The following is a 72,089-nucleotide window of genomic DNA, read 5'->3' as shown; positions in this document are numbered from 1 at the left end:
AGTTGCGTCATAATTCAATTATAACTTAATCCATAGCAATTAGCGTACTAAAGAAAACTGATGAAGGACGACGAATCATAACAGCATGCATGACCATTTTTGATCACAGTGGTGATAGAGGAAAAAAGCAGAAGGAATCATATCAAAGTAAGAATCAGCTCATCAAGGAAAACAAAAGTTTCATGTTCCACACCATCTATAAAGAGCGCGAAATTATTCATTCTGCTGCTGCAGATATTTAAGCAGCGTTACGAATGCGTTACCTGACACTTGTATTGCAAAGGTACTGCCTATTGCTCAACGATTCAATTATTTTTTAAACTATCTTTCCTCGTCTAAAAAGACAAATATATATTTTTGCATTTATGTATTTTATTATAATGGAATATAAGATTATGGAGTATATTTGGAAATAATAGAACATACGTCATGACGTTATATTAACGAATTATTTTGCATTCCCTTGAAACATATTATTAAACACGGAGAATGCATAGAATGCTTTTATTGTAGGTATATAAGTAGATGTGTCACACTTGATTTGTTTTTGCGGAAGAGTAGAAAAATGACTAGCATGGAAATTGCTTATGTTTCACCTAGAGAAAAAGAAATTCAGCGTGAAAACGAAAAACCTATACTGTTAATAGAGCCGTCTGACCCCGATTTGCCAGATGAATTACGTGATAAAGTGAGAATCATATACCCAACACAGGAAATACAAGAAGTGTATTATTTTAGACGGTATAATAGATATAATGATGAAATACTCCCGGAAAGTGATGATGACAGTATTTCAAATATTACCTGTTTTGAACTGGAAGCTAATGAGTGCGGGTGTACTAGTGAAAGTATTAGTGATACATGCGTTATACAATTATTTAATAAGTATACACCAAATTCAGTATTATTATGCGAAGCATGTTCTGAACATAATGAGAATGAAAAAGATCACAACTGTTTGCTGCAGTATGATTACGAATTATTACAAAAGGTGTGGACGATCTTAATTAAACGTGAAATGAGAGAGACAATCTATAAACTTTATTTAAAGAAGCATTTTAAAGGTTGTAATATTAAGAACACTTATACTTTGGAGAAAAATTTAATTTGGTATATGAATACATTACAGAGTGTGATTATTACACCAAAGAAATAGTAGAAAGGTTTTTAGAAAAAGATAAACAATTATTTCATTATGTAAATGAACACTGAGACACGGTAGCATATGCATTTGATTGTGTATGAATAGACGAACATGTTAGTGCTAAAATTACAAAGGGTTACAGCGAATTGAACTTTTAACTGGATGAATTTGTAGTATTGTAATATTAAGAATTTAATAGATTACAAACATTTGGCTAAAAAACTGACATTCTGGCAACTGAATTGTCAATAAGAGTAGTGTATTGTTTTCTTTAAAAAAAATAAATAAACTGATCTAGATGACACAAAAATATACAAATGTAACACCACAACTAAATGAACCACTCGGTTTTTTTAATCCGTCACAAAGGTATAAAATGTATCATCTTCACTTTTTTTCTAATTGTTACAAAAAATGAAATAGACCACCCAAATTTATTAGAGTAAGACAAGATGGTATAAAAATTCTGAGCTTGTTATAATGGGTCTTCTTCCCTTTTATGTGGTTGGTACAAAACTAAAAGGTGGTATAAAAGTGAATAGGTTTATTCCTTCGTTTATTTGAATAGCACAAAAAGGTATAGAAATTCTGAGCTTATTCCTTCGTTTGTTTGAGTAGCAGAATATGGTCTTTCTTTGTTTTTCTCTGGTTTTGAGTAGTACAAAATGTACATAAAATAGACCTTCTTCCCGCTTTTTTAATTGCAAACAAAATTTATTCATTCTTCATTTTTTTCTACTTGGTACAAAATTGAATAGGTCACTCAAATTTAACTCTTCGTTTATTTTAATAGCACAAAAAGGTACAAATTGACCTTCTTTTCTTAAGCCGCCCAAAATTTGATTAGTACAAAATGTTAGTTCTTTCCTTTTTCTGCTTGCTACAAAATTAAATAGGCCGCACAAATTTATTCCTTCGTCCATTCGAGTATTACAAAATTTTGAGTCTGGTTACTACAAATTTATTCCTTTGTTTAAATAGTACAACATGGTCAAGAAATTGGGTAGACCACTCAATTGTGTAGCACAAAAAGTTGTAACATGCTGAGCTAGTTAAAATGGTCTTTCTTCGCTGTTTTGGTTAGCACAAAAATTATTATTTAGTTAAATGGTATTTCCTTGCTTTTTTCGGTTTGGTACAAAACGATCCTTCTCGGCTTTTCCGGTCAGTACAAATTTATACCTTTGTTTCCATTTTCTGCTTGGTACAAAACTAAATAATCCATCCAAATTTGTGTATTACGAAATGATATAAAATGCTGAGTCCATGTTCGCTTTCTCAAATTTAGTCCTTCTTTTGTTTAAATGGTAATACATGGCCTGGAAATGAGATTTCTCGTTGGTACAAAATTCAATAGGCCACTCAAATGGTATATCAGGCTGAGCTCCGCTTTTGTGGTTATTAAAATTTATTCCTTTGTTTATTTCTGTAGCTTTTTTCTGTTTGGTACAAATATTACAAAAAAGGGCATAAAAATCTAAGCCTGATATAAATGGTTAGGACACCCATATTTATTTATTCCTTCCCTTATAGCCATGGCAACATTAGGTATGAAATGGTTCTTCTTTGCTTTTCTCCGAATGAGTACAAAAACTTAGACTACTCAAGTTATCCTGTTTTTTAATGGTACAAAAATAAAATTTGGCGTGGTACAAAATTGTACAGAAATATTGAACTAGTTAAAATGGGTCTTCTTCGGTTTTTTCTCGGGTTGCTACAAAATTTAATAGGTCACTTATATTTATGCCTTCGTTTATTAGACTAGTTTAAAATGATATAAAATTCGCAGCTAGTTAAAATGGTCCTTTGTTTGTTGAAATAATACAAAATGGTATAAAATACTCAGCTAGTTAAGATGATCCTGCTTCGGTGTTTCAAATTAAATAGCTCATTCAAATGCATTACTTCGTTTAATTGATTTTGAGTTGACACAAATTATAAGTCCTTTGTTTACTTGAATACCCCAAAATGGTGCAATTGCTTTGTTTTTCTCGGAGGTAAAAAAATAAATAGACCACTCAAATTTTGAGCCGGTTAAAATGGCATTTCTCAATAGTACAAAATTGAATAGGTCACTCAAATTTATCGCTTCGTTTGTTTAAATAGTTCATTTTTCTCGTTGGTATAAAAAGTAGAACATCGAAATTATTCTTACATAAATTCTGAGCTAGTTAAAATGGTCAATTTTCGTTTGTTTAAACAGTACATAATGATATAAAATTCTAAGCTAGTTAAAGTAGCTCTTCTTCTCTTTTCCAATTGGTACAAAAGAAAATAATCCACCTAAATTTTATTTATTCTTCACTTCTTTTTTTCTAGTTGGTACAAAACTAAATATTCTAATCCCTCGTTTATTCGAGTAGTACAAAACGATATAAAATTCTGAGCGAGATAAAATGGTATTTGTCGTTGGTACAAAATTGAATAGGTCATTCAAATTTATCCTTTCGTTTGTTTAAATAGTACAAAATGAGTTAAAACAGACCTTAGCACAAAAAAACACATAAATACTGAGCTAGTCGAAATGGCATTTCTTGTTGATAAAAAATTGAGTACGTTCCCTTTGTTTCTTTAAATTCTCAGCTGGTTAAAATAGCATATCTTGCTTTCTTAGTCTATCCAAATTTTGAATAACCCAAACAGGTAAAGACATTCTGAGCTAGTTCCAAAATGAGATTTCTCGTTGGTACAAAATTCAATAGGCCACTCAAATTTATTCCTCCTTCACTTTTTCTGCTTGGTACAAAAGTTTCCGACGCTCAATTTACGAGTTATTCTGGTTTAAATATTTGACCTTTTCGGGGCATGTAGTTGCTTGTGACCAATTACTAAATGTGGAAACACCACCTCAATATGTTGCTTCGTTTACGAGTCTGATTTTTGACCTCCGTTGTAAGTACCTTTAGGACATGTAGTAGTTGATGACCTGTCACTAAAATGTGGAAACCGCCCCTCAATATGTTCCTTCGTTTTCGAGTTTGACCTTTGACCTCGATGGTCATTATTTTGGAACTTGTAGTACCTGATGACCAATTACTAGATTTGGAAACACCATCTCAATATGTGGATCCGTTTACGAGTTATTAGGTTTTAAGTATGTTGATCTTTGACCTCGATGTTCATTATTTTGGAACTTGTAGTACCTGATGACTAATTACTAGATTTGGAAACAGCATCTCAATATGTGGATCCGTTTTCGAGTTATTAGGTTTTAAGTATGTTGACCTTTGACCTCGATGGTCATTATTTTGGAACTTGTAGTACCTGATGACCAATTACTAGAATTGGAAACACCATCTCAATGTGTGGATCCGTTTTCGATTTATTAGGTTTTAAGTATGTTGACCTTTGACCTCGATGTTCATTATTTTGGAACTTGTAGTACCTGATGACCAATTACTAGATTTGGAAACACCATCTCAATATGTGGATCCGTTTTCGAGTTATTAGGTTTTAAGTATGTTGACCTTTGACCTCGATGGTCATTATTTTGGAACTTGTAGTACCTGATGACCAGTTACTAGATTTGGAAACACCATCTCAATATGTGGCTCCGTTTTCGAGTTATTAGGTTTTAAGTATGTTGACGTTTGACCTCGTTGGTCATTATTTTGGAACTTGTAGTACCTGATGACCAACTACTAGATTTGGAAACACCACTTCAATATGTTGGTCCGTTTTCGAGTTATTAGGTTTTAAGTATGTTGACCTTTGACCTCGATGGTCATTATTTTGGAACTTGTAGTACCTGATGACCAATTACTAGATTTGGAAACACCACTTCAATATGTTGGTCCGTTTACGAGTTATTAGGTTTTAAGTATGTTGACCTTTGACCTCGATGGTCATTATTTTCGAACATGTAGTACCTGATGACCAATTACTAAATGTGGAAACACCATCTCAATATGTGGCTCCGTTTTTGAGTTATTAGGTTTTAAGTGTCATACAAACGACGTATCCCACATAAACTATAAGAGCCACGTTAAATTAAGTGTGGTATTCGTAATCAGCATGGTTGGAAACCCCCATATTCCGAGTTTCATCCAAATCGGAAATGTAAATGTTTCTATGCATGCGTGTAATCTGCTCCGGGGGAATCGGAACATGAATCGGGACAGTTTGCGTAATCGGCTCCTGAACCGGAACTGGCACTGCAACTGGAACAGTTTATTATGCGACTGTAATTTTTCTGCGCATGCGTGCAATGTGTAATTAATTAGAAATTTTTATTTTACTGCGCATAAGCAATCAAGTGAGTGTGTGTGTGTGTTGTTATTTTTTTATTCTCTGTTCTATTATGTTCCTATAAAGAGCTCGTAAAAGAGAACGGGTTGTTATGTCTTATTTTATGTTTCTGCTCATAGCCGTAATCTGCTCTTGAACTGGAACAGTCTGCGGTCTACTGTGTGTGTGTGTGTTTATTGTTATTTTTTTATTCTCTGCTCTATTATGTTGCTATGAAGTGCTCGTAAAAGAGAACGGGGGTGTTATGTCTTATTTTATGTTTCTGCGCATAGCCGTAATCTGCTCCTAAACTGGAACAGTCTGCGGTCTTCTGTGTGTGTGTGTGTGTATGTGAGTTGTTAGTTTGTTAATCTCTGCTCTATTATGTTGCCATAATCTGCTCCGGCGGAATCGGAACAGTTTTGCGCATATGCGCACTAGGTCAAAAAAATGGAGGTCGATCACGTGATAAAGAGAACGAGTACACCCCATTATTCTTTTCTATGTTCTTTTATTAGCTCTGCTATGTTACATAGTCTTATGTAATTTCTGCTATGTTTAATAAGGGGTGGAAACTATGCTCATAAAAGGGAACGAGTTCCCCCCTGTTATGTTATATAGTCTTGTGTTATATGTGCTATGTTATGTGTTCGTAGTCTCTGTGTAATTTCTGCTATGTTAAAAGTGCTGTTAAATAGGCGGATGAAGAATGTTATCGATCTGCTATGTGTTTGTAAAGTGCTCATAAAAGGGTACGAATCTTATGTAATATCTGCTCCGGAGGAACCGGAACAGGTCGGTAATGGAACTTGAGTCGGAACAGGGATTCGGAACAGGAATCGGAACCGGAACAGGAACCGGAGCAGTTTGTTTGCGCATGCGCAATAGGAAAAAAAACAGCCCCAAGTGACCCCACCCTACTTACTTCTTATGTGACATACCGATGTTTGAAGGTTGTGGGTGAAAAAAACGACCGAACTTTCTTGACGAATACGTATTGCAAAATAATTTCTGTGCTGGAACTTACAGTAATTCATCCATATGTTTGACCACTTTTACCTTCAAGAATAAATCAATTGCGAAACAACAGAAGAACATATGCGAAGAATTCTTATAAAAGTTATCTTAACATGAAAAGCAATATGAAACTATGTGAATTTAATATTCAAACAGGTCTAAAACTGTTAGTTATAATAAAACAAAATATGAGAAACAAAACTATTCATCTACTGTAAATTCACATCAAAAGATAAGTCTCTGACATCCTATTCTATTCACTTTAATTATTAGCATATATATATATAAATAAATCGTGAAACCGAAAGAACTACTCTTTCTTATTACATCTGACTTCAGTAGAACAACAAGACTGAGTTTAAATTTATTGGTCAAATAATGAATCCATATAAGATTAAATGTGCCACTGTGTATTTACTCAACGGTGTTTTGTAATAAAAGAAGAGAGAGAAGTTATGTTTTGTAAGTGTTTGGTAACCGAAGAATTGTTATATTTCGGATCTTGTTCAGATCGTAATTTGTCGTAAGATTTTACTCTTATTAGTTATTGAATGAATATATTCATGTATTAATATATAGCTAAATCAATAAAGATGGAATTTACCTTTGCTAAATCTTTAATTAAAGAATTTCAGAATATTCGGTAGTATTGGAGTTTTCGTGTTTCATTAGCACTTAAAGTCAATATTGGAGAAAACAAAATCTGACAGATAATGATGTCAGACATAACATGATTTAATTACAAACGAATATAAGTGAAGATGCGAAGGCTATCTGCAGGAGACCTCCACACTTATGAGCTTTTTTGTCTATGGTTTCCTCATAACATATATAAAAAAGGGTTAAACTTGCAGGAAAAAGTAAGAATGCATAACATTGATTAATTATCTCATCACTTCCAAACAGTCGGTCTGCTCAGGGTAATACTAGTGAGACGACCAACAGAGCCTGCATTACCAAGAAGAATGAATGATTGTTGTTTATTTGTAGTCAGTTTATATATTCGAGTTTTTAATTTTAGTTTCATTTCTTCCTATTTCCAATTTCAACATTTTTACACTTTCACGCTTGTTTGCTTTTTAACTAGGAAGTAAGCTGGTTTGTTTCTCCATAAATTTTAATTGATACTTACATTTCAAAATAAAAAGTAGCATACATAATTAAATATATAACACAATGGGACAATAAATAGACTTAATAGTGTATTTCTATAATTTTCGGCTGCTAAAAAGGAGTACAATTGAAGATAGAAACTGTTCTTGTGGAATAGAATCCTTATCAAATATATCTTTCTTCCTACCTATTACGCCTGTTCACGTTGGTGATCAGCGTAGAAACGAAAAACAAAGACAATCAATGGAGGGATAAAACTTTTCCTGTTTCAATGGAGGGATAAAACTTAATCTTGGGACGGTCAATCACCGTATCATAAAAAAACTTTTCCTCTATGGTGATTAACACTTTCGATCCTCGGCTAATCTGACCTTGTTTATTCCAGTATCCTGGGGTTTTAGGCCTTTCTTTAGAAAATAAATAATAATAGACACACTAAGAACATTTCAAACAAGTTCTTACACTTTACATTTTATTATGAATATGTAATTTGGTGATGTAAGAAGTGGTAGTTTGCTACACTGCTGTTTGAAATATGTACTTTTTGAACAAACGAAAAAAAAATTGCAGTAGAAAAATAATACTCCCACTGCATGTGAAGTGCGAGCAGTGACAATGGTGTGTAATAAGGAGCGAAAAATCTGACCGCAGAGATGATGGATTTCAATCGGCGCTATGCCCTGTGCATTCAAAAACTTTATAACTGCTCGTACTTCATACGAGGCGGGAGCTGGGATAGGAAACCACTTCCATCTTCGATCACTGCCCCAACGCTTCTGATAGCCCTAGGGAAGTTCCGCTAGCTCATGCGCAAACCTAGGACCTTACTCTCTCACGTCAACGCAGTTGGGTGCGCGCCACATATGGTTTCCTAGCTATGGGTCGCGTGGGAAAGTTACTTTCTGGAAGGGCCTCGAACAAATATTTTTATATGGCTTTTCTCATGTAGAGTACCGTGCCGTGAGGGGACGAGCGGTACAGTAAGTAAGGAAGGCACAAAATTCAGGAGGGAAAAAATGTATATAAAATGAAAGAAAAAGAAATAAAATGTCCTCAAAATCAAGGAAAAGCCTTTTATTTTCGAAACTTTTCTTGCACTTCGCTCCAAACATGGTGGCGCCTTGATACTGGTCTGTCGAGTTCAATCATATGTACGGGGAGGGAGGGCGCCGTCGTATACTCTTACCCCGGTCCCTGATTTTCCATTGCAGGGCACTGCTCATGTACTAACCTGCTTTTTAAATTTTGAAATGAGAACTAAATCTCAATCATGAATTTCATCTTCCGAACGGAATCTAAACTGTACACTTGTAAAATATTTGATATTTCTTTTATATTCATTTTACTTGTTTGAAACAAAATCAACTTCTGTAAAGTTAAATTGTCTTCGAAACATTCCACTCCATCATCGAACGTGCTGCAGTCAAACGCTGAAAATTGATCACAACAATCAACCTGCAAAAGTTTGTTTACTCTTCGCTGGATGTCAGGTGAATAGTATTTCTTCTAGGACTGAATATCAGTAAGTATTTAATACGATCGGTGTCGTAGCTACGGGGGGTAAGGCGAGCGGGGCTATTAATCCCGGGTGCTGATTGCAAAAGAGCACCAAACGAGGAAGAAGAAAGGAAAAGTGTTGCAAATGAGTAAACGACGCGTCACCCTATTGGCTCCCTCTAGCTCGTTCGGCGTTCTATTAAAAGTATTGGAGCCCTATTAAATCAATATTGCTGTCGGTTTGCAAAGAATTAGATTTGTTAAAAATTTTCTTGCTCGCCTCTCTCGCTATTCAAAACTTTTCAATAGCAGTCACAAGTTTTTACTATTACTTAAAGAAAATTATTATATATGATTTGACGTTGTGATATACAAGGTGCCGATTGCGAGCAGGAGCGCTTTCAAAATCAGTAACGGTCAAAGTTTGAAACACGAGTTCGGCTTTTTCATGGTGATTTTGCTTAGTTATTCACGCTTTTCTACCAATCGGATTAGTGATGGGCAAAATGGTTCATTTCGGAGAATTGATTCATTTAATCTGATTCACTGAAATGATTCGATCATTTAATTCGTTCATATGAATTGGTTGTCAGCGCATTCCCTTCGCGCAAGTGAATTGGTTGGGAATGATTCGCTCATTGAATCAGTTAGGTTTCCGCGCATCTATTTTGCGCAGATGAATTATTCGATCATATGAATTGAGTGGGAATTATTCGATCATATGAATCGCTTGGGCTACTGCACTTCTTTTCTGCGCAACTTAATAAATTCCTCGTGAGGAGAGGAAGTACACCACATGACACGGCCAGCGTTGCATTGGGGTGAGTGGTGGCTCAGTGCTATTATGAAGTTTCAATAATATGGTGTTGCTCTGCTCCCATTGTTGTTATTTTTGCATATTGTTTTGATATTAGGGCTTGAAGCAAAAACTAACACTGTTGCAATCTCCACGTTTTTTCTGCCAATTTCTGTTCTCGAGGAAGTAATTTGTTGAAATATACTCCATAAAATTTTCACGGGATACTAGCAGTTTTAAGAATTTATTTATAACTTCTTATTGTCGTACATATTAATATGGGGAAAAATATAGAGTCCTAAGTGCAATGTATAGGCTACATTCATGTGTTTGGTTTTAAATACAAAAGTACTATGCAATGAGTCTGTAGTAGTATATTCATTTCTGATGCGTATTATTTCCCCAGGTACACTTTGTAAAGTACACATTATGTTAATGAATTTTATTCTGTTGTTACGTCTTACAGTTTTGCACTATAGGCTAAAGAAGAGGCGGATGATTAATTAAAGTAAATTGTTATCTCACAATCCATTCTATTATATCCTGAGGTCACCGTGGGTTACTGATAAAGCTGTTACCTCTGGTGTGTGGGGTTCTTGGTTTGATCCACTGCTAAATAAGTTTGTGGTGTACATCATGATGTCGGTGGGTTTTGTCGGGTACTCCCGTTTCCTCCCCCACTCTCATTCCACCTATTCCTCCATAATTATTTACTTGCCTTAATCATTCGTTTTCTTTAGATTAATGGACAAAAACGTGGAATGTTAAACTGCATCCTATTACATTCTAAAATATGTTCTATTTTATTCTTGACTGGCAAAAAATAATGATCTTTTTGAATTCTTTGAGCTAGAGAAGAAAGGGAGTTAACACATCAACATATACTTAATATTATTGTGATCATTTTATAAGGTTTCCCTCTGGGAGACATTGAGTAAACGCGGAATGAAATGTTAAAAAGTTTTACGTTCCATGGTTATCTTCGTCGAGACTAAAGGAAACGATGATGATGAGGATGAATGAAATGGTGAAATGAAGGAAGTGAACGAAACGAGAGAATTCAGAGAAAACCCACACATATGGTGTTTGTCCACCATAAAGCCCATTTGGCGTAAATAGGAGAAAATCAGGGACCGCATCCACCAGAGGTGAACGCTTTAAGACTGAGCCAATACTACTTCAATAAGCAAGAGATGAACTTATATTTGCGAAAATACTGCTAACCCCAATTGAACCCAATCTGAGAAATGCCCCAGGGGATAATTCTTAGCATCGGGGTATTTTCTCCTCGCCTACCCCTGAAATCATCACTGTTCATCTATATTCTTAAGAGAAAACCATTAGCTAGTTAAATTTGAGTTGAGTTGATTTTGAGCTTAACGTCCCATTCAGCAGCAAAGCTATATGAGACGTGGACCTACTGGTTAACATGGAATCCGAACCACATGAGCTCTTGCCGGGAATCGATTCCGGGTCTTCCACATCCTCTTGTTTACATGGAAGCTCAGAAAATCATTTGTATCTCTACGTCCATTTCAATAGTAGTAAAGCGAAAAATATGTACCACTAAACAACGGCACCGATTTCTCTGTAACTTGGGGGGGGGGCGCATTAAGGTGTGTTTGGTTGCAGACAAGGGTCTAAAGGATTTTAAGACTAATTCAAGTTATGCTAAATATTGAATATTCATAAAAATACATTTAAGCATTCAGGGGTCCGGTCTCCCCAGAATCGGCGTCCTTGCAACTAACTTTTTTGCATGTGGACAAGTGTTTCTACTGAAAGATGCAATGCATTATCTTCCCAGAAAGAATCTGCGTCTTTCTATACATGTATATACATTTGTGAAATCCATTATGTACAGTACAAATAGTTTACAGTGCACTTTTTCTGTTTAAATATTGTATTTAGATTGAATATAATATAATACTTTGAGCTGATTATGAAACATTAAAATTGACTTTTTTGGCTAGTGCAGTTGAAAGTGATGGAAATATCTTTATCCAATGTACGTATAGTATCTTGATAAAATAGATAAGCGATCATCAAGAGTATGTTGAAACTAACTACGAAATCGTATTATATCTAATTGAACAACACTGTCAGTACTTCACGACGAGAAGCAAGCAACTGAAAAGTTTATTTTGAAAGTAATCTGCTTCTAACAACGCGGCTTCCTCTCTTCGCAAGAAGCAACCCTACCACGCAGGAAAAAAAAAAAACGCACGCTATCTACGAAAGAAGGAAGAAAAAGCGCGCGTGCAGTTTTCTTTCTTTTACCATTCCCCGTGAACTGCAAGCGCATTTGCAGAAGCAACCCTACCAATACTCTCACACAAGCTGGCACTTTGTGATTCTCAATTCATTTCGATCACTGCAAGCAATTCAGTGGAAAGTAAAATGATTCATTCGAAGAATCGATTCATTGCTGGCAAGAATCATAATTCATTTGATTCATGCCATGATTCGTTCATGATGATCGAATCGTTCATGATCGACACAACACTAAATCGGATTAATCACGATGGTGTGAGAAGTGAAGGAACAAACGCAAACTGCTGTTTGCGAGAGAATATTAAAAATAAAGTTAAACATAGGGAATAATAACATTTTCGAACTTCAAGCAGTTGTAGAATAGGGGCTTAAGGGGTCAGAACTTAACCCTACTTGTTTCTTCTTTTCCAAAGACCAATCACTACCAGTGATTTTTTTTACCCCATTGATATAAGAAATGCTTCCAATATGATTCAATTTATTGGGATCATTTCTCCACGACCTTCTTATATCGCCAGAATACTTTTTGTTTCGCTAGGATTCAGATATTTCAGTCATTAAGAAATTAAGTAATTTCCATAATTTCAAACATAAAATAATTCAGAGGGAAGTTAACATAGTAAGCATGAAAGTGAAAATATCTTACACACAAATGGTAGCACGGCTGATTGACAATTACAGTATGTATTAATAGGACAAAACTTCTGCATTCTGAAAATACAAGTATGGTTCATATCGTGTCTCAAGTAACGCGCACAGAAAGAAATGAATCATACAAGGTAAATTATTTACTGCACCCCACACGTTGGAGGTTAAGTGAATATAGATATGGAGTGAAATGGTGAGACGAAATGTTATTGTAATAATGTAAATAACAAGATATAAACTGCTAAAAAAATGAGTATACAGCTAACGGAGTACACCTACATGATGTAAAGATATATACACTATTGTTGTAGAAATGCTTAAGGAGCAAATAGACATGCCAACCCGAGATCGTGTCCACCGTACCGTCTCGGGAGCATTGAATTGTTTAATTTTACAAGAAGAAGCACAAACTTTGAGTTCCCAATAGGTCTTGAACACAGATTTCTCCTATATGAGACTGTGATTTGGAGGACACAAAAGTAATAGTTAGATGTAAATATATTCTTGGTCCTTATTATATACATGGACTAATGATTAATGATTAATAATATATGGAATGATTAACAGAACTATTCACATCACCCCAAAATATGTTAGTCACTTCACCCCACCTCGTGTTTTTTTTCTTTCAAAACATGTTTTGTATCTTTATGTTCGCAATATATTGAGGCATATCTATATACATGCATACCTAACAATCGTCTCATGCTGCTGTGGAAGTATTAGGTCCAACACGATAACTTCAGGAAAGAATTGCCCTAGTTTGTTAATGTTCCACATCACAACAACAACAACAACAACAACAACAACAACAACAAAAAGGTTAGAACTCTACTCAACTTTCCTGCTGTTCGTGCTCGCTGCATTCAGTAGTTCATTTCTTTCCTCTGTACACTACATTTTTCATCAGCCCCAGACTGAATACTGCACACACAGGGGCTTTGCAAGGTCAGCGCCGATCATGCTTTGTTGCCACATAGCATTAACCTTAGTTCTATTCTCTTCACCCCTATGGTCACTTCCCGCCGAATTACTTTATGTAGTACCCAAACTATATTTTGAATTTTAAATACAAACATTAAACGTATTCTTCACCACCATCCATCAATATTGAGGCTTCTTCTGAATTTCCGTTACATTTCACAAAACATTTTTACCGTAAAAGAATCGAAATTAAAATGCTATTTGTGTGGCCACGTAAAGAATAAAATTACAGAAGTTTACAATTATTACTAGAAATTGATACTGTCACTCATTTCTAAGATTTAAAAGCACATAGTTTCTAATGTATTTAAATTTAATTTCTTATTGGAAGTATGAAATGTAAATAGTTGTAAAGAGCATGGAGAAAATTCCATTAAAATCCTCCTACTGTAAAGAAACTGTGTTATACATGGAGTTGGTGGACTCGGATGGTGGCGTTAGAAATGTCTGGATCCACTGAGCACAATGTATTGATGTATAAAAATATGTCCCAGAGTCTCAGACGAGTCCTACTCATAATTTTTAAATAGCAAGGGGGAACAAATTGCATATCGTTTGAGAGTTGTCACAAAGTGTAAGAAGCTGGAAAAAGGCTCGACTGTCTACACCTGTGCAATACAATGGCGGGCCAACATGTAAACACGAACTTGATCGTAAAGTCTATGGCTACTCCTACAGATTTGATAATTTGATATAGATTTCAAAACAAGAAGTTACATATTCTATCATTTCAGAAGTAGGGTAACGTAGAGACTACCTAAAAAACTTAACATTTTTCTCTGTACGAGAAAAGGATTATAGATAAGGGATGAACGCCTCCATTGAATGAATAAGCTTTCCTAAATTACTAGTCATGCCATATTTGTCAAAGAGAAGGTACAAATACATAAAGTATTCTCGAATCATAAACCCGTCAAAACTGTGCAACTGGTGTCTGGGGAAAATTAGATTAAGGAAGCGAAACCTTCCAGCAGCTGAATAAAATAGACGCCATATTTAATAAAACTCGGCACTAGAGAAACAATAATGTGCCTAAGTACAGGTGACCATGACCAAAAATAAGGGATTTGGTGTTACTGGGAAGAAAACATGAGATATTTCGTGAAATGTGGGGACGAAATGACGTAATCGATATTAATCTCAGTAAAATTAAATAGCTCAGTGAATAAGCCGCTGTTATTCAAAAAGTCAAATATGGAAAGAGACAGGAGACACAAACAACATCCCAAGGAAATACAAATATGCATGAATACCAACGTGACTATCACACAACTGTATGTCGATAACAGAGGCATTTGATGTAGGCATGACCGTTCCTGCTAATATTGTTATCCCCACAAATCAGGTGTGAATATGGGGGACTTGAATGTTTCCCGAAAGTTTCAAATAGGGAAAGCTTTTATCAGTAATATCGTAGAATTATTTTATTAGTGTGTTCTTTTGATCGTCACTTAGTTTCGAAAAGCACTTTGGTTTACTTTTGCAGTCTGGTCTAATTGTTTTCTTCGAAATATAGTTGCATTTCTAATTTACCTGCTCTTTTTCTCTCGCCTTCTTGGATTGCCTAACATTTCTTTCTCTCGCTTGCTGGTTTCTCACTCGGTTTTTAGCCTTTCTATTATTCGAGTTGAGTTCAATTTGAGTTTAACATCCTTTTCAGCAGCGAGGATGTATGAGACAGGACCTACTGATTAACGTGGAATCCGAACCACATGAGCTCCCACCAGGAATTTCTATTATTCGAATTGTTGATTACTTAGCTTGACTTAGTAGTTTCGCTGCAATCTATCGATGCACTTGGCTACTCATTTTTCTCTTCCAAATTTGTACCAGGAACACACTCTGTATCCATAGCAAACATTTTATGTTCACTGCCTGAAACAAGTGTTCACTGCCTGGCTATGTTTCCTTCCTGGTCGCACGTCGAAGTCAGATCCCGACGTGCTTCCCGATTCAACACTAATCATAAAATGTTTTCAGCTTGTCAAAAACTTTCTTTTCTGAAAACGCAGGAATGCTTGCTTTACGCCAAATATGTACAACTCTTTGTCCAACTAGTTTACAAATGTCAGTCACTTGTAATTTAGTTACACTTTCGTCACTACTTAAACCACTTCGAAACCAATGATAATGTCGCACAACGTCAGCGTACGTGCATAACTGCACTTCTTCATTTCACTTGGAGTGCCAAATAAGCCTCGTTTCACACTTTCCCGCGTTAGTCTGCTATGAGGCTTTTTCTTCATCTTGCTTTCCATTGCATCTGAACTTGGAAACCAAAGTATACAAAATGTCTCTGAATCGTATCGCACTAAGAAGACTGTAACTTTATATACAATGTACAAACTCTCTGTCTTAACAGAAACAGTAGCGAACTAAAACCGTTAAAGCTTTAGCAGAAATAAACAGGCCTGTTGGATTTGTCGGCGGAAGTACGCATTATTTATACAACGGCCGAACTTCGAGCGATAATATTCTAGAAACGTCGGCGTAGGTTCTGGAGACAACGAGGCGAGCGGGAGGGGCGCGAATTCTCTGGACAGAGCCGGACGTTGCGTCGACGCTCGAAGAGCGTGGCCAAAGTAAGGAACCACGAAGTTGTGTAGCCTGCCGCTAGATGGCATTTGCTGTCGGTGTACAAAACAAGCGAAGAGCTGCCAAAAACAAATCGTGTTACATCAAGAGCTATGCCTATAATCATCGTTAACGTGCTATTCCAAACAAAATCTGGACATTAATTCCAACAACTGGGCTAATATGGCTGTACTTTGACTCGTAAACATTTTAAAATTATTTACTGTCGTTGCTACAAGTTTCTTTTAATAAAATAATTGTATTATAGCCATCATGTAACTCTAAAAACGACCACAAGTAGCTTTTCAGTCATTGATGTTGTGCGTGTTACCTAACCGAATACTTAAAAAACTTTAAGTCTGTTGGGGCAGGGTTGTCCAAAAAATAAAAAAAATCAGTAAGGTCGGTGCCACTAATGGCACCTTTTCCCACTACCCGTCATCAAATTTCCAACAAAAGTGCAAAACGCTCCACCGTACTGTATATATGTATTGAACTGATTAGAAGAAAGGTGTTTTATTGCAATATTCTATTCTTTAGCAGTCTTACTCTCTGAGCTCGAGACAACTTTTTACATCGTTTTGTACGAATTAGGTCCAGTAGGGCTATGGTCGTTTCTCTAGTCTATTAGGCACTAACACACACATTCCTTAAAAAGGAATAATCAAACACCAAAAATCCACCTTCTTATGTTTTATTAATTAGAAAATTTTATAAATATATTTAATTGCGAAGTTACATAATAATCGTTATATAATAATTGCAATATATCTTACATCAACGGACATGAACCTGTCATCCGGACATCCGAATCAAACCTAGTCCATTCGATAAACATAACAAAGATATGTTCATGCATAAAAAATTAGCTGCAATGGACAATCGAGTAATCCCCTGGGGACCAAAAACCCTGTTAGTATAAAGAAAATCGTAGACTTGCAGTTAAATAGCTATTACACCATTACTGTTCATTGGAAATTCATGGTTTATAGTTCGTTCTATTCAGTATGAAACAAGCTTTCCACACGTGCTATGTATTGGGGCCCATAACGTACTTGAACAGCGAAAATTGGGTGAATGTCAGGAAAATTCTCTGCAGAAATCCATCTCATCAGTGGGCCCCTCTGGAGTGGCCCCGGCTAAAAGCACCCAATCCAAAAGTATCTCCAAAAATTCTAAAGGGGAAACGAAATGTGTGTACCAAGTTTGTATTGATAGACAAAATAAGTATGAAGGGAAAGCGTGTAATGGTATACAAGCTTTCCTTCGTATTTTTGTCCTCTATCAATACAAAACCTGTTACACACATTTTCTATCGATTACAGTATTTTCCAATATACGTTTGGATTGTGTGCTTCTACCCGGAGCCACTCAAGAGGGGTCCAAATCTGTTGAGGGGTGTCTGGAGGGAATTTTTCCGACATTGTGCTGGTTTTCCCTTTTCAAGTACGTTCTGGGGCCAATACATAGCACCTGCAGAAAGGGTGTTTCATCCTGAAGAGAATGAACTATAAACCATTACTTTCCAATGAACAGTAGCTATTTCAGTGCTAGTCTACGATTTTCTTTATACTAACAGTGTTAATGGGCCCCATGGGCTTACTCGGTTGTCCGTGGTACCTATTTGTTTGTGTATGAACACAAATTATTTTTAAATAACATAAGACATCCACGTGAATGTCATAAAATGTTAGTAACTAGTATGGCAAGCCAATAAATTCTTAAATTTTACAATGTCAATGTAGAAACACTAAATGTAACGACGAAGACTTTCAAAAAATATCCTGTAAGCCGTACTTTGACAGAGAAGGAAACACTAAAGAGTACCGGACATAATTCAAGGAAAGAATTATGTGCGTTTCGGAATTAGCAAGTGCACCAATACCACACAAGCTTTTGCAAAAACACCATGATGTTCACTATAGGAGGAAGGAAGTAAACATAAGTTATTTATTTTAAAATTGAACACAATTCTTTTTCGTATTTTTACTTAGTATCACTGACTACCTGATTCAGAAACTGTTATCAATTTTTGTATTCTATAAATATACCAGTGGTCATTTTCACAGATGTATACATACAGTTTTTCTAATTATTACTAGGAATAAGTAACAATGTCTAGCATTACCTTGAGGTGAATAATCATAAGTTTCATAGTTAATATAAATCATAAATGTTATGATAAGTGTAAAGCCAAGTGTTCCTTATGTTATCTTTTAGCCATAGGTTGTTTCAGTAGGCAATGACAATGAGCATCTGTAGTTTCAAACTCTGCTGCGGGTCTGTGATAATTTAATTGTAAGAAATATTGGTCTAATTAAAACAAAATATAATAACTCCACTACACTAGTTAAGCTGGCACCGATGAATAGTCCGAAAGTACCACCAATGGACACTGAAAAACAGAAAACAGCAAACAATTCAAATATATAGATATTAAAAATCCCAACACTCAAATACAATAATACTGTTACTTTAAATGTATGTTCACCTAGCAACACGAATTATGCGGCAATGTTATTATACAATAAAATTTACGCGCTACAAGAATCAAGTGCATAACATAGATATCATTTAGTTTTCTATTCACACATGCATGTACAAGGTGTCCATAAAATCTGGCAAGGGAAATTTTCTCAGAAACGCTTCGAAGTTGCAGACTTCTTCTACCACATAGTATCTTTAATGTGGGGAGGCTACTGTGTGAAATGCTCATGAGAAGTTGGTGACCACTGGGATCCAGATGCCAGGGGTAAACCCAAATATTTCAAATGAAAAGGTATATCAAACTGGATGGCATCCCAAAGCTCGGAAGAAAAAAACGACATCAACATTTATTCCATATCGATTTATCCAAAAAATTATTAATGATGTCAGGTCAAAGTACAAGTTGAATCTCTGTCGTTGCGACAATGAAAAATCTAGCCGCTGGTCATTTTTAAGAAACAGTTCGGAGTTGAAGTCTCTGCTGGTACGTAGAGCAGGTACTGTGAAGACTTACCTACTTTTGAAAAGCTTGTGTTAAACATGTCACGAATGAGGGCCGGGGGACAGAAGTCAATTGAAAATTTTCAAATTTAAAAGTATATCCCAGTAGGCGGCATTCGAAATATCGCAAAAAGAAAATTGGCCTAAAGAACCACACAGTTAATTCTAACCACCAGAAACCTCTACTTAAGAAATAGTGAAAGAAACATGTCCTATTATGTAGGATGTTGCCCTAGGATGTTGCCGCCTACTCACGCATATCCAAACACTCGAGCAGGAAATTATTTCAGGAGCGATTCAAACATTTTGACGAGACGGGTTTGATTTGAGGAGAAATCATACTAAAATTATGAAACTAGACAAAATTTACAAAAACGTCGGGATTTCACGGGTCAATCCCCCTATGACCCATACCCTGCTTGGGTCCCTGAGCCGTCACACTGACACTAATGATAATACGAATTTGTTTGGGCGTTGTAAAGTTTCAGAGGTAGTAGAATCGGAATACTGTCGTGAATCAGTATCAGTAGTTTAATTTTGCGATACGCGAGACTCTTCCTCGATTTCAAATTTTTGACGATATACGCTACTGATAAAGAAAGTAAGTACGTTTGGGAATATTTGTTATGTTGAAACATCAGATTGGCAGTGAGAAACAAGGCATCAAATTGTGGGTCTAATACCGCATTTGTCTGTACAAAAGTGACTCATATAGATATTACCGTTTACTTTTCCACTTGTCAATGGGGAGCTTGTTTATTTGTGCAAGTGTAGGTCTTGTGGTTTGTCTATGTTGGCCAGGAAGTTCCATGAGATTAAGCACATGGCAATATAAGTAGTTGTTAGGAGGATTGCCTGTGAAAACATGATATATTGGATGAAATATTTCACGATAGATTGTTCAAAGGAAGATTATGATAAAATATTATTACGTAATAGTTATACTTAAGATTGCAAGTGTATAGAATAACAGAAGAAAAATTTAAATAGAAAATTCCATGAGTAGCAGCATATGTTCAACTGTTCTATTTAAAATAAAATAAACACTTGAATCTTTTAGAAAGTAAGAGTTGACAGGGTAATTACTCAACAACAGCAATCAATATATAACATTGTTGCAGAAAGTGCCAACTGTGAAGAAGAGTGTTTGCATTTAACAGAATTCAACGTTAAAGATCGTTTTTTCTACGTTTACTTTTGTTATTACTAACTGGCTTAGGTTGTTTATTGACTGACAATATTAAACAAAATGGTAGTTCAGCGGAAGACAAAGTGAATATATTTTTCTCTGTGGGGAGTGTAGTTGCAATTGCAGAGCAACAGGTAGAAAGTTCAATGAGTTATTCTCTCACCGGCCTGTGATGCATAAGGACACAGGAATGACAGTTTTCAAGAATAATAGTATAAAACCACAAGAATCTGTACAGTAAATACATAAGAAGACTAATATTCCTCAAGACAAATAGGGAACAATCTTTAAAAGAAGAACATTGGAGGTTTATGTATAAATTGCACACTACAGAAGAAGTTTGTGCGGATGACTGCCATTGTTACCTTGAGTTTTGTGGAAAAGTGACCATACAAATCATTGGAAACTGTCGGTTTCATACACAACTTCTGTTTCACCAATGAAATCATTTTCTTATATTTGCAGGTTACCAACAGGAACCTGGAATACTGGAGGTATGATAATTCTCGTGTAGTACGAGATATACTCAGGTCCCAAAAAAAATCTAATTGGGTGCAGGTATGTTAGCCAACCAAATCATCATGCCTCTTTTCATTTATAATATATTAACGTGGGAACGTTATTAGATCTTCTCGAAAATGTAATAGATCATTTAATCATGGGTTGAGTCGAAAATGCTACAATTGATAAATAATAGATGACGTAGTCGGCAACGGAATCGTTGCAACACGATTGTTGCTCTGTTCATTATCACTAAAGTGTTCCTTCTCTATATGACAAAAAACTCCAAAAATTTTGGTCCCTCAAAACCGATTAAGTGGCCACCCTCAATTTTCAGATTTAGTTCTTTCTTTTCTTTTTTTTCTTCTTATGGACACACCTGAAAGCTGTAATATACAAAACGGCACAAACTTCAAAACTGGTCTTAAGGAATCGTATAAGTATAGCTAGTATTACATGATTTTCCGCGCGTCTTTCAGAAATTTCAGAATTGTTCATTCAAGTGTCAGGTGGTAAATGTTGCATACCTTTGTCATTTATTACAGTAAAATTTACTCTATTACCTCTAATACTTACTTGATTGATTGGATGGAGGTTTACAGTCCTCTCCGAAGGCTGTATGAAAGGTGGACCTACACTTAATAGGGAACTCAAATCACATGCGTTTCCACTCGAAATCGAGCCCTAGTGTCCTGCGCCCTTTATAATACTGAACAATTTAACTGTACATGGAACTATCAATTATAATTAATTATTATAATTATAATTAATTATTAGATAGTACGCACGTAAGCCAACCGGATAAAAGCTTAGTCGTTCCTGGTCGAAATCAAGGCTGTTTGCAGATACTTGAACAGCTGAATTGAAGAGGAGTAATGTGGCAAAATGTGTCTATACGAGTGCCTATGATCACAGAAATAACATTGACTGAGAAAGATGGTATTCATCACAGGAAAGGTTTATCGAGGTGGACAAAGGCCAGGAGTTGTCGGTAGTGTTTGGGTTTGCACGTTGTCACAGTGAGTAAAATTGATGGATTTGTAGATCCAATGCAATACGTTTGACAAAGAATTAACTCATAATAAACTACAAATTCGAATCTATGATTTAGGTAATGTATGACAACCATGTTTGGTGTGTAGTTACTTGTTATACTAATACACAATAACACACTGAGCAATAACTGTGATACTATTTACTGTGATAATATGTAAAAAAAACACACAAGCACGTAACAGTTGTGTTGAAACTGTTACGTGATTGTGTTTTTTACATATTATCACATAGCCTGATCAGTCTATTATTATGTAGTAGTACATAATGGAAAAAAGACCTGGTAAAATAGTTACTTGTTATATGTTGATATTTGTCGGAAACTTCACGGTATATTGGTTTTTCTATCGGAAGTAAAATGCACCTTTTCAATCTCCTTGGTCTTCAGAACAAATTAAACATATTAAGTCATGTGAATCAATGAGTGAAAACCGCGGCTTGTTCCTTTCTCCACTTCTCAAACCGTGATTAATCAACAAAACTCTCAACTAAGTCGTTAGAATTAATATTACTATTTACAAATTTTAGTTTTCGTCTGGTATTAACAATTGGCTTACTTCTACAGCGAACACTCCTTTCATTTCTCTGACGTACTGTAACAATTTAATTTCAAATAGTTATATTATTTGAGACTTGATCATATACAGATTCGCTTGATACATCCACAGAAATTCATCTTCAATTAGTAATGGACACTATTGAGAAGAGACTATCGAATCATTCGATAAGTCGTTAGCTATCAATAATTGTGCTATTGAATGATGAATGCATGGTGTTTCCTCAACGATTGTGAACATTCCCGTGAATCGCAATTAGTACGTGCCCTGGCCAAACGTTTCGTAGTAATGGCATGTTTGAAAGCTGTTCACCACATCCGGTATCTACAATCAAAAGAAAAGTGAAAAAAACTTGGGTAGACATTCTGAATTCCAAGTAGTTTTTTTCTATGATGTCATCAACGAATTTCGACTTATCAAATTTAAAGTTTTATAACTTCATTACTTTTCAAAATAAAAACTTCGTTCTTCTTTTATGTATAAGAGACTATATAGGGCTTTTAGTGCAATTATAAAAATTTGCTTCTATTGCCGCCATTTTTAAATATGGCCGCTCAAACTAGAGAAATTATAATTTTCATATTATCCTTTAAATTTTATAACAAATAACTTTTAAACGACTATGTTTAAAGAAAAACATCCTGAAACAATCTCTATTTGGCGTTCCTATAGCTTTCGAAGGCGGCCAAAATCATTGATGAAGCTCAATTAATGACTGAGATATTTAATTTTATGTTAGGTTAAATGTAAAGTTTTCTTTAGGAAGTCCGAAGTATTAACATTGTGTCCATAGATGTCTCCTATTCTTACTACATTATATGCCGTAGGACCTATTCGTTTCGAGAGCCACTGTTTCGCTAACATCGTTATTTGGCGCCGTCGATTCAGCGCCGAACTTTCGGTGCCAGAGCTGAAAAAGCCGAGAAGTACCGTTTGCAGAAATATTTAGAAATATATTTGCCTTGAAATCGAGAAGTAAGGTTGGATATTTTAGGTTAAGAATAATTTTAAATGACTAAGCCACAAAGCTCGAAAAAAAGTTAGGTTGGGCTAGGGATGCTTAAAATATGTACTAATAATTTTGGATCTTCTTAAATGCCTTTTGAACTTAGTTACCATAGAGTTTCAATGTAATTCTTAAAAGATACAGTGGGTTCCGAAACATAGCGGCCAAATAATTTATTCGTTACTCTGAAATAACTTTTTTTCTGTAAAATAACACGTTATTTAACATAAACTAATCACTTTACATTCTTTCAGATCTATATTAATATCATTGCTACTGGAATTAGGAATTTTTTTTTGATATTTACAAAGAACTATTTCCACTTCCAGGCCAAAAGGCGCAATTTATGTTTAGGCCTAGTAGTACTTATTCAGCTAATATATATTCCAATAATTTTAATTATATTTTTCTTTGTGTCAGGCTATAAGATATTTATTTGTTAGTTTATAACGTACACGGGCATGTCAATATAACTGAAAAGAGACAACTTTAGAGAATGGGGTATGATTCTACAAGTAAATGCATCTTTTGTATTTTAAAAAAAAGTCGTCAGGGTATTAGCCAATGTAACAGTAAGCGAACCATGTGAAAAAATGCTTTTATAAGACTAGCAATATTACCACTGCCGTGTCTTTATGTGTTACAGTTATTAATTTTCACGGCCCAGGATCTTAATTGCATTTCTTGCAAATAAAGGAAATTTTCGCTGTCATAATACTACAGGGGAAAACTCCACATTCAAAATCACCATACAGCATTGTTTCAAAACGGTCCCATATACTTAGGTCCAACATTTTATCATAACGTCCCTAAAGATATTCGTAACATTGAGTCAATGAATGTATTGGGATCAGTTACAAAGAAGTATCTATTGGACAGTTTTTTGTTCAGTAGATGATTACCAGTCTGCTAAATGAGGCTTGTAGAATTGTATAGCGTAATTTTGTTTCACATAACACGATAGCGTTATTGTTTCCTAGTATGTAATAACTATTTCTTTGTCTCTCATATATTGATATGTCCGATTCCTATGCTCGTCTTCCTTCGAGCTTCATGTATGACTTTTAAATGAAAATAAAATAAAATGAAAATATGTATAAGCAGAAAGTGTAATATTATCCGGTTCATTAAGAGTTCCTTCCGTTTCTTGTTTGCAAACAGGATATGCATTGTTTTTCGAAGAAGTATTTACCTTGTAGTATTTTCATTTTTAAAATGTATGTACTTTGTTAAAGTAAGATCAGTAACAAATTCTATTGATCTTACCTGCAATATTGATAGAATCATGGACAACCTTTAATCGACGTCTTGTTTTCGCACGATTAATATATACATTTGCTTGAACATATCCACCAATAGAAGAGCTTCCATATCTAGAACAAAACAAAATATGAAATATGGTTATGCATGTGATAATATTAGGTTGAACGTTTTACGTATTGCAATACAGGGAAAAAAGACATACAGCTAATTCCACAACTGTTAATTCAGTGGCTCTTCCGACTTATCTATTTTCGACGAAATTAATGATTTGAAATGTAGTAAGAACAATGTTTTTATTTCTGACATACAGTCATTAAGAAATGTGAAAAGAAGATTACCGCACGTATATTTAGAGAAAGTATTGAATTCATCCTAGAACACACTGAGAATTATAATGTAAGATAATATTACTATCCAAATAATTACTTATTGGTGGGTACTGTGTATTCTTGTCTTGCACGTAATTGTATATTACTAACGTCAGTTATCTGCTTCTCAGGGTTGAAATGAAAAAGTAGTGATATGTTACGCCAATCATTCACTTTTTACTATTACTGAAGCGCTGTCTAATATAAGTCATTTCCGATCATTGATATATATATATATATATATATATATATATATATATATATATATATATATAGTTCCTTCTCCCCTCCCCCAAACTGCGGGGATGAATTTGGATTTAGACGGCATCGTGTCACTGTTCAACTGAGTGATAATGAAAACTAAGGATTTAGCACTAATATCTGTCATTTTCAATCATATATAGTTTGATATTTTAGTAAATTAAGATAATTAGTTCTGTTCCAACCTTTGATCAAGTTTGATATTTTAGTTAATTAAGATAATTAGTTCTGTTCCAACCTTAAGGTATGAGTGACAAGAGAGTAAGAACCAATAATAAAGAAACTAAGTTACTACCTGTATGGATAACAATAAGTAAATTATATAAAGTGCCATGAGCCGGTTAGTACATGACTGTATACCTACTTTGGGGCCACCCTATATATATATATATATATATATATATATATATATATATATATATATATATATATATATATATATATATATATCCGTTCCTTCCTTCCCTCGAATTGCGCGCTGAAATTGGATTTAACCGACATCGGAAGGTCGCTGTTCATCTTAGTGATCGCACTAATGTCGGTTAATTTCGATCATTTTTATATATCTTCCCCTCCCTCTCCTCTAAGTAGCGGCGATTGAAGCACTATCGCGAGGTGGTAGAAAAATAAGTTGGGAAATACTATCCTGTGAGAAATATGCATGAATTAACGTGAAACATTCAGTCAGAAATAAAACATTTAGACGAAAGTAACCTTTACATGCGATAACAAATAAACGAGTATGTATAATTATATACTAACAGCAAAATAAATAATAAACATTATCTGTATATATAAATACAGATGAAAGGAATACAGAAGATTGGAAAACTGAATATCGGAAAGTAAACAAATAAAATTATATGTTCTTGGTAAAATAAATAATTAATCATATTTGTTCTTAAAATAAGAAATAAGTTAACTTACGTCTTGATTTTCTTATGACTCAAGCTTTGCATAGTGCAACTTCGAGGACATTCACATCTTAAACCACGCTTAGAGTCAGCCAAAGAGTTTACTGGCTCAAGAAAATCTAGAATTACAAACAAGAATACTATGTCACTTTATTTTATTCTCATTTTTACTATCAACTGAACCATTTTACTGGTATTTTGTAATAAAATATTACTCTTCAACTTCGTAATAGGACACCAATAATTTACCTTGAAAGAAGAAAATTGAACGGGTGGATTCCAAAAGAACCTAACTCATTTTTTCTTAATTTTGAAATATTGGTTCTATTAAGTTCTATTTCAGCATTTCCGTATATTAAACAGGGTTTCATGCCAAAACTCCATAAGTCAAATTAATTGTAGCCATAAGTCAAACTAATTGTTTTTTTCCAAAATGTTCTTAGTCAGCGGTATTCTCTGAAGTTATTTTCTGACTCATGCCTAAAAACAATTATAAAACTCTTGGTATAGATGATTACTTCATAGTAATTTCACGAAAAATAGGCAATTATAAGTTAGTCTTATGTAGATTACTTTTTTTTATATAGAAATAGAATGATGGAAACACAAAATATTCGTCTCCTTAAAAACTTTTTTTTTTTACTTAAGCTCTTTTGGAATTGAGCTCTTCAATTGTAGATTTCTGGTTGTTAGATTTGTGTTCTCCAGTGACGGAAGTTGCAAATGGCCATATTAGCTTGGAATAACATCAATAATAAGAAATAGATCTATCAGCGAATTCATACTTTTCATCACCCATATATGCCTATAAATTAATATTCAATTTTTCCAGTACAAAAATGGCTATATAGCGGGCCATAAACGTTACCTAAAGTATTATCGTATGGTAATATTCTACATAATCATTAAATACGTGTAAATGCCTCGATGAAAAACGTACGCCTGTGTGATCATATTTCATCTCCGGAGTCAACTAACAAAAATATTACAGCATTGCCTCACCTGGATGAATGATTTTTATTCGATATTTGATAATGATCTTTTCTCGGAATGTCATTTTACATTAAGATTAATATCCAAGTTCTTAACACTAGAAACCAATTCACTTCGAATTACAGCACAATGCTAAAGACTAGCCTTATAGTTGACATCAAAACACCACATAAAATTTATAGTTCCTTGCATCTGGACATCAAATTCGTCACCTATTGGGTTTGGACTGCATTTGTGATGGATAAGATTTTTTTTTATTGTAAACTAAGTTCTTATAAAGAAACAAAATATATCCAACTCCTTTCTTTCATGTTCTTATATAGTTCAGGCTCTAGGAAAATGTTCATGGATGATATATGTAGTTCATTAACATCTTTGCTGTAAAATTATTCTCTGTAGTATGGCCATAAGTTTCCCACATAATTGGAGAACCCAAGTAGGTTTTGTTTTGAAAATAAAGTGAAACATAATAGCTGCTTTACTGTACACTAAACCTTTCTCAAATTCTAAGGACTTTGTAAAGGATTTACAGAAATAGTTTCAAGTAGTATTGTAGCATCGTTAGGAAAGAGCTAAATAAACGGAGTATTGTAAGCGAAATTTGCTATTAACAATTGATTTCAATAAAACAAATGTTCCAAAGTTTTACAGTTAATGATCAATATAATTTTTACCACAAGAAAAGTTCATTTCTTTTGTTCAAATTGGAAACTCTACACTAGTATTCATCCTGAAGTACGTTGTTTTTCTCACCATGAGATACATCGTCTAACGTACGTACGTCTCACAAGTGGGCCATTTTTAGATAAATATAATGTTAAATTTAAGATTGAACGAAAAATTTACACATCTTATTGATCATACTATGCACTATTATATTGCAACTGAGATAGTAAAGAACTTAAAGACAGTGTATTTTAGTATCCATTTCACTTTACTTAATGGCATGGTTGTAGTATAACCTCAATTATTTGCTTTACAAGTAAACTGTTATTCTACCGACCCTATTACAGCTATCAAAATGACTTAGGTCATTGTACAAGATAATGCATAATCTTAGAGAAAATTGAGAAAAATAATTTACTTGTAAACCAAAAAATAGATGTTATAAGATATACAGGGGTGTTTTAAAACAATACCGACAACGTTTGAAAGGAGATTTCTAACGCCATGGTAAGACCAAAAGTATATACACACCTTAGTGCAGAAGTCTATCATTTCAAAGTTACAGGCTGCCAAAAAGATGAAAAATGAATTTTCAAGATACAAAGCTCCAATACTGTGGTACCTACCGTAGTTCGATCAACACTTCACTTAATAATACTTTGTGCCCTATCCAAATTTCCATGTTTCAGAGTCATGCGGTACTTCCGCTACAATTTTTAAAGAAGTAGTTCTTGAGTACTTCAAATTATATACCCGTAGCCAAACTTTCTATAAAAGTGGTTGCGTGAGTACCGCAGGATTCTGAATATTGTATTTTTGGATCGCGGACATACTAGTTCTTAAATGAGGTCTTCACTCGAATATGGTATGCCTCATATTGTTGGAGCTATTCACCTTTAAATTTCATTTTTTTCGTTTATTTCTTTTTAAAAAATCCGTAAGGAATGTCCTTTCGAAAAACCAACGTCTCAGGATTTATTCTGAGGTTGATATTGAGATTTTTTATTCACGAGAAAACTAAAATATCACAAGAGCAATTATCGATAAAATCGTCCTAATGAAATATACACGCAAGTTAACACGCTAGCAAACAAGGTGATTTTTGTTGTTGATTGTTAGAGTGCCAAATGTACTTACATTACTTTTGGTTTGTTCATAATTTTAAAACAGAATGTTGAAAGATAACCTAAGACAAGGAATTGAATCCATGTGCATGAAAATTGGGGGACGTACGTGTGTGTGTGTGTGTTAATGGACAAGGAGATAAATTAAAATTGTAACTGCTGTATAACCGTTTGTTCATTATTACATATGCAAACTAGCTTTATGTGAGAAGAGTAGTTGAATTCCTCTTGTTTTTAGTGATAATAAGTACTTTCTTTGTGCAACGAAAAATGAAGAACGGAAGAAATGGGCGCAGAACTTGATCTCATTAATAATAACAATACAGTGATCTGAGCCTTACTGAAAATTCAGCAAATGATGGACTTTACAACACTTCCACGTTGTCAAAATAAATTATAATAAATAAATAATGCATTGTTGAAATTTAACATGTTATTCAAAAAACAACACTTGCGTCCGATAGATAAATTCCCGTACATCAATACAGACTGAATTACAGTTCTTCTTCGTTCTTTATATAGACACTAGTTGAAAGCCGTAAATGTGCCGTGAGCAGCCAAGGGTGTTCAGGCGCTCAGTCTTCGTGAGGAACTTATGAATTTTGAAAATTGAGATTGTTAATGTTAATGTTAATTAATGTTAAAACAATTATAGAAACAGTAACGTTACGATTATTATATACTTACCACTAATATGACTTAGAACTATATGCTGATATTTCACAATGCATTAATATTTAAATGATTAATAAAGATTTGTTTCATCTTAATTGTAACACAACAAAAAACTAAACTCGCAATCTGTACTAACCTTTATGATTCTCTAAGCACTGTACTCCTTTCTCATCACAGAAGACCTGATTTTCTCGAGAATAGAAAAGATTATTAAATCATAGATTACATTATATTTACCTTCTCTAAAATGAAGATTCCATTTATTAAATTTTCAAGCCTACATCACGAAAATATGATTAAAGACCACTAGTTTCACTTAAATTTCTTTAAATAAGCGTTCTACAAGGAAAACAGCTACGTTGTTCTTTTTTCAATTAGTTCAATCGTTTTTAAGTCGAAATTGTTTACGTGGAAGATATATTAAAACCTTCTCTAACTCTTTTCGACATAAGTAAAAATTTGGTTACGAAATACGGAACTATGTTCGTAATTTTGTTGTTAACCATCTTTGATACTTTTCTCTGGCTTAACATTCTTTTCAAAGATTTTAAAGTGTGTTTGTATATTAAAATAGAGATATGAAATTGATGACTTTAATTATAGATATGCTCCAAATTTACATTAGTGTTCTTTCTCAAAACTACTATTTTCTCTTATATTTACTAATCATTAATGTAGAACATAAATTGTAGAGTACTTTTTGACATGTTATACTTGCTAGGCCCTTCAAAGATGTCTTATCAGATGGATTTGATAAAAACATTCGATCTGACGGACATGGTAAATAAAATAGAATCTGCATTTCTGCTCTTAAACATTAGTTTAGAGGTAGAACATTTCGATCATATACAACCTTCTAACATGACATACTTTTTTGACCCAACAAAGGTGTTTAATCAGATGGACTTGATAATATCATGTGATCTGATATACATGTTAAATAGAATAGAATCTTCATTTCTTCTATTAACCATTAGTCTACAGGTAGAATATTTCGACCATATAGAACCGTTTAACATTATATTTTTGATAGACGCAACAAAGTTGTTTTATCAGATAGTATTGATAAAAACATTTGATCTGACAGACATGGGAAACAGAATAGAATCTGCAAATCTATTGAATGCTTGAGAAACTGCAATTTAAATATGGCTGTGTTAAATCAAAAAATTCCTCTGTGTTACAATACTTTATTTAAATTTGACACGTTCGAAATGTTGCTTCACCACCACCGCGTTTTAGAGTAAGTTATTAAAATAGTAATTACAGAATAAGCTATCTGACACGCGGCTAGTTGTATTGAGTCAAAGGTGATACATTATTGAGGTTCTTTTGTGTAAAGTTACCGTTGTAATTAAAAGAAATTACTATTATGATCTATAATAAAGTGTGGTATTAATTATTTTATGTGTTCAGGAAGAATGAATGAAAATAGCAAACTGGGAAGAGAAGCATCATTTAATGATGTCACTCTGCAACGATGCTGGCTGAATAAAATAAGACGATAAAGAATGGACTGAAAAATTAATTGAATATGTTGTCGCAATGGTTAAATAACTCAAAGACATGTTACTTTTTTGTCTTAGCTCTACTTTGCTTTTAGGTGTAATCATAAGCTTTTAGGTGTAATCATAAGTGATGATCTTTCATGGTCTGCTCATATCTCCACTTTAAACAAGAAACTAAGTAGCGTGTGTTTTGCCTTATACAAACTTCAAGGTACTATATCGAGAGAAGCACTTCTTAGCTTTTACTACGCCAAGTTTAATTCATTAATTAACTTCGGCATAATACACTGGGGATCTGCTGAAAATAGTTTAAGCACTTTCCGATTGCAAAAGAAAGCGATTAGGATAATTTTTGGGTTACCCACAAAATCGTCATGTAAAAAGGTTTTCATAGAAGCAAAAATTTTAACACTCCCCAGCTTATACATCTATAAATCTATTCTTTTTACTGTGAAAAACAAGCATCTTTTTATCTTTAATAAAAATGTTCATAGCCATAATACAAGACAAGGTAGTGACATATTTGTGATGCAGCAAAAATATGCTAATATAAGCAAACCCGTGTACATGAATTGTGTCAAATTGTATAATAAACTTCCTCTGTACTTGAAAAATATGACCAATGTTTCCATTCTTGGTAAGACTTTATATAATCTACTCACTGAAAAGTGCTATTACAGAATTAAAGAATATTTAAATGACTCATTAACTGAAGAGTTGGAAACAGATACTTACCCGTGAGTACAAGCCTGGTGTGGTACAAACAGTTACCTAATTATGTGGTTTTGTATTTTTAGAAAGATTGCATGATGTATACTTCTGGTACTTGATAATATTGTATTTTTTTTTTCTTTTTGACAACTGTAATGCTTACATGAGAATTTCTCATGTTTTGTAAGCTAATGAAACAGGCTAATAAATGAATGAATGAATGAATGAATTTGTAAAGTCTTTATATGTTGAAACGTATGAGAAGAGATAAAAATATCGCAGATGACAGCATTTCTGCTTGTGCCAATTTCGTCAGAAAATTTATACGTTCATATAATTATTTTTCGTGTAAGATTGCAGTGAAAATTATAAGTAGTTCGTTACTTGATTCAAAGAAGGTTAATATAACGGAGAAATAGCATTGTGAAATGTACAACAGTTTGGCCTATATGTTGTGATATTTTCCCAATTAATATTAAAACCAAAATGCGATACAATATTTACAGCAAATGTGATATTTTATTAGAAACATTAGAGTAGAGAAGGAATATATTCTCAAGACTTTTAATTGTTTGCATAATATCACTTCTGTGTATCTATTGCTGTGATTACTTTTCAGCTACTTCTATTTGAAATATAGGTATTAGAGTGGATAGAGAATACATTCTAGGACAGTTTAATTGATAAAATATATAAAATATTAAATAATTAGAACAAAATGTGCAATTAACCTGAAAGAAAAGGAAGTTTTCCTTACAGGGATAATTTTCTTCCTTTTTAAGTAAATCCTACCCCAATTCATGAATAAATTTCGTTTTTCCTTTTGAATAGAAATGAATTAGCCCACTCAAGCGTTATATTATTCTTTCGTGAAAATTCTTAGATATATAAGTATGTATGTATGTATGTATGTATGTATGCATGTATGTATGTATGTATGTATGTATGTATGTATTATTATTATTATTATTATTATTATTATTATTATTATTATTATTATTATTATTATTATTATTATTATTATTATTATCTTTCCAAACTGTGCTACCAGATAGAAATATAAAGAGAGTGTGTTCTTGTATTCTTACATGATGTTAGAATAAGAATCACATAAACTCAGTAACCAGAGATGTAACATTCGACGTGACACTAACTTGGACTGATCGTTCCAGTCTTCCCAAACATAGTAAGTTATCGGCGAATGAACTTGCGCAAACATTTTGATACGCAGTGTTCTCTTTTATTTAATATAGGTCAGTCAGATTTAGACTTTAATAAAGAACAAATTTTAATCTAGAGGGTTATTCCATACCAGTTTTCTTAAAATTCTGGGTGCATCAACGCAGCGTTAATAATTCAAGAAATCATTATAACCTCCACGCAATATATCACAAAGTTTGCTGCATTGACACAAACCCTTTCAGAATGGGTCCGCTAGTCTACATTAATTCCTCAACAAATTTTCGCCTGATAAAGGTTAAATAGGATACCCACCGCAGTTTTCTTCAACGTAGCCATCGTTAAATATAGGAGTAAGTGTCGCGATATAAACTGAAATCGTTATGTGACTGGCTCCTTGTGACCATTGTAATCGCCAAGTGTGTGTGTGTGTGTGTGTGTATGTGTGTGTGTGTGTGTGTGTCTGTTTTATAAAATTGCTTGAAGCGAAAGCTGTATTTTGAAGTCTAGAACAAACGAAAACAATACATTCAAAATTATTCAAATTTATATTCTTTTTGTTTGAAAATGAAACTGTTGAGAATATTACAGATTAGCAATACAGAGACCACTTTTTCGTAAATTTACGAATCTATAAATTCAAAAAGAAAGAGTTATAACATATGTGAGATAGTTCTACAGCCGCCATGTACCTGAATAAAATGATAAGGTAGAAATGGTATAATTAACGTTAGTATTATTGCCATATATTCACTCATAAGGTAATGCAATTACACATAACAAAAACTCTCTAACGTGCAGATTGACAAGTTCTCGGCACGCATATAATAGTATAAGTATAGAATTTTGTTAAACGAAAATTCACCACATACTTCGAGAATTATCGTAGTTGCATAAGTAGAAAATCTAAATATGATTAGAAAAATACCCGAGACGTCTTAATGTTCAGTATTACCAACGTTTGAAGGTAGGCCTATATGAATTCCTATATGAACCTTGGATGTAGAAGAGTACATACAACACACGATTCGAACTAGTTAAACCAACATGTGCTATCACAAATAAGAATATAATCACTGAAGTACGAAAATAAAGAACGAAGCACAGTGTCGAGGCAGACTTGCCGAAGTGAAAATCAGAATACTATCTAACGCAACATACGAAACTTGATATAGGAATCCATATAGGTTCATCTTCAAACGTTTTCAACACTATGCATCAAGACGTCACATTTATGGTTCTACTCATAATAAGATTTTCCAGATGTTATAGTTATAGTTCCGTGCCATTTAACAAAACTTCATTTTGTGCTCAGTTGGCAACACTGCATTGCATATGATGTTACTGAACATGTCTGTGGGTAAAATGTTTGCTTACTATACTGTTTTGTAAATGCCATTTTGATTACTTTAATCATTTTGAAATTCTTTCTGTGTCAGTGTATCTCTTGCATTGCGATCTTCGCATGAGTCTACATCCTTCTTTGCTCTATATCTCCTGTATTTCTGGGTATTAATATAACGAGAAGATGAGAACTGATGGAATGTGATTGCACCCGTTACAAAAATATTATTCTATATGCATTCTTTAAGAGTGGATACCTACCTGAACGTCCTGAACGGTTTGTAACTCCCAAGAATTTTGCCTTCGATCTTGATGGTGCGAACATTTGTGGTCACTGTGACGCGTCATTTTTCATTCGGCGTTCATGGTGAAAGATAATAATTTGTTTTGAACACTCCGTGAATGTCAACGATGTCCATTCTGTGAAGTGTTATACATACATTCCATAGAAGGTTGATCTTTACACCTCCTGGACATGTATATTTGTCGCCCTCCAGATATACATGGTGATTCAGTACCAGCTAATATTTTTTCTGTCATCATTGTTCACACTACACTTTCAAATGAGCTCTACTAGAGACTGCACTTGCGACCTCGCACTCAAGGGGTTCCTTGTGAGATTCGTCACACACATACTCTAAAATGAAGGAGCACACATATACCTTGTCACCTGCACATTACTGCGTACTCGCAGTTAACCACTATACCTAGAGGCCTTCTTCTTTATTCATAAGCTGGGGACTACCCATATCGGAGTATCGAGGATGAATAATTTCGATATAATCTTAAATTGTGTTATACTTTCCTGGTAGTGTCATCCCCAAGTATGTTCTCTCTGAAGCAACTCGGGTTTAAAACTCCATATAATACCGAAAGCCTGAAAACATCATTCATAAATGCGAATCGTTACTAATTCGTAATTATCACATATTGTTAGAGAAGAACTTTTGATGAGTGGATGGTTAAATTTCCAATTCACTACTTACTTACATCGCAGGCTCGCAAGTTCTTACGTCATGGAACCCATTGTTACTTACATCACAAAAATATGCGGCTTTAACTTCAGAATACTTTCTAACGTATTGTTATATGTTTCTTTTTTTTCACATTTGAAAGTGACACACGGGAGTATTCATATATCAGTCATACAAAACAGTATTTTGATAATATACCTTCGTAATACTGTCGTGATTATTTGACTTCTTCGGTTTTGGGTAGTTTAACATAGTTTTGCGCCGACGTGATATCTTAACTTCAACGCTTAATCAAAATAAATTAACTTTCAACAAGCGATCTGGAACTACGCGCTATAATCATTGAAAATTAATTTCACGACGCTTTGTTCAGTTGTTCGCTCGTACATTTCATTCCAGAATAAACACGCAATAAACAGTATCAATCAGTTTTCTTAAATGATTTCTCGACTTTTGAAAGGTAATGCGAAAAGCGGCTCTGCATTTGGCGAGGATTCAAATAACTAAAGTGTTGGACAGCAAATAGCTGAGCTGAAATCGTAATCGTAGTTGGTTACCAATCGTTTTATTGACAGTATAACTGTGTGATCATGAAACTATGTGAAACCAAGTTAACTCATAACAAACGAAGCAACTAAAAAAAGGTAGTAGTACAATATCCAAGTCGTTGTGACGCGCTGAGTATCCAATGTGAAATAAAACAATATATATAGTACGTCATGCAATATTAACGTAAGAAGTGGCTGATAAAGAAATTTCTTGATTAACAATTGAAAAATTCATTTCTCAATTAAAGAAGTGTGTATCAAATAGAACAACTAAGATTACAACCAACTATGTTTACTGCCGCATGCTCAACCTAGCATCTGAATTTTCTGATTTACGGCGAATGCAGAACAATCTTCAATGTCAACTACTTGGAAGCGAGAAAATGTTTAATACTTTCGATCCTAAGCCCGAGTCAGACTCGGTTTGCTTGTTTATTCCAAAACGAAGGAGCCCGAGTCCAACTCGTTTTTTTTTACAAAATAGCCCCTTTGTAACTTATGGATTCTGGTCGGTTGTCGGCCGTATTAAATACTTACTGAGACTCAGTTCCTGAAGAAATACTATTCACCTGATATTCAGCGAAGAGTAAACGAACTCTTGCAAGTTGATTATTGTGATCATCTTTTTGAGTTTGAGTGCAGCACGCTCGATAATAAAGTGGAATATTTTGTTTCGAAAACTATTTAGTTTTTCAGGAGTTATCTTGTTTGAAGCAAGTAAAATGAATATAGAAGAAATATCAAATATTTTAGAAGAGTACAGTTTAGATCCCGTTCGGAAGGTGAAATTGATTATTTAGATTTAGATCCTGGTTTCGAAACTTAAAAAGCAGCTGTGTACATGAGCAGCGCCGTGCCGTGAAAAATCAGCGCCCGGGACAATAGTATACCACTCACCCACTTCTCATACATATGAGTGAAGAGTAAAGACCAGCCGGGAAGCGCGGTAGTGGTAGGCGTGAAGCACAATAAAATTTTCAAACATAAACCCTGCTCTTCTTTGATTTTGAGCAATTTTTATTATTTTTTCCTACAATTTTATATATATATATATATTTCCTTCCGAATTTTGAGTCCCTTACTTCAGCGCCCTGGGTCGTCGCCCTGCTCGCCCCTCCACAACACGGTAGTGTACATGAGAAGACCCATATAAAAGTATTTGTACGAGGTCCATCCAGAGAGTAATTTTTCCACGTGTTCCATAACTAGGAAACCGTATGTGGCGCACAGCGACTGCTTTGAAGTAAGAAAGTAAGTTTCTGGCATGCCACATGCGCCAGCAAAACTTTCCTATTACTCTCAGAAGCGTCGTGGCAGTGGTTGAAGATGGAAGTGGTTTCCTATTCCAGCTTCCGCCGTGTGTGAAGTGTGAGCAGTTATGAAGTTTTTTAATGCACAGGATAGCGACGATTGCAGTCCATTGTCAGTTGTGACAAGTCTATGGACCTAACGTAATGAGCAGGCAGATCGTGCGTTGCTGGTGTAGACAATTTGGAGCAGGACGCTAAAATGTGAGGAGCGCAGTGAAAGGCCATCCGTCATCACAGACTACCTTGTGGACCTTGTTCGGGAAAGCAACATGCAGAATCGTCGCTTGACAGTAACGGAACTCAGTGGTCAGTTCCCGCAGATTTCGCACTTCTTATTACACCCCATTGTCACTGCTCGCACTTTCCCACGCAGAGAGAGTATTGTTTTTCTATTGTAAAACTTTTTCGTTTGTTCAAAAAGTACATATTTCAAACAGCAGTGTAGTGAACTACCCATTCTTACATCACCAAATTATATATTTATAATAAAATCTAAAGTCCAAAAACTTGTTTGCAGTGCTTTTAGTGCGTATATTATTATTTAGCAATATGTTATATTTTTTTAAAAAAACAAAATGGCCTAAAACCCCAGGATACTGGAATAAACAAGATCAGAATAGCCCAGGATCGAAAATGGTAAGACAAATGATTTGTATTCTTTGTCGCAGTTTATTCTGAAATGGAACATTTGAGCTGCAAGCTGAAAAACATTAGTTAAAATAGGTTTCACTTATTACAGCTCCATGTACCACAAATCGAATAAAATTTATTTATTTTTGCCCCTGCATCCGACTTTACGAAAAAATTAGGGTACCTTTAAGGCGTTAAAAATTGCCCCCACACTGTCACCAGGAGCGAGGGCTCGGTAATTTTGTCACATAAAAATGAATTTCCCTCTCCTAAATAATAAAGTTTTATTTCAATCATGTTTTCGTCCACTGTTTATTTTTCCAGATTTTATTTTATTATCGAGTTAAAAAGCTCATTCTGCGTATTAAGTTTCCAATTCCCTCTAATTAGTAGTGAAGTATGCCATCTTTTTACAAAAAGTCTATCTACTTACAACTTACCATTTGAAACTAACCGAAAATTGATTAAATTTGTTGACATATTATTTACAAATGTATTGTATTCCTGGTTTCAACTAACATTTACAAACAACATTGAAATTGTTCATTGAAATACGTCAATGATTTAATTTAGTCACAATTATTAACCGTAATTCGAGTTGATGAAATCTGAATCTGACACGTGAGATAATTATACCAAATGTTTACTGACTAAAGCAGAAGCTGTCATTTGAGCAAGTTGATGTGCGCAGCAATGTCCAGGTTAAAATCATTAAATTGACATAAATTAAGATCTTACCGAAGCTAAAGCCGACGAGTGCATCTGTACAGTTGCAGAGTCTCATTTTCTTTTCTACTTGACATTGCACTAGGCATGCTGTGTAACTGTAGAATTTGAAGGCCCATAATCCATTTGTTTCGTCAGGGAATTTACAGTGTCTCGTTGTAACAGGTATTGCCCTGACATCCTCGTCTGCAACTTCATCGATCACAGTGAAATGCACCTCAACTTTTTCGTATGGTTGACGTAATTTCAGGATTTCAATGGCAGACCCTGTCTTTAAGGGAACTTCATCTCCTCCATGAGCTAGCACCTGCAAACAAATATATTTCTCAGAATATACTGAAAACTTTTTAGTATATCTTACGATAAAGTAATTAGCCTAGCTACACTACCCTCAACTCGTACTTCAATTGGTGTCAGGGAAATAAGGAAAAATTGCACAAATAGTTTGAAAACTAACTGCACAGAACAAATCTTTGTGAGTTAAAAACTTTGAACAATTTTGTACTACAACAGTTAGCGTTATGGTGTGTAATAATTTGAATATGACGTGCTACAATACTGTTTTATTTTGCAAAAAAGGTGGATATTTATATAATACCACAAAGCTATTCGACGATTTAAAAGAAGACAAATTGTGTATTTGCTATTCTAAAGCGAGTGTGGCATATACGGTTATGGCAAGACGTCATCACTGCAGATGAATAGTGCATATATAGCAAGCACAGGTGCAAGAGATAGAAGATAATATTAATGCATACTCCGAAAAACAACTGCATTGTTTTTCACCCAAAGCCAGTTGTGATGAAACAACGAAATATGGCTGTTAACCCTTTCGGCCCTGGGAGTAGCATATGTGTACATCATATTTTAGGATTAATATAATTACTCCGCAGGATTAAAAATGACTGGGTTTCCTTGTCAGTATTCTTGGAACTTGTCTAAATCACTTTCCGCTATTTTTCTGGTGCTTTCATCTGTTGTCACGAAGCTACGTACATTTCTTGTAGAGTACGTTCAGGAGCTATCACGATGGACGAAGATCAGCCACGTATGCTGCTTTATTCTTGGTGAAATAGACTATCTGCTATGAGTCCTCCTTCTGTTTTAGTGATGTAATTTGAATTTCTAAACTATGTAGATCCCAATGATGTTTTCGATTAATGCCATGTTTTGTATTTTACATACTTATTACAACCGTAGTGCACGCAAATTTTACATTCACTATAATTCTCCAAATATGACACCCGCAAACAAAATAACGCTTAATTGCATTTGTTAAGTCAAAAAGAATGATACGACAAAATAAAAATAAAATAGATGAGTATACAAAAAACAGTTCTGAAACAGCTAACGAAGACTATTATCAGATAAATCACACTTGTCTCTAAGTCTTCTCCGTTTATACACCTTTTATATATTAGGAATTTCCGAACAGACATATTTGGTACTGATAACTCCAAATCATTAAAAATAGTAGTGCCTCTTTGTTGGTTTGAGTAATAGTTTTATAATTCTGTTGGTCCTACAATTATTCCCAGGAAACTTAATATTGACGGCGATCATGTGGACATTTTATATGACACTCTACTATATTCAGTGCATATACTATTTCCTTCTCACGAAAGAACCATTCAAGATAACATATATGAAGACCTGTTCAAACATGGTTTGATGAATTAATGAATGAATTTCAACTTTCGCTCTGGGCTGGGTTAAGGAAGCTTTGAACATTATTGAAAATAATGTGCATGCTTAGTTCTAAACCAGTGAAAACATTGGAATTTCAACTTTGAATGTTGTTGACTTTCTACTACAAAACTACGGGTAATTGCACTGTTCACTATTACTCTAGAAACAGCTTACGGTTTATATTGTGCAATTTGTAATGACTAAGAGACGTACTATTAGCTTAATAAAGTTAATATTAAGATTTTTGCTATTATTTTCATAACTATATACAGAATAATGTTTTTTTAAAGATTAGATGAGTTTCACTTGGTCATTATATCTGTACAAATTGTCCAGTTTTAATGCAGCATATTGAAAATAACGCTAGAAGGAAGAAAACGTTATGCAAGAAGGATAATAATCATTTACCTTCAAACCAGATGTTGAGAATGGACTCCATCTTCTTTTAGACATAGTCGACCCCATCGCTCATGTTGGCCGTATTAGCCCTCAATATATCTTGAGTGATATTTTAAATTTCTGCTGTAATGCTATCTCTAAAGTATCACAGTGTTCGTCAGCTATCACGGTATACAGAACTCTTAATATGATTCCATGGCTAGTAGTCTGGGGACGTAAGATCACGAGACTTCGGAGCCCAGAAATTTTCAGAGATAATCCAATCATCAAAGTAACAGTATATCAGGGCTGTACTTTCATGAAACGTGAGCTAAGTAGCCCAATCATGCTGATAATAGCCTTCTGTTAGTTCAATGTCGTACAATTGTTGAACATATTCATTAAAATATACATATAACGGGTTATATTCAAGGTCCTCAAAACAAATGGGTCCCGCTATTTATGTTGCGTACACATGAGGCCACACTCCAATATTGAGAGCAGAGAGTGATACCTCAATCAGCTTAGACGACTTTTCTGATGCCCACTACACATGTTCTAAGAGTTCAGGGAGGCAGATAAGTGGAACAATAATTCCTTTGTAAACCATGGCACATGTAAAATATCTAGAATACTCGTATGAACGAATGGAACCATTGACAATAGGTAACCAGTTTATTCCGATCTGACCAACTCAATTCTAGAACCGAAGCTGCTTTGTAATGTTGTATCCTGTTGCCTTGGCAGCGTTCTGGCATGTAGAGTATCAGTTTCCAATCTCCTGAGGAAACGCGGATAGTAATACTTGCTACAATCAAAGCTTGTTGTTTATAATTTGATATACAGCACTTTGACAATAGCACAATCCCATAATTTTTCTCTGTAACTTTGCTTTATATTTCATTCCTTTTCTCCTACACTTCCGTATTTTAGCACTCAATGTTATTGTTGGATTGTTTGACTTCTGTTTCAGCACCAAGACTATGTAAGACGTTGATCCACATCTTAACGTGAGATCCACACCACATGAGTTCCTGCTGAAGATTTAACAGGTAGCCCGCGGCGAAAACGCGTACACTAACTTCCCACTATGGAGCTCCTAAGCTTTTGTATCTTTCACCACAATGAAGCTCTTAAGAAATTATCATATCTTCTATTTAGAGTGACAGGAAAAAATAGCCTTGCTTCTGACTTACCCATCAAATTCTAATCATCTACCCAAGTATTTATTGAAATACAACTCATTCTACTAAATTATTTAAGCCAATATTGTATTTTGCCTTTCTGGTGGCAGCAAACGTTTAATTTAAGAGTAAATGTCAACGCTGGACACAACCTGCCAATACAAAACGGAAAAGTGTCTTCAGGAGTGAGACTTCTGACTAGTATTATCACTATCATATTTCAGGAAGAAAAATTTTAAAACAACGTAAAATATAAGGATTTTCGTAAACTTATCCGGTAGTAACTTTATTATATGTGTAAATATTCAAATATATTTACACAGTTATATGTTAAGTAGAAACACAGATTTGTTGCTTTATTATGTTACATACGACTACACTAATATGCTATATTACATAAGAGAATGTACTATAAGAGGTTGTAATATTATGTTACATAAGAATAAAGATTTGTAATGAAATTTTGAAACTTACCAGCATCGTAAAATCTATCCATTTTGCTTTAAATGATAAATGTAAATCCTGTAAAGCATCCAAATAGATTACGTCACCCAGTCTGAAATATACAAATATAATCTTAGTATTAATATTAAATAAATTTTTATTTCCAATTCACTCTTACATATATTAGTAGGTTTGTTCTCACTTACGAGGTATATAATTACTAGGTTTTCATTATTGAAAAATAAGGGAACTGCAATTCCCTTCTATTGTCTTATGTATGTATATATATCGCCTCTCCAAAGTTTCATGGCTGAATTTATATTTAAACGCCATCGAAAGTGTCACTGTTCACCAAGAAAACTATGGATTCGACACTACTTAATATCGGTCATTTTCGACCATATATATATCCCCTTCCCCTCCTCATTTGCAGGGCTATAATTTGATCTAAACGGCATCAGAAATGTTCATCAAAGCGGCCCCGCACACAATCGATTCGACAGAAACATGGGATATTTTAGATCATTCTTAAGTGTCTCCCTCTCCCCATCCCTAAATTTCACTGTGAAAATGAAATAAAAGAGCACTTCCAGGCCCAAACCTTATGTATGTTGAAAATTTGATGGAGATCGGAACGGTGTTTGAAAAGTTATTAAATCACAAAGGTAGTGATTTTCATTTAATTGCACCGTCGAAATAAAATGACAAAAACTATCCTAAGCCTGAACCTATGCCTCATCTATGTGGCATATTTGACCGAGATCGGTCTCGTGGCTCAACAGTTATTAACTTTTATTTACTTTATATATATCTCACTCCTTTTCTCCTCTAGTTTCTACTGTCGAAGTGAAATGATAAAAAAACATCCAACGCCACAACAACATCTACTTGTATGTTGAATAGAACTCCACAAAATTGGATTTCTTGTGGAAATTGGATTTTGGTGGAATAGCTTGAAACGGTGATATGTTCCAAATGTTTTGAAAGCACATGTATATAGTCATATTCTGTATTTCGGTGAATATTAATGAAAGGTGATAAGTTTTAGATATTCACATTGTTACAAAAGTCTTAATTGGTACAACCAACAATTATTGACCGTTTGGTCACTGCAGGTATAGATTTTTAAAACAGATATTTGAAACACATATAACGTAAAAACACATATTTTAAAACATATATTTTGTATTTCGTGAAATATATGAAACTGTGATATGTTGTAGAAGTCGTGATCTTCAGAAAAAGGGTTTATTTGCGGCTATTGAGTAACTATTCGTCAGTTGGTAGAGAATTTGTTCGCATTCGGGAGGTTCGTCCGTAGCTGGTCATTCTTTCTAGGATTTTCCAGGGCTTTACTTTGTGCCGAAAGATGAACATCAAGATGTCATGTATACTTAAATGGTGAAGGTCGCTACTCTCCCCATCCCTTTTCCGGGTTGTTAAGATCTAAAAGTTTTCAGGGTTTTCATACAATATAACCAAAATCCCAGAATATCCTTATACTTTCTTCTGTTTACTAAAAGGTAGAACTGTAAGGGCCAATCGATCAGTGATGGGTAGTTGTGTCCATTGTTAAATTTTTCTGAATCACAATATCTACAATATATCACGGTTTCAAGGAATTCCGTGGATTTCCTTCTACTATCTCGACTTATTAATAACAGAATTGCGTCCATAAATGTAAGGAAAATATGATAAGTGCAACAAATCCAGAGTTACAGTTACACGCCATTTTATGAATATAATTATACCTAGGTTTTAACAAAGTAAAACCAATATTTATACTTGCCCACTTTGACGAGAATTCCAAGAGAAACACCCAGGATAATCAGATGGAATAAATTTGAAATGACTGGAATTTTTAGGTTTTCCATTCAAAGTAAAGTCTTTGAAGGCATCTTCTGAAGATCTGATAAAGAAAACTTTCAGTTTAAATATAACTTTCAGTTACTGTCACGCACACACATACATACACGAGAAAAGATATTATTTTACCTATATCTAATTTGCCACTTAATGGCTTTGCCTTTTAATGCCTTTAAAGTATGGACCATATCTCCCGTATATTGTTATTACATCATGGTATATAGAACAAAACTATGGTACTCTTTAAATAGTTGTCCAATTCGATATAAAATATTATATAAATGGCAGATTTTACATAGTTTTTTGAATACATTGTTAGTGGTGTTGATAGCAACTGAAATAACCACATCTTCATGTTATATTTCAATACACTTCACTGAGAACAACAAAATATGAACCGATAGTCAGCTGAGGTACTAAGATCCCCAGAGAAGTTTATTTCTTTATATTTCCCTAATTATGAAAAATATTTTATTCTTTTTTTCATTTTTAATATAATTCACTTCATACAATTGCTTCGTACACCGTATTATTTCCCTTTTTATAGTTATCACTAAAATTACTTCTAATTGTTTTAGGCTACCCTAAGCTTGCCATTTTCTCAGTACAAACTATCAAAAATTTAGCATGCGTAAGATACAATGTAGGGACACTTGGTGCTCCAAAACTTTTATACTTGACATATGTTTTATAGAAGAACTGGCATATTCACTTTCAACTCCGGAGAAAATAATATTCTTTATTTTTAGCAAGAAATGACCTTCTACTTTTCATTTTTAAAAAATATTAATTATAGGTAATGTGGTGTTTCAAAATAGTTAACAGCAACAATTAGAAGTAATTTTAGTGATAACTATAAAAACAGAAATTTACATACGGTGTACAAAGCTATTGTATGAAGCTGAATGTAGTAAAATAAAAAAAAATAATAAAATACTTGGATCATTTGTACCTTTTGATGATATTTAATTCATTGTGAAAGACTTATTCAAACTATGTTACTGCGTATAGTGACCATACATTTGTGGTTCAAGAAATGGATAATGAAGCAGTTCCGAAATATCTTGAGAAACGAGGTGATACAGAACTGTTGGTTAACCTCCCAAATGAATCTCAAGCACAATTGGCTGTTAAATAAAGTTTATGTGAAAAAGAGCGGACCGTTATAGACAGTGTAGTAGCGGCGATACTGTTTTCATAACATTGAAGTTGTCGTATAAGCTATTTGCTTCATTATCATGTACGAAATGAAAGAAGGCACTTGATGAATGAAGATGATGTATCAATATTGTTATGCTTAACCCTATTTATGAACAGATATGTATTAGATATTTAGGTTATTGTCTTGTATTCAATGTTTTAGTTACATTTTCAATGTAATAAATTAAAAGGCACATACATAGATCTAGATCAAACATACGTATGTGAAATAGGTTCTTAACACCAACTTCCGACGATTTTATTTTCTTATAGGGATGCGTAATACAAAAAAATGCTTACAAGCAAACCCTCTATGTATAGCCATGGGAATCAACGTTTTCCAATTCCCAATGTGGTAGTGAGAAGATATCTGTCCTTATGATAGGACGTCAACAAACATAACCAAGAGGTTATAAATATGACTGAAGACCTAGATGGAGATACATTTTTGTTGCTCAGTAACGGGAGAAGCATGGTTTGGGTACAAAATCTTGCGGTCAGAACCTCGCGGACCAAAACCTCGCCTGGCCAAAACCTCGCCTCCCAAAACCTCGCGGTCCAAAATCTCGCCGGGCCGAAACCTCGCCGATCAAAACGTCGCGGGACAAAATCTCGCCTGGCCAAAACCTCGCCACCCAAAACCTCGCCTTGTCAAAACCTCGCGCCCCAAAATATCGCCATAACCAAAATCTTGCCAAACCCCAAAATCTTGCCTGCCCATACCCAAAACCTCGTTGTAATGATCTCGCGATAAAGACTCTCGCCTGGTCTAAATAAAGCGAGACGTAGTGTCGCCTGGGAAGAAATGTCGCCAGGATAAAACCTCTTCACGACGATTTCTTCAATATAGAATGTACTATCGCCAAATTTACAAAACTTATTAGGTTTTGAAACTTGACATTTTGTATAAATCTTGTTGCTCCACAGGGGCACAAGCTCCAGATAAGACAATATTTTGCAAAATGCATGCCCTAAGGAGGAATGGAATGGAAGGCCTTGAATGAATTTTGCCGTTCTCCAGATCTAAAAAACTACTAAGCATAGAACCTTTACGTTTTGGTACAAATCTTCTCCTTGTACCATAAGAAGGTATGTTGCAAGATGCTCCTTAAGGGAGTGTTGAAGTTTGGAGAATTCTTGAGCGTTGGCTTGATCTCAGGACCCAGGAGGTTTTGGCGGCGAGGTTTTGGCCACGCGATGTTTCAGGTGGCGAGGTTTTGGCCCGGCGACATTTTAGGCGGAGAGGTTTTGGCAACGCGAGGTTTTGGCCCGGCGAGATTTAGTCCCGCGAGGTTTTGGGCGGCGAGGTTTTAGCCCGGCGAGATTTTGTCCCGAGAGGTTTAGGGCGGCGAGGTTTTTCATCTCTTAAGATCTATGTACAAATTTGCTTCAAACACATACACAAGAAAATCGAAGAAAGCAAATTTGATATTTTTAAAAAGTTATCCTACTCCATTGTTGTCTTCTTCATCAAGGGTTTTGGCTTGAGTGGGATCTACATTTTGTTTGATACACTTGTACTGTAAATAAAGTTATTTATATTTTGTCAACCCAACATACTTAGTGTAATATTTCAAATACCTGTGACGAGAAACTAGAATTTTTTTAATGCTTTACGATAACACAAAATGTGGTGTTGATATTGAGGATAGAATGACACTAGAGTATATTTACTTACCACCTTACCATAGTAAGGTGGTAAATTCGTATTTCATGAAATTCCTTGATATAATGCTTTGAAGCGTATGCCATTACACAAGGGCCCCAGGAAAGTGCAAAGTTGCAGGGGCGTAAGTAAATTTATACGATAGATCTGTAATAAATTGTATGTTCCAACAGTTGTTCCTCTGTTACAAAACATGCTAGTTATACCAAAAAAAGAAAGAAAGAAAGCCTTTGAAGAGACTTTCCTTGAAGTATTGAGAAATAATCCTGGTATCTGAATGATGAAGGAGATTGAGAAAGAGATATACAAATTGGGCCAACGTGATACAGTACCGTACTGATCAGCTCATTGCATTTTATATCATTTCGTTTGTCTATTAGGAAGACTTAGCTTCTTTTATTTGTTCTTAATGTCCTATTGTTTATATCTTAAGCTCGAAACAGCCGAAGCAAATAAACCCATATACTAAAATGTTATACTTGATTAATGTACGAGTGTATACCTACTTTTGTGCTATCCTTTATTATCAAAGACTGAGAATTGGTCTAAACAAGGACAGTTCCTTGTGTGAAGAGGAGAAATTGACAGAAAGTAAAATGTTATTTGGTACATCTTTCATAATTGGGTGTGTCAAGCCACATAAGTGCTGTAGGACAGTAAAATATTTTCAGAGCAAAAGAATTGAATGATTGTTGTTATAGACCACGCTGTAAAGAGAAAACTTCCGTTTATTTTATCCTTCAATTATTAATAATTTTTTTCCTAGCCGTAGCTAGCACCCACCGAAAGGGTTACGCCCTTTATTTGGGAAGCGGAGTTTATAAGAACTGCAGATGTAGGTTAATTGTCGTGAGGCAAAAGAGATTTTATTAACTTTATTAAATCCAAGTTCATTCAATTGAAAGGATATTATGGCCGTTAACCATAATCATAAGGTCAGGAAAACATGAATAAGTGTGAGCAAATCAACAGGAGAGCGTGGGAGCAGAACAGTGTAGAGAAATGGGACAATGATGTGCACTTGACATCACAACACAACACAGAGTGTTGGAGAGACGAATGAATGTTATCTTCTGTCCAGGGGCTACTCTGGACGTAATGGAGACGAGTGGAGCTCTGTTAGTGCGATGAAATCACTGTGCCTCATAAGATGGAATGATATATGTTGGGGGGATTGCAATGAGGAAGTCTTCAAGAAGTTGAAAGTCGGAACTATTTGGTGGGAGAACGTATTGGTACAGAGTAAACAGCAAAGAGAGTGGAGAATGACGGAGAATAGTTGAAGGTTTGCGAAGAGTGGCTTCGTGGTGTATGGCATCAAAGAGCAATGGATGGTGAGTCTGGAATCGCTTCGTAACGTACCGGAGTCGGAGGTCTTCTAGGTGATAAAGGAGTTGTGGAAAAAGTTTTCTCTCATATGTCATAAGTCATGTAAAGCCATAAGTCAAAACAGGGCCTAAAAAGCCTTGTAGGTGTTTAGAAGTATCTTAGGTTTCAGGCCCCAGGTAGTCCCAGTTAGGCGTCGCAGTAGGTTTAGACCGTTGGTCGCTTTAAGAGCAAGACTTTTGAGATGAGCAGACCATTTCAGATGAGAGTCGAAGATAATGCCTAGATATGTGACTGTGGGACTAACAGAAAGTGGTGTTCCTGCAATCTCAATACTGAGATTGGATGGATTGCGATGAACCCGACTGCGTTTACCTGGTGGTAGGAAGATAATGGCTTGTGTTTTATTGGCGTTAAGTTTGAGGCGCCAGGTTTCGCACCATTGAATGAAAGCATCAATGGCAGGTTGAAGGATGCGATTGATGTGTTGAATAGTATTTGCCGTTGCCAGAAAAGCCGTATCATCCGCATATTGAAATAGACTGACGTTCGTAGGAAGAGCAGGAAAGTCAGCAACATACAGTAGATAAAGAAGCGGGGACAGAGCCGATCCTTGAGGGACACCAGAATGGATAAACACAGGGTGTGAGAGAGCAGTATTGATGGAAACATAGGTCAGGCGACCGGAGAGAAAATGGTAGATGAACCGAATGTAGCATATTGGAAGGCGGAAAGAAAATAGTTTGTATAGAAGACCTAGGTGCCATACTTTATCGAACGCCTTTTCTAAATCAAAAAGCACAAGACAGGAAGGCTTAGATTGGTTAAACTGAGCTGTAATGTACGTGGCCAGGCGGAGAAGTTTGTCGTTAATACTGAAGTTTGGACGGAATCCAGCCTGATGAAGAGGAATAAGGTTGTGAGCGGAGAGATGGATGTGCAAGCGTCAGACAAGAATTCGTTCGAGTATCTTGCTGAAAACAAGGGTGAGTTGTATTGGACGGTAGGAAGACACAGAGGGAGCTGTTTTTTTCGGTTTGAGGAACATTAAAGTTGTTGATGTTTTCCAATCGGTAGGGATAAAACCAGTACGGAGAATGAACGTGAAAATGAGTGACAGAAGATAATGGAGAATATACGGTCCTTCTTTGATATGACGGTATGTAATAGAATCTAACCCTGGAGCAGTGTTACGCTTACGAGCTACAATGGAAGTAATTTCTGTGACAGTGATAGGAGCTGTTAAAGGTGAATCGTCGGGCAGAGGATGTTCGGTATGAAGTTGAAGTGATGGTGTGTTGAGATTCAGCCGAGCTGTAGGATGAGGGCGAGCTGTAAAGGCAGGTCCAAGAGGCGTGAAGACCCCTTGCAGCTGGTCAGGAAAAGCATTGGCTTTTACCTTGTCAGTGTGTAAGGGTGTATCATTAAGGATGAGTGGATAAGAAGTACGAGAGGATTGACCAGTGAGCTGGTGAAATCGTTTCCAGTACTTAGTTGGGTGGGCTGTATCGGAGAGAGTATTACAGGTTTTGATCCAGTTTCTGGTCTTGTAGGCAACAATATAGTTAGGGACTGCTCTTTGGTATTGGCGATGTTACCGAAGCGATTCCAGATTACCTGTGTGAGTAAAATATCGATAGAGCTGGCGGGTACGGCGTATTAATGGTAAATACTGGGGCGGTAGCTTAGGTCTGTAGGAAGTTACTGTAGTCTGGGGTATGAATTAAGCGGATGCCTGATGTATACTTTCGGTGATGGTATGTAAGGCATCGTAAAGTTCAGCCTCTGTAGTAGGGGCTGATACAGATGTGAGGCTATTAGAGAGGCATTCCTTGTACTTAGGCCAATTTGCACGGTCAAAACGAGCTATTGAACGGGGAGGAGCAGTTGGAGGTGGTTGAATAGGTCCCTGTTGTTGAATAGTGAGTTTGATAGGGACATGATCACTCCCCAGAGGATCAAGTACAGTCAAGGTAAGCTTGCAAATAAGGTTGGGTGAAGTTATGACAATATCAGGAGTTGTGTTGGATGCCGGCCTTGTCGGTTTAGGCATATGGTGAAAGAAACCAGTCGTGCGGGTCTGAAGATAGTTGCGGAAAGTAAGCTTTTGGTGATCTGTGCGACTGTGGTAGTTAATATCAGCCATGATAATGTAGGTGCGAAAGTTGTCCGATATATACTGAAAAAAAACTGTGAGGAATAGGTTGGCCGGGTCGTATATAGATGGTGGCTACCGTGATGTAACAATGTTTGAAATATAAGGTGGAGATAAGATGTTCAGGCAGTGTTAGATCGCCGGTAGCATGTATCCGATGAGAGATAGATGATGGAAAGCCTATAGCGACACCGCCACTAGCACGGCGAACTGGGACGGTATTGTCGTGGCGAACAAGATGATAAGATGGAATTTTACAGGATATTTTTGGTGAGAGAAATGTCTCATTAAGTAGAAAGCAATGTATGTGTTCCTCAAAGAGCAGCTGTTCAAACAAAGGCCTGTTTTTCTGAAGAGAACGAATGTTCAGAAATAAACAGTGAACTGCCATAATGAAGATTAGAGAGATTAGATGAAGAGGGAAATTATACTGCAGATTCATGTACAGTAGATTGGAAGTGTGCGAAGTTGTTGGAGTAGGTGCCCGTAAAATTGACATGCAGGATGGTTTTCGCGGCTAGTTGCACTTGTTGAAGAATATGTTGACGAAGGAAGGGATGAATGTTCTGCAATGTGACAGTAAGAAATGCCAAAAATTTGTCAATGGTAAGCGGTTGATTGGCAGAAGTAGGGGGTGGTGTAGTAGAATCGGCGTTATGGATGCGTATAGGAACAGTGAGCTCTTGTTTAAGTATTTCTGCAGCAGGTTAGGCCTCACATTTATAACTGTATGTAGGATGCTGATCCGGGCAGGTTGAGCATTGCGGTGGATTAGTAACATTAGTGCACGACTTAGTCGAATGTTGGCCGGCACAGTACCCACATTTGAAAGGGTTCCTGCAGTCGTTGGTACGATGCGAGTTATAGGATTGACATCGCTCACAACGCATTGGAAGTGGATGTGGTGAGCGAGATGGTTCTACTCGATGACGTTTTAAGTATATAAATGCACCGTTACTAAGGAGATCATCCACGGTCTCTTGGTTATTTGTTAGAACACGGACCATGTAGGTTGGTCCGGATATGTTCTTAATTCGAATGCATTTAATGATCGAATGACCCTCCATGTTGAGTTCCTCAGCGATCTCAGCATCTGTGTATTGTGGATCAACTCCTCGGATAACTACAGAGAGAGCCGGAGGCTTGCGAGGAGGTGGAGGCCGCTTCGCGTGTTGAGAAGTAAGCTTTTGAAGGTTTGCCGATTTGCCAAAGATCTCAAAAGAGTAAGTATTGCGAAGTGTGGTTGCCATGTTGGGATCTGTGGATCGGATGATAATACCATTCTTGGTGGCTATGAGCTGCTTGACTTCCGATCTTGGCACGTACTTAAGTAAACGTAAGTAGATCTGCTTCAAATCATGGTATTTGGCGTCGTAGTTTGTTAGGAGAAAAGAATGCACGATATGTTTAGATGATGTTATGGCAGTGATCTCGGTATCCATATTGCTAGATGATGAGGACTCACTCAAACTATGATGTCGTTTCGTTGGAGGCGTCATCTGTAGTGCAGCAGCAAAAGTAGCAGCTTTTGCAGATTGACCCGTTGGACTGCTCGGTTCTGACTCTTGGTGGGCTTTGCGCTTATCAAGCTTTGCCGCCGTCAGAGAGGGGCCCTGTACAACAACAGAAGGTAATCCAGAATGTCCGGGGCCTTGTCCAGATGCCATAGCAGGGGTCGTCTAGGTTACAGGTTTGAAGACCACCCGTTTGGCTAGTGGTCTAGGTGGGCCAAAGATGCTATCAACCTGCGTAGGTATCTGATGAGTTGGGCTAGATTAGTCTCTCAACCGATACACACAGAGATCAAGCTTCAGTGACCAGGATAGATGATAGGAAATTACAAAACTCGTCACTATGCTCTAGTGGCGCTTCAGAGCAGAGCAAAGCAAAACTCTTTGAAAGTTTGAATTATTAATTTTTTTTTACTGTTCACCCGTCAAAGGGGTACACCCTTTCTTGGGAAAGAGAGGAGGGCTAAATTTACGGAAGAAAGGAAAGCTATGTATGGTCTATGGGTAGTTTGGGATCAAAGGGTTATTATTTATTAATCTTTATTAAGCATCAATTGTGTCTAGTAATTTCTACATAGGCGATTTCTCTGCATTTCAGGATTTTTTTAAATCTTTATTAAGCATCAATTGGTCTGCATCAATTCCAAGGTGTAGATAGATCTGCATTCCAGGATCATCGCTTGCTGAAAGAAATATTGACATATACGTACATACATATAAAAAGAGAAAGTGACGAAGATGATACAGATGAAATAAATGAAACGATAACAAGAAATAAAGAAAGAAATAAGTGTAGGCAATGGGCATGTATCGTGTTTATATGAAATGAAGTGCAGTAGATGAGACAACACTTAGAAGCTGTTAGAGTAACAAATGAGGGTTATCTTCTGTCTCGGGGCAACTCGAGACCAATGAGTGACAAGTGGAGGCCCTGGTTAGTAAAGAAGGATATCACAAGTGCAAAGATGGATAAACGTAGCGAGAATAATGATGTGGATGATATATGTCATATTGTAGTTTGTGAAGGTCATTGGCAGGGAGAGTCTGAGAGTACAAGGTCAGAAGATGTTGAAGAGGAGTATATATATATTTTGGAGGAACATCATGAGCCACGTCAAGATGAATAGTATCAAAAAATACAGGATTATCGGAGCTCATGCGCTTGGTGATGTAGTTAATGCGTAGAGACTCTATATGGTGTAGAATAGGAGGAAAACTGATACGGTGGTAGAGTGGAGCCGTAGGGAAAGGCAGGCGAATACGAAATGCAAGGCGGATAGCGTGCCTTTCGATAATCTGGAGGCGTTCATAGAAGGAGGCTGGTGCTGATATCCACGCAGTGTGTCCATGAGTTAGAAGAGGGCGTAAGAATACTTTGTATGTGGTAAGAATGGTATGAGAGTGCAATCCCCAAGATGTGCCAACCAATTTGCGAATAAGGTTGAGTCTGCGTGTACTTTGTAATTGAAGTTTCCGCTCGTGTGGCTTCCATTGAAGTTTGCGGTCATAGACTACTCCTAGATAAGTAACCTGCTTCGAGGAAGGTATGGTAGTACCATCAATGGTAAGGTCGAGACGATTTGGGTTTCGTCTAATACGTGAGCGTCTTTGTGGAGACTGAAAGACTATTGCTTGCGTTTTGTCAGAATTGACAGTCAGTTTCCAACGAGTGCACCAGTCAAGAAATGAATTTATAACAGGCTTTAAAGTTCGATTGATATGCTGTATAGTAGTGCCCAAGCATAGAAACGCCGTGTCATCAGCAAACTGAAAAACTTTTACGTTTGGTGGCAAAGGAGGCATATCTGCTATGTACAGAAGGAATAACAGAGGTGATAGAACGGAGCCCTGAGGTACACCAGAGTGTAGAAAGATTGGATATGATAGAGCACTATTGATAGTAATGTAGGCAAGCCTAGAGGTAAGAAATGAGAGGATGAGCCGTATGTAGCACATTGGAAGGCGGAAACGGTGAAGTTTATAGAGAAGCCCCATATGCCATACCTTATCAAAGGCTTTTTCTAAGTCAAAGAGTAAAAGACATGAGGGCCGAGATGAATTGTAATGATTGCTAATAGTAGTGGTAAGCCGAAGAAGTTGATCTGAGAGGCTGATGGCAGGTCTGAAGCCGGCTTGGTGAACTGGCAATAGGCTATAGGTAGTGAGATGGGTATGGAGGCGGTTAACAAGAATTTTTTCGAAGATCTTACTAAAGCACGAAGTAAGTTGAATAGGACGATAGGACGAGAGAGCCTGAGGGGGTTTATTGGGCTTAGAAAATAAGAGTATTTTAGAGACTTTCCATTGAGGAGGGTAAAAGCCGGTACGAAGAATGAAATTATAAACGGAAGCAAGGAAAGTATTGAAGGAAGGAGGTGTGGCTTTGATGAGGCGATAAGTGACTTTGTCGAAACCAGGTGCAGTATTTCGTTTAGAGTGGAGTACAGTGTCAATGTCGGAAGATATGATTGGCTGAGTGAGAGGTTGTGCAGGATCAATGGTGTGATTGCAATGAGGGCGTAGTTGCGGTCGGGTAGGATCTGTTAGGCGTTCGATATGTCGGTAAAGCTGAGTGGCAAAATGATGGGGAGGAGGCGTAAATATATCCTGAAAATAGTTAGCGAAGGCGTATGCCTTCTCGACATCTGTTTGAAGAGCATGACCATGTTCGACAATGTTGTAAGAAGTGCGAGCCTTAGTACCAGTAAGTTGATGGAATTTCTGCCAATATACGGAAGGTTTAGATGTGTCTGCAAGTCTATTGCACGTATGGGCCCAGCGTCGACGTTTATAGGCTGCTAGATAGTTCCGTACCCTTCTGTTCCACCGACGATGCTGACGCAGAGATTCAGGATTTTGAGTGTGTAAGTAGTCTCGAAACGCTTGTCGAGATGCAGTAATAATGGAATGATATTGAGGTGGCACTGGATGTTTATGAGGGTATATGCTTTTTAGGGGGATATTGGCCTCTGCTGCGTGTGTAATGATATTTGAAAGAGTATCGACGACGTGGAGAAGGTCAACGTCCGTGTTCGGAGGAGAAACTCCTCTTAGGGCGTGCTCGATATCGGATTGGTACGATTGCCAATCAGCTCTCTCATAATCATAATAGTGAATGGGCTCTCGAGAAAGTTTTGGTACTGCCACACAAGGAACATCGAGAAGGATCGGTGCATGGTCGCTACCAAATGGAGGCAGAATCCGTATGTTGGATACAGTAAGACTAGAAGATGCTATGACAATATCTGGTGATGTCTGACTAATTGGGCGTGTTGCAGAAGGCAGATCTAAGATTTCTGCCGCAGTGGATTGATTAATAAAATCTATGAAGCGTTGTTTTTCGCCCAGCGATCGACTATGGAAATTGATATCAGCCATGATCAGGTAGTGACGAAAGTTGTTGTCTATATATTGAAAAAAGTTGTGTGGTATTCTTTGTCCTGGTCGTACATAAATAGTGCAGAATGTGATAGTTCTATTGCGTAAGTAGATTGTAACAACATTATGTTCAGGAAGTTGCATGTGAGGAGGAAGCACATGTGTGCGAATTGGCAGATGGTTATAAGTGCCAATGGCAGTGCCGCCATGTGCTCGAGCTATATGCCGTGGACACTCAAACCGAGTGAACTGATATCCGGAGAGTTTGACTTGATGAAGTGGGGTAAGAAAAGTTTCATTTAGAGCAAAAGCATGAACTTTTTCCTCACGGAGGAGCTGTTCAAGCATAAGCTTGTGGGTGTTGAGTGAGCGGATGTTTAAGAAGAAAAAGGTATACGCCATAATGTAATAGATCGAAGCCATATTAGACAGAGGTTTCAAGTGATGAGATATGGAAGTGGACTGTGTTTCCGGAATATGTGGCATGAAGCTGAAGATTGAAAAGAAGTTTTGCAGCAGCTGTAACTTGTGATAAAATGTGAGTGCGCAAGAAGGGATGAATATTTTGAAGAACAACTGTCGTGAAGCGCAGAAGATCTTCCGCCGTGAGAGGTGTACGCAAAGAATTGCTCGGAAGAGTTGAGGAATCTATTGGACGAATAGGAACTGTAAGTTCTGGTTTTTCAGGTTGTGATGCTGGTCTGGCGCGGCACTTGTAACTATAGGTAGGATGATCACCAGAAAAGGTATGGCAGTGTGGAGCTTGATTGTGATTGCTGTAAGATGATGTGGTATGTGGTCCGGAACAATAGCCACACTTTGGAGTATTTGGACACTGAGATGTTGGGTGCTGGTTGTAGGTTTGACAGCGCTCACACCTGATGGGCAGAGGAGGGGGTGAGCGAGATGGTTCTACCCTGTAGCGGCGACGATATATGTAAGCACCATGCTGTAACAGATCGTCTATTGTGTCCTTAGAATCTGTTAAAAGACGAATCATGTACGTTGGTCCGGTATTGTTTTTAATACGGAGGCACTTCTTAAAAGAGTATTCCTCAAGACGTAACTCTGCTTCTATTTCTTCCTCGGTGTATTCTGGCGGAACACCTCGAATTACAACTGAGAGCATTGGTGCTCGGCGTGGTGGAGGTTGCGTCTTTCTGGTACTACTAGACAGCGTTTGGAGCTTTGCATTTGGACCGAATATCTCGTAGGAAGCTTTATTGCGCAAAGTAGTGCCAAAATGGGAATCAAAAGATTTTATGATTACCCCGTTTCTGGTCCGAACAATTTCCTGGATATTCGCCCGTGGAAGATACTTAACTATTTGAAGGTAGATATGCTTTTCTGTTTTGAACCGGGTGTCAAACCCAGTAAGTAGGAAGTTATACAACTGAGAACGGCCAGTGGAGTGTCTAGTATCTGTACCAGAAGCAGCAGCAGTATCAGACGCGGTGTTGGTGCCAGGATGAGAGTTGGATAGATCGGTAGTAGAAGGATGGACAACGTCCATAGCACCAGTATCCATCAATAGTGCTTCAGCCCATGTAGATGGAAGAGGTGAGCGAGAGCGGTTACTGTCATTGTCTGAATGATGACGTGCGCTTTGCGTGCGAGGACGTTTAGGCGAATTTGCAGGTGTAGAAGCTGCAGAGTCTCCTCGCGGAGGTTTGGGATCACTCCCCTTAACCGGTTGCGAGTGCCCTCGGGGCATAGCAACCCGCACGCTCGTGTTTACAGCCGACTAGGTAAAGGTAATAGGTAGAAAGCACCCCGTTTGGATAGGTGCTTAGGTGGTCAAACACAACAATACAGAAATCTAGCAGCGTAGGCGTTGTCCTAGCTCTGGCCCGTCTACGTTGCGTCGATTCTTTCTCGCTATGAAGGCAGGAAACCCGAACAAATCGGAGGAGCAAGGTATTTACAAAAAACAGCTGTTTGACGTGTGGTACGTCACAGCTGATTTGAAGATCTGTGATTATTAATATTATTATTATTATTATCTTTTGATTTCCTACCTTTGATTTACGGTTATTTGTGATTTCAAGTTTAACAAAGACAAATATTTTAAACTATGTGTACTTTAAATAAATTATTTAAATAATTCTTTTTCCATACAGTTTATTATTTTAATTATTGTTCAAAGCCTTTGTATTTTAATTCGCCTTCTCCAAAATCAATGCAAACGAATTGTGCTGCTATCTTTGGAATTCTCTTAAACTATGTCTTTGTTCACGTTTATATACTATTTGTGGCGAATCCTTTCGACAATAAGTTATTAGAAATTATAGGCTCTAGAAAGATGACGTTTTCACTGATCGATTGCAAATTTTGAATAGATTGTCCAGTTCTAATTGAATATTTAAAAATCATTGCCATTATATCTTTATTATATTTTTACGGTTACACTGAAAGTGTTGAAATTGAAAAGAAAGCACTAAAGCATCATATCATATACGCATTATACACCACATAATTGTATATAGGAGTTGCATATCTCTCAGGTGTTTGTTTCATGGCCAAATTATAATGAAAAACGAAGGATAACCATTTCTCCAGTCTAAGTTGAATCTTCATTATTTGGAGTGTTTTGCCCAATGAACAAATATATCACTGACTTTATAATTAATTGTGTGTGTAATCAGGCACGTAGCCAGGATTTCGTAATAGGGGGGGTCCGAGACATTAAATACTGTGGTTATCACACCAGAGTTCAATTATTCTAAACTATTTTACTGGTAACATATATTGGTTCGTTTAGTCAGGATTTCGTGATGGGGGGGAGGGAGAGTTTGATATGAAATATTGTGGTTATCACACCAGGGGCTTGATCAATTTAAACTATTTTACTAGTAACATATATTGGTATGTTAAGACTTTAAAATTAGGACATGTTAGCAAGGGCTCCGATTTCTCTGTAAATTTTGGGGGGGGGGGTCCATTCAGATGCAGAAGGCATATATGAGGATTTTAAGACAAATTGCATTCAAATTATGCCAATATATTGTATATTCATAAATATAACAAGAGGGCCCACATGACCTTTGGGGGGCCGGGCTCCCTCGGCCTTCCAGGATCGGCGCCCATGCATGTTAGTAAGTATTTTAGTAACAAACTATGAAGAAATCTCGAATAAAAGAATATTTAAAAAAAATATTTTTAAAAATTTTATAATATCTACGTTCCTTATTCTGTTCATCCAAATGTAACAATTTTCCTTTCATTATGACCTCAACTATTAAAAAAAAAAAAAAAAAAAAAGTACTATCCAATAATGCCTTGTAAAATATTTATAATATCTGCGTTCCTTTCTCTGTTAAATCAAATGTTAATAGGACTTGCTTTTCACATAACTTTTTTGTTTTATTTTTCCGTCAACTACTGTCTGTTCCAAACGACAAGTTAAAGGAGCAGTAGAAAATTGTTTTCGAAATAATATGTTTGATACTACAGGGAAGCGATGATAAAAAATTATTTTTATTTTTAGCTTTATTTTTATCTTTATATTTTATCTTTATTTTTAACGCTGATTCTTCCTATTTCTTGTTTCTTTTTGTTTCATCCCTCCTTATTTTTTTATTTCTGGTCCCGAAGGGGGGGGTCCGGACCCCCCGGACCCACCCCTTGGCTACGTGCCTGGTGTAATGTGTTTGCTTATTACATACTCCACGCAAGAAGAAAGAAAACAGTGATCATACGTGTATTAAAAACTCCAACCGGAAGACGCTCAAAAGTTGCAAACGGTGCGAGATATTGAGAAAATAATCGAAAGAAATCTTCCCTGTACTATATCTCTTGCCGATTTTTATGAAGACAACTTTCACTTGTGTCTGTAAAGGGGCATGTACTGATGTGAGGAATAACATGGAGATTCATGCTCATAAGTGAATGATGCGCTATGTAGAGGGCGCAGGTTCAGCTAACCTATATGCTAAAATGCTAGCTTTATATGTTTGTTTCCAATCCTTTCGACAACGAGATCTGGAAAAAAGTACGTGCTAGACGTTTTCGCTGGTGGATTTCAAATTTTGTGTACATTGTCTATTTCGCATTCAAATTTTCAAAAGCCCTGTAAGTACTATTCTATTCAACATTTTAGGAGCCGTTTTGAGCCCATAAAATTAATAATGCTGCAGGCCGAATGTACGGTGTTAGGCCACCAGTAGAAAATTTACGTTGGCGGCTTGACAGACATTGCAGGCACTTTGCTTAAATCTAAATGGGAAAACCGATTGCATGCTGGCAACTTCAAAGGCTTCAAGAGAAGAAATGAGGCGTACTCGGACGGATGTGGATTTATTGGAAGAAAAGATTTCTACTCGAATTCGTGTTACTTCTACAAATTTGCTATAAACTCACTCGAACATCCATCTATACATAGCAATTCACTTCCTTTCTGAGTCTCTTATCCTTTCCTTGTGTGAGTAAGGCCACATACACAGTGAGAAGGAGATTCATGGTCATAACAGAACGATGCGCTGAGTACACAGAGCAGGTTCAGCTAGTGCTACTAAGGGTGCTTAAAACTAAAATTACATTTAGGGTCTTCTAGGTTTCTCACACTGCTGTTCACGTAAATTTTATGTAGACTGTAGCGTGATTACATTTTATACATAACAACTGGACCGATAATTTATACTGTACGCGTCGTCTATTTTGTAGCCTAAATAAACCACGAATGCAACTAAGTTTCCTTTAATCATTACATAATCTCAAAACTATTCTTCTTAGTTAGGCTCTTTAATTCATGTTTGTACTAAGGTCCTGGTATATCAGTATATGCAAATAACCTATCCATTTCATATAAGGAGCACTTGTTACTGCATAGACTACAACAGATACAATATTGGAGTTAGTACCACATTTGACAAGAGTAAATCCCCGCGTTAAGAGGGTTTGCATACACAGACTACAAACTATTAAAACATATACGATCACTCCAACCCCAATCATTTAACAGATTCAAACTGTTGAAGTTATTAGGACGTAAAATTGAATGTAAGTTATACAAAAAAGACTTTTATATATTGTAAGAGCTGTAACATCCAAATATTCACCACAATCTTATAGTCATAATGACATAAACACAAACGAGTGTGAAGCAGAAAACTACTTTCAACAAAAGTCAAAAGAGGGTCTTTGAAGATATAAGAAATGTCCGAGCGGTTTGGGGCAATAGTTTATCATTCAGACGTTTACGCTTCCAAACCCACTACGAAGTATTTCTTTCAAAGGATGTTAGTATTTTCAACAGATGACAGGGAAAATTTCTTTAAATAAGTCTTTGGCAACTACTTTTCTTCCAAAATTGATTAGAACGCAACATTATATGAACTGCAAATCTAAAATCCAATTCTGAAAACAAAACATTTAGCATGTTCAATATTTCATTATTATCCTTTGATTTGTAGTGAAAAGATATTTATAAGCATTGGTGATTTCAGAAGATTCTTCCCGGGGCATTGTCAATATATGAAGAACGGAAAACAGCTTAAACACTATTAGTCCACTTTGAGCATGATCGAAGTTATGGCCACGAAGGGGGAAATTTTTTAGGACGACCGGGTCTCAAATTCTCCTTCTGGTCACCCCCTGAAATCATCACAGTTTAAAAGGTTTTCTTAACAAATAGAATGTTACATTTATTTCCAGAGATAAAAATGGTTCTGAAAAGATAAGGGGACGGAAGGAAGAGGCATGACATAACGCCGTCCCTCCGCCTTGTCTTTGCCCATTGTAATTTTTTAAAAACTGTGGGACGCCGTACATATTATTTGGATGTGGGAGAACAGCGTTCCTCCGCGGTTCCCTTCACTTTACCCCTATTCATTTCTCGTTCCGCGTTTTGAAATGGCAAAATCATAGCTTAAAGAGAATTATAATACGTAAAATCATAAAGAATTATAAAGCTAATGAAGTAAATATTATCATGTAAGTTATCGATTTCTAGTCGAATTAAAACTCGAATATTCGTGTGGATAGCACTTTAAAGTAAATCTTCGCTATAATTCTTACTGGAAAGGCATATTTTACTCAAATTGCTTTATCAATATTTTAAATAATATATTTTACTGCAATATTTCTAATATTCAATGTTGTTACACTTCAATTCTGAAAGCAAAATCGTGCAAATATATAGTGTACTACTGAATATAATCAAATAAATTATTATTAGTTTACTAAAATGCTGCATCGCCTCATTTTAAACTTCGTACTTTAACTGATAATAATAATAAAATCATAGTAGTATCTTTGTCAGAATTTCTTGCTTAGTCAATAACTGAATTCAACGTTGTCTCTATTCGAAGTTCTATTTAACCGAATCCGATAGAAACACAAAGAGCATTTTCGAGAACAGGTAAAAGAAAATTCTGACTTTGTTGGAACTCGAACAAAGCTCCAAAGTGATCTACACGTAACTGCTTTAGGCCAGTTTGTTCTTTTCTTTATGTTAACTGATTCATCCAAGTTATCTCAGTATCTTGTCTTTATTTTCTACTCAGTATACACGTTTTATACTTATTTCGAGTAGCCTTCAACGACAGAGACACGAATACGAAAACATTGAAGACAGTTGAAATTCCAAATTTCCTGCCAGCGGGAGTAGAACCCACGACCCATTGCACCCAAAGGATACACGCTACAAGACAGGAACGGAGAGCAAATGAAATGTATTTTGTAGTATCTGAAGTGTTAGCCAATTTCGCCCTGATGTAATACGTCTATTGATTTTTTGTATGTTTACCGTGTTCATTACTTTGAGGAATGATATATGTTATTGATATACACTACCCCCGAAAAGTTTTCGGACAAACACGAAATAAAGAAACTTTCAAAATGTAGCAGAAGAATGCATTACAATTTGCTCACAAATGAAAGCTGAAACATTTTAGAACCCGACGGGAGAAAAGGTTTTGACCTGTTGTGGATGAGTTAAGAAAAATAAACTTAAATATCGCGCCGTTGTGATGGTGCATTACGTACGTATGCGGTACAAAACGGCCATTATACTGCAAATTGAAGGCCTAACACACAATAAATGCCTCATAGGTGTCTGTCAAGCTGCTCTGTCTACTTCTCTCTCGGATCTTACTATTGGGAGTTGTCTATTGCACGCTAATTGTTGTGTGTGTGTGTGTTGAAGTAAGGTGTAAACTGTTCCCTATTAGTCAGCATAATACACAGTAGGAAAAGGGAATTGGGCATTGAAACAAGAGCCAAAATAGTTACTTTACGTGAAGAAGGCTATACAATACGTGCAATAGCCGCAAAAGTGAAAATACCCCATACTACAGTGCATGATACTTTAAAGCGATTTGTTGAAACATGGGAAAATCGGTCTCGAACAAGATCTGTTAGGACTAGAACAACTACTGCAAGGGAGGACAAATACATTATAGTGACAAGCAAACGTGACAGATTAAAAACAGTGACCCAAATACAAGCTCAAGTGAACGAAACTCGCGAAAAGACGATCAGCTATGAAACTGTCTGGGCGTGGTTAGTCAATGGGGGACTAAACGGTCGTGTGATAACTAGGGAACCGCTTTTGCGCCTTCAAAACAAAAGGAAGAGATTGCTGTGGGCAAGAAAATTTGCAAGCTGGGGGTCAGAGCAGTGAAACAAGTGCTTATTTATTGACGAATCAAAGTTTGAACTCTTCAGTCATAGACGTAGGGTTTTTGTGCGTCGCTCCAAGGATGAAAGACTGCTTCCATCGTGTATTTTGCCAACGGTAAATCACGGGGGTGGTTCTGTGATGGTGTGGGGTTGCTTTGGTAACAATCTAGTGGCGGATTTAGTAAAAATACAGGGTACAATACAGAAAGCACGGTACCAACAGATTTTGATCAGACACGCAGTGCCATCTGGGAAGAGGCTCATTGGTCATGGGTTCATCATGCAGCAAGAAAATGGCCCAAAACACACATCCCGACTTTGTAGAGGATATTTGTCAGCAAAAGAGCAACAGTGAGATCTCAAGAATATGGTGTGGCCCCCACAATCACCGGATTGTATTGCAATTGAGCTAATGTGGGATGAGCTTGATAGGGAAGTTCGAAAGATGCGTCCCTCTAGTGAGAAACACTTATTTGAGTGTCTTCGCAAAGCTTGGACAGCAATCGAGCCCGAAACTCTACAGAAACTAATACTCCGAATGCTCAATGTCTGTAAACCTTTATCAAAGCATATGGAAGCTAGTATGATGAATCAAAGATTTAAGTTTTATGACAAAACCATGGTCTATTTCTGTTAAATTTCAGTATTTTCCTGTCAAATATATATTGTAGGTTCCAGATAAAAATAAATTCCAAAGATATGTCTTTGCTTTTTCTCGAATACACGTAAAATGTACATAAACCTACTTTGTACGGAAACTTTTCGGGGGTAGTGTAGGTTTTATTACATATTCGTCCATTAATATAAAATTCCCAGAATTATTTATGATCTTTCATGGAAATTCACTTTTGCGTACGCAGTAGACAAACAGTGCAATTGGAAGGGGAGTTCGATAGGGATGATGTCTTTCTTCAACATTATTCAATATCTATCTAGAAATGAGAGCGGAAAAGAGTCTCATAATGGGGATGGAATTTCGGTAGGAATGATTAGGTGTACACGGTTTGAGGATGATATAGCTGTTGTTGCAGAATCTAAAAAGAAAAGCATAAGATGTTGAAAACTTCAGAAGAGATTGTGAAGAGTATGGAATGAAACTAAATGATAAAAAGTCAAAATACATGGTGATTGTAATGAAGTGATCGTTGTTAAATATAGAAGTAGGAGCGGAGAAAATACAACAGGTGACTAGTTTTCGATGTCCGAATAGTGTTATTAAAGATGATATGCAGACGTGAAATAAAAGCAAGGATAGGAATGACGGAAGAAGATTTTAGGATGAAGAAAATACTATTTTATAGAATATTGAATAAAGAGCTGCAAAAAGGCTCACAAATGATTCGTGTACTCCACACCGTATGAGCGGAAATATTGCTCGTCATTAAATACCTTCCTCTGTTGTAAGCAACGTTATCTTTTCGCCAACTGCACATTACTCTAGTCCACACACGACTGAGCACACGTGTGGCGCCCACACCTCAAACCATGTTGCATCTGTGCCACCCATCCGTACGCGAATTTCAGTACTGTTCGTTTTGCGGCATACTGTACTTAACTCTAGCATTTTAACAATCAAACGTTTGTGTTAGAGCACTGAATAGTAATTATTTATGTAAACACTGTCACTTACAGATTATTGGATCCGAAGCAGGCTGTAATTGCTGGCGCTCTCGTCAAATTCCAATATATGTAGTCCGTCTCCATTTCATATGCAATAGCTTTCTTATGATAAGAACTGCATATAGACATTGATATATAAATAGAACATGATGTTAAGAACAACCAAGAGGAAATCCAGAAAACTCTGTATTAAAGAAAAAAAGTAACATGATTCATACACTTCAAGTTAATATAGATATTTAAAAATATACGTTTCTAGATTTATCAGCAAATTTTACTAAAATGATCTCTATTTTCAATAATTTTCATTCCATATTACATAGAAAGAATACAACTGTTCTTAGTTCTCTAACAAGAAAAAGTACGTTCAACATAAATCAATAAATTGTCTATTATGCTATTAAAATATTATTTTGCAAATTAATTATAATATGAGGACCGATATCCTCTTCTAAGTCCGGCATCACCATCAAAATCACAAATATATCGGATGTTGCTCTAGTCGCTGGTCTTTGGAAGACCGTCTGGTTAAAAGCGAGTTTTCCTGGCCAAAAATATCCGATAATATAGACTGGTAGTCCACAATTTATTGTAGCTATATATATTGTAGCTGTGGGTTAATACATAAAAAAGAACACAGATTAACTATTACTGTAAATTCTGAAATATATAGCAAACACATACTCAGGGCATTGTAAAATTATCTCAATTTAGTTTAGTTCTATTTAAGGTACAGGGATATAACAGAAACGGACCTACAGCTTATCATGGGATCTTAACATCATGAGCTATAAATAAGAATTAAACACAACTCTCTCTTGCCAACTGTATACCCAAGAGGGAGCTGAACTCACATACTCGTTAATATAAAGTTAATTAACTCTTCATGAGTATATATATCTAGGCAAGAGTTGTTTCGGTATGTTAGGAGGAAAAAATATGATCAAAAAGTTACAAGACAGAACATAATGCTATCACCAATATCACATAAACAAGAGACGTTTCTCTGGATTCTTAGAAAATAAAGAAACTTAGGAAAAGCAAAAAAATAATAAAAATGAATATGTCATTGTAAAAAGGGACCAAGGTCACTTTTCTAAAGGTTCGAGGCAACGAGAAAAACCGTTGAAAATTTTAAGGATGTTGAGTTAATTTTTTGGGTTATCATGTTATCTTAAATTCGGAATGATTTTAAGTGATTATCATTACCTTAAAGCTAGCTGGCAAAAGTGGGTACAAAGATAAAAGTTTCATGACTGCGTTCTCTTTTTATAATTTATTTATATGTTGGTATTGCTTTAACCAATATTATTAACAAATATAGAATGATACAATATATTTTTTATAAAGAGGAATTATAAAAGTAACTCTTGGGTAATATAGTAAACTTCAAAAAATTATGTGAAATAATTTTCGTATATTAGACGTATATAATGTAAGTGGTACTTTTTATTTTTCTGCGTTTGTTTCAAATAAAGAAAATTAAGTCAACTTAGTATACTTCATGTACACTGTAAATATTCTACACTGAAGAACACGCAACCACAACGTTATACTTTGTAGATGAGCAGAAGTTCATGAAAGAAGTAGGAGGGTTTAAGTTCCAGCTAGTATCTTTTAACTTTCAAAGGAAAGTTGTATCCTCTGAAATGTGCATTTATGATATAGCACAGTTAGCTCTGCATATGCGATCATATTTCGTCGTCTTAATGGTAATGTATTCCTTTGCTGAAGTTTGGTGTCTGTGGTTCTCGTATACTACGTCCCCCAAACTGTATACTTCCTGTACCGAGTGAACCTGGACAGACTGAGGAAGTAGCAGGTAGTAGCTGGAAGATGTTGAATGAAATGGTAAGTTTTATAATATTTTTTAATTTACACCTTTTATCGCTTATTTTCGTGGTAGTTTGTTCAATAAGTGTTCCTAAAATTCACTTGTTCAGTCGGTATTATAGTATGCTAATATTTGTACGATATTGTAAAAATATTACAAGTGTTCAGGAATATTCTAAATATAAACGTATCTGGTAGGATACATTTAGCCTTTCAGGCTTTGTTTATGCAGATGAATGAAAATTGCGTTATCACTGCAGGCATTGATGTATCCAGCTATAGACTCCTTTTGACTGTAATTAAATCAGCAATAATTTACGCCTAATTTATACTTACATATAATGTTCTCATGTATGCTTTAATTAGTAAATAGAATAATCACCGTGATTTCAATGTTATGAGCCTATATTTTTTGTTACGTAACAAAATATTACAATGAAATTTTCTATGGCTTGTTTCATCTCATATACTTAATATGATTTATGACACCGAGTTAGTTAGATGTATCTATCCGGTAAAAGACAATATTTTTATTTTCTTTATTTCTTGCTACTGCGGTTGGAAAATAATTTCCTTTTGTTTTCAGGAAATAAATCCGCAAGCACAATATAGGACTCGTTGCTGCAGATCGTTTTGCCTCCACCACTTTTCTGATATTAGAAGCCCTTGATGCGATGTTCTATTGTACTTCAATCCATCACTTATCGCAGTGGAAATCAAAAGCAATGAAGAAGTAAGCAATGACGGCAAAGAATACCACGAGACGTCCAATATCGACGAAAAGTGTGAAAGTGCGGAACTCGCTAGCATTGCAGGACAGAAATAAAAGAAAACATAATTGGAAGAAATAACCTCTCCAGCATGCCACAGCGCGATGTGAAGACAATTTACCAATTAGTGAAGAGCTGTCCCTATTATAATATTTTAAGATAATTTTCGACGGACATATTTGAAACGATTGATATGAGATAAATTTATATTCTGCTCACGTGACAGGTATTAATATCAACACGTCTTCACAAATATCTACTTGTTTGTTGCTATTTAGTTGGTTGTGGTATAGTTCAAATGCTTTCATAAGACTACCGAGCAAACGTTACATGATAAATTCAATAGTTATAATTATACCAATTAAAGGGCACATGAAAGGATAGCCGGATACTTTCGTGAATAATGCGTGGGCATTGTACAACAGGAAAGGTTCGATGTTCTGAGTTGGTCAACGTGTGTAACTAAAATTATTTCGAGAGGATATCGCAACTTGCTTTCTTCAGATAGTGAAGAAGAACGTATGATGCACCTCCTTGTCGAGAGAAATATTGTCATTCAGTTATTTCAAGATCATGAGTAATGATATTAGACATGGACAATAGATCACTTGGCTAAGAGAGAAAAGAAGATACAAGAATCGTCCAATGTGTCAGACTAGGTTAAGCAAATTTAATGTAAAGCAGTGTCTTATAAGATAGATTTTCTTTTCATCCCAAAACGCCATTTAATATTACATATAATGTTTCCATAGTGCAAGGTAAATAACCCCACAGTGAAGCAATGCATCTTGTATGGTATATTACATAGTAAGGTAACCAGTGTAGATGGGAATGTAAGATATGTTTTATGTTTTAGGAAGACAAAGTATAAAATTTTGGAATATTCGTTTTAAATAATCAAGTTTAAGCGTTAAGGCGTTGTGTATATGTATATCTTAATATGGTAACTGTATATTTTTGGATATCTTGCTAAAGGATTGTTAAAACATGGGAACCTCAATTGTGTACGCAAGTGGTTATAGAAATCGGCATTATTATCACTAATATGTTCATGTATCTTATTCAGGACCTCAAGTTTGGATAAGCTTGATAAAGTACCACAAAATAGCTTTTTCCCAGACGAAAGTCTGTGGAAGTCTCAATGTAACAATCTATTTACTTGCTGATAGTACTCTCTTTCTTTTCAACAAATTGTATTATGTTATGTTTGTTACTAACTAATGGTTAACTAATGACATTTGTTAATATTGGCATTCAAACTAATGGTATTTTGAAATCTGGATTTTCCTTTGTTAACTATAAACAATATGAGAGTTTCTAAAGGCATCGCACTTCTTTTATATGTTTGAACGTCACCAAGTTCTGAAATCCAATACATTCAGGTAACTACATTTATCTACGTATATATATATATATATATATATATATATATATATATATATATATATATATATATATATATATATATATATATATATATATATATATATATATATATATATATATATATATATATATATATATATATATATATATATATATATATATATATTAGGTGATTCAAATGGAAGTTGTAAGGAACGCTACCTGAAGTTAGATTCAGAGTTATTGCACCACTCCCACTCCGAAATTCTAATGTGGCATTTTTACAGGAAATTGAGTGAAGAGAAGATAAAGTTTAGGCGTTCTCCCACAATCTTTTAGAATTTTGAAAGAACAGGTGTTTTTCCGGTCCTGAGGAGTTTCGTCTCCTGAAAACGATTTGGGAAGCTGACTGATCTGCTCATCACTATCAGTTAATCATTTATTAAATTTTAGCAGCGGATCATGAGGATACCTTAAGGTCTGTCCTTGTAGTGGTCTGAGATTCACGTTAATCCAGTAGACCAGAAAACTAAAATTAAAGTAAATATAAACCATACACTATGGTTGAAAATCTCGAGCAAACGTTAAAAATTATATGTGCAAGCGTGTTTAAAGTCTCCCAGTCTTCAAATATTAACAAACAAATAATTAATAGTATTGCAGCTTTTGCAATATAAAATTAAGATGATTTACTCAGTGGTTTGAGAAACGATTTTCATTTTGCGATTTAAATAGCAACTGCTAGAGTAAATCTAATATGGGAAGCAAACCTGACTTGTGCGGTTCATAGAAGACTGTAATGAATACTCAACGTCACATACCAAAAGAAAATCAATTAGCAAAGAATTACTCTTGTTTATCACTGAACATTCCTCAGATCTAGAAGTATGCATACTCAAATTTATTTATGCTACATTAATCAAAGGCGTTTGCAAGCTTTGGTGTTACAGTGTTATCAGTGAATCTGAGTATGGATGTTAAAATTGGCTGCCAAACGCATCACTTCCATTAACAACATCATATCTATCTGATCAAATTCCAATCAACATTAAGAAAACTGAAGATTTACAGAAGACGGAACAGAATTTACCAGCGACAAAGCTTCTGCAACGATTCTGGAAGAATATTTTCATTTGGTATGTAATTTCTCATGAAATTACAGGTTTCATAGGTGACGTTAACTAAGATTAGATGAACTGATATCTTTCTAAATTAGTTATAATTTTGTCAAATTTTTGAGACATGTTTTGTTCTCCCATACTCCATAAAGTATGATTTCAATTCAAAACAGTATCCTTTTTCTAGGCTTTGTCAGGAGTGCCAAGAACGTAAACCGACATAAGACAATGACGTTTTAATTTGTTCCTTGTAGTACAATTTATTGATGTAATATGTTTCCCAAATTCAAAGTGAGCATTTGTCCTTATGCTATTGGTAAAAGAAGCTGTCTGGAAAACTTGTTTATTTAATTTTAAACTATATATCATCGTGATATATCAGCTAATATAATATAAAAATATTATTTGTAAAGAATTAGTTTTATGATTATCAGGAAAAGCCCGAATTGTCCCTTTCTATTTTTTAAAAAGATATTGTGCATTACAGATAATAAAAAAACACATTTAATATAATCAAAACACTTCAATAGCTTCCCATCGAAAGGCTCAAATCATTTAAACTGGACTGTAACTGGCAGAAAAGTACAACCCAACACAAAACTTTTTTTTTCTGATTTACCGAAATAGAGTAAAATGGTCAAGTTAGGTTTCACAAACGATTGATTCAATTTCAGTTATTACTGTTTAAGAACATAACTACTGCTTGTGTAAAAATGGATATTTAAAACATACTACTATATCTTCGGAGGGGTGAAGAGTAGTTTGGCCACTAGAAAATTTTGATTATTCCAATTTATCCCCTCTTGAAGAAAGTTTGAGTAGCGCTGAATTACTTGATACAATCTGAGGAACAATTGCTTATAAAAGCTTATCAATATTTTAGTAATTGCACCTAGATATTTAACTGAGGTATATTTTGTAATATAAGGAAGTCATTACATGTCATTAATATTAAAGTTACCCAAGTCAATGGTAAGGGTATCTGTTTTACAATTTCCTTATTTAGCCCTCTCATTCTAGCATAATCAGAACTATTTGTGTTGCAAAACATACAGCTAACCTCCGAGAGAATGAAAAACCGTAACTAAAACCCAATAAAGATTGATTTTTCTAAACAATAATATAGTCAAGTCACAAAAACGTAGAGGCTATAATAACACACCTTACATGGTAAGAGCGCTAAGAAAATATAATATCCAACTAGGCGCTATTTAACAGGACTCATACATAAGATTAAGGAAGAAAATGGCCTCAACCAATGTTCATGACAAGTTAAATATTCAAAACTCATACTAGCCACTGAATTACTACCTATTCAATCATAGTTATTTCGTAAAATGTCTATATTACCTCCGATCACATTGCAAACACGATTTCGGTATCCAATGAAACACATAGTTGTAATACACATGTGTTACAAAATTATATTCACTAAATAGTTCTACAAATGACTTTATGTACTGAAGTGATTGATGAGTTTTTCCTGGTTCAGAAAGATGACCTGATAACGAAAATTTCATTGCAGAAGGCTAAGTTGGAGAATTATGAGAAACGTCTTCCATTCCTCTTCAATAATTCCACTAACACTTCTCTCGCGCGTATTCTACAAAGTCCTTTCAAGATGTCAAATCAAGAAAAATCCACTGGACTTGAGTCTGGAGAACTTACAGATAACTCGTTAAAAATTACAGCCCGTATTGCAGTATTTTCATTCATAATCTGCAAGCGGCGATTTTGACATTTGTGATTAAGCTTTGTTTCGATGCATGGGGCCATGTTGATTTCATTTCTGAGCATTTCTACTAACTCCTGCTCTTAGAGTGCGTAGCATCTACTTCTGTCAGCACTAAAAGTTGTTTTTCAACTCCTTCTTCATCCAATCTTCTGTTATCTAAGTGATAGTAGCGGGTATCTACCATAAATTTTCATAAAATATTATTTGCATTTCTCTGAGAAATTTTATAAAGTTCTTCACTTGTACGTGATAGTTCTTGTTTCGGCGCTGTACAATAGGTACGCCCATGACTAATTCAATGCAGCGAAGTAACGTAACCTGTAGTTCGTCAAATGCTTCTCATTCTTCAATTTGCTTTTCCGTTTGTGGGCATCCATAACGTGACAGTTCACATTGAGCTACTTTTCAAGATATATTAATTGCAGTAAGGAGCGTTGGTAGGTTCTAAGGACACATCTAGACGATTCAC

Source organism: Thermobia domestica, chromosome 14, assembly GCF_964235325.1.
Source record: "Thermobia domestica chromosome 14, izTheDome1.hap1.1, whole genome shotgun sequence".
NCBI lineage: Eukaryota > Metazoa > Arthropoda > Insecta > Zygentoma > Lepismatidae > Thermobia > Thermobia domestica.
The sequence above is the reverse complement of the archived record's forward strand: the minus strand, read 5'-3'. Positions refer to the sequence as shown.